At 47.2% G+C, this 65,788-nt stretch overlaps 6 protein-coding genes across 7 annotated transcripts in view; 4 read left to right on the top strand and 2 right to left on the bottom strand.

Moving 5' to 3' along the window:
- Nucleotides 1-573, bottom strand: part of LOC105056796 (protein PHOSPHATE-INDUCED 1) — a 1,190-nt gene extending 617 nt beyond the window's left edge. The window contains exon 1 of the mRNA XM_010939108.4: nucleotides 1-573. This exon is cut by the window's left edge and continues 617 nt beyond it. Coding sequence (XP_010937410.1) covers nucleotides 1-495 — 495 coding nt within the window. The 5' untranslated portion in view covers nucleotides 496-573.
- Nucleotides 574-16,725: 16,152 nt separating this feature from the next.
- Nucleotides 16,726-17,886, top strand: LOC105056795 (protein PHOSPHATE-INDUCED 1 homolog). The gene has a single exon (XM_010939107.4). The coding sequence runs from the start codon at nucleotides 16,841-16,843 to the stop codon at nucleotides 17,783-17,785; it is 945 nt and encodes a 314-aa protein (XP_010937409.1). The 5' UTR covers nucleotides 16,726-16,840; the 3' UTR covers nucleotides 17,786-17,886.
- A 2,577-nt stretch (nucleotides 17,887-20,463) lies between these two features.
- Nucleotides 20,464-21,728, bottom strand: LOC105056794 (protein PHOSPHATE-INDUCED 1 homolog). The gene has a single exon (XM_010939106.4). The coding sequence runs from the start codon at nucleotides 21,590-21,592 to the stop codon at nucleotides 20,648-20,650; it is 945 nt and encodes a 314-aa protein (XP_010937408.1). The 5' UTR covers nucleotides 21,593-21,728; the 3' UTR covers nucleotides 20,464-20,647.
- Nucleotides 21,729-24,023: 2,295 nt separating this feature from the next.
- Nucleotides 24,024-25,141, top strand: LOC105056793 (protein PHOSPHATE-INDUCED 1). Its single transcript, XM_010939104.4, has one exon. It carries the CDS (start codon nucleotides 24,106-24,108, stop codon nucleotides 25,039-25,041), a length of 936 nt encoding a protein of 311 aa, XP_010937406.1. The 5' UTR covers nucleotides 24,024-24,105; the 3' UTR covers nucleotides 25,042-25,141.
- A 15,358-nt stretch (nucleotides 25,142-40,499) lies between these two features.
- Nucleotides 40,500-41,801, top strand: LOC105040023 (short-chain dehydrogenase reductase 3b-like). Its single transcript, XM_010916396.3, has 2 exons — nucleotides 40,500-40,697; nucleotides 40,816-41,801. The coding sequence occupies exons 1-2, from the start codon at nucleotides 40,633-40,635 to the stop codon at nucleotides 41,591-41,593; spliced, it is 843 nt and encodes a 280-aa protein (XP_010914698.2). The 5' UTR covers nucleotides 40,500-40,632; the 3' UTR covers nucleotides 41,594-41,801.
- Nucleotides 41,802-45,261: 3,460 nt separating this feature from the next.
- Nucleotides 45,262-50,237, top strand: LOC105040070 (putative disease resistance RPP13-like protein 3). Of its 2 annotated transcripts, XM_073248024.1 has the most exons (3): nucleotides 45,273-45,389; nucleotides 45,792-48,411; nucleotides 50,048-50,237. In XM_073248024.1, the coding sequence occupies exon 2, from the start codon at nucleotides 45,948-45,950 to the stop codon at nucleotides 48,402-48,404; it is 2,457 nt and encodes an 818-aa protein (XP_073104125.1). In that variant the 5' UTR covers nucleotides 45,273-45,389; nucleotides 45,792-45,947; the 3' UTR covers nucleotides 48,405-48,411; nucleotides 50,048-50,237. The 2 variants fall into 2 exon arrangements, with proteins under 2 accessions (XP_010914744.2, XP_073104125.1); XM_010916442.3 differs by having other exon boundaries at nucleotides 45,262-48,411.
- The last annotated feature ends 15,551 nt before the right edge of the window (nucleotides 50,238-65,788 follow it).

Raw genomic sequence — 65,788 nt, 5'->3', positions numbered from 1 at the left:
GAACCCCTCGACCGTCACATCCTCGGCCGTTAAAACCAGCGCGATCCCGCCGTTCTTCGTGCCAGCCTTGGCCGCCAGCTCGGAGATTTGGTCTCTCGTAAGGGACTTGCCCAAAGAGCATATCTCGTCCGAGACTTGGCCAGCCAAAAGGATTTGGCTCTTCTTTGGGCTCTTGATTCCAGCCTTGCTCAAATAGAACTCATCAATGGTGTTCCACCACTGAGATACAGAAGGGCTTGATAGCTTTTGGTAGGGCTGGGGAGTGAGGGAGAGGAGAAAGTCGGAGATGATGGACTTCTGGGTTGGGGTGAACTTGCCATACCAAAGGATGGAGATGGGGACGTCACCTTGGAGCACTACTCCATTGTGGTATTTGAGTGGTGTTGGTTGGACCAAGGTGGCTAGCTTTCTGGATCCCATGCACACTTGGGCTAAGCTCATGACTAGTACTACTACCCCTAGAAGGGTCGCGCTAGCTACTTGAGTTGAAGCCATTATTTGGGAAGGGGGAAGGTCTCGGAGCACGGAAGAAAGGAGAGGTGTTTGATCGATGGAGTTGGATGAGTGGGGAAGGGGATATAAATAGGTGAGGAGGGGCGAGTGCGTTAAATGATTATCGATCACTTGGGATAAAATAAATAAGGGAAAGGGGGCTTCGTCTCACCTTCGTGAGACAATGTGCAACACACTATATGGAGTGGAATTCTAGACAGCTGGTAGGATCCATTCCACGCCTTTCTAGTCTTAGACAGCTGGTGGGATCCATTCCATACCCTTCTCGTCTTCTGTGTCTGCGTGAAAGTTTCGAGTCTTGGACCAATGAGCTCTGAAATATTGCAGTTTAATGGACAGGGGACTTCTAGTAGGTGTCATGGTTGGCGATGAAATATAGAGAAAGGACAAGACGCGGAGTGGTGGCCGCGGAGTTGGGTAGGGATGGTTCCTAGATGGTCTGCTTTGGATGGCTTAATGGGTCGGGAAGGTTCAAGAATGGATGGCTTTCAACTATCTTAGCCGCTCGTTAAGCGAGTGCATGCGCCCCATTCCCTTGGAGTCTCCTGGCAATATTAGCGTGCGATGGCTGTTTGTCTGGTGGACAGCTCAGTGGTTCCCACGCGTGTCAGGTAACAAGTCTAGACCGTGGGACATATTTAATGAATGACGCGAATGCTCAGGCCCATTCTTATTAATTTTACCAAAACAATAATTGTTCATGTTTGGCTCAGTACTCATAATTAAGTGAGTCTTAGAATATACTATTTTTGTTTTGTTTGGTTCACAATTTGATGGTAAGTTAGCAAATCAATTATAGAGCTAGAGCCTGAGCGTTGGGAATGGTTTTGATGAGTCCATATAGAGCTTGCTTGACAGAACATAGTAAATTTTTGAAGGGTCCAAGTGCTTGCCATTTCACTTCTACGTTCCCCAAGTGAGAAAATAATAATTTAGAGACACACATCATACACGCCACAGCCCACTACTTTGACGATCAAATTCAAAGGTGACAACTTGAGAACCAAATTAAAGTCCCAATCCTACTCTATTATTGCATGCAAGCATTATGTCAAATGATGCACGCGAAAACAATGAGACAGGAAACGTCGTGGTAGCCAATGTTTCCATTCTTTGTCGGTTTTCAAAGACACACAAAACTGGCAGCAGGGATAGAGAAGGAATTTGTTTTTTTTAATTTTTCTAATAGGAATAAATAAAAATTAATAACAGTAAAAAAAACATTAGCAGGTGGCTGTAACTGTTGCTGTGGGGGTTGTGACACTTTTGTGTTTAACTCAGATTCCGTTAACTCTAGTATTGATGGACTTACCTTTTTCCATTGTTGGCTCATGTTTTAGGATGTAATTATTTCAAGCTTGTTGGAGCCTGCGTCTGATCAGGTTCGGTACAGAACTATGATCCTGAGCCTAAGTTCGAGATCAAAAGCTCTGTTTCTTTATTATCTAATCAAGTCTAGCCCAACCTAATTTTGAAACTAGATGAACACAATCTTTTCTATTGACTTGATAATTATACTCATGATTATATCAAGTTTGCATTCAGCTTTATCAAGTTAAAATTAAAATTTGAGTCGATCTAGATAATGAAAATAATATACTAGTCCAACTCCGGATTGTGAATCTAAATTTTAAAGAAAAAACTGTTGCAGCCAATCCCCTCGTCGCCTGATCGTCGGGAACGAGCGCCTGCAAAAGAAAGTTCACGCTGACCGGAGGCGGCTCCGGCGGGGACCCTCCGACGGTCAAGTCAGAGAAGAGACTAGGCAACAGTGAAAAGAAAACAAGGAGCTCAACGAGAAAGGAAAAGAGAGAGAGAGGGAGCAAGCCCAAAAGTTTCGAAGGGACCTCTAGCACTGTTGCCTTCCCCGATATATATAGTGGAGCATGGTATGGCGCCGTCATTAATGGCGCGGATAATTGAAGAATTGTCAATTCACTGTAGACTGTCAGAGTCGCCGTAAAGATGTCAAATCACCGTGGGGCTGTCAAGTCGCTAGGGTTGACCCATACCCTATGTGGGATAATGCCCCTAGGCGGCAGGGCCGCGTGCTGTTGTCAGGACTGACAGTCTCTGGCAGTAGTACGACGATTGGAGGAGTCGACCGACCCTAGGTCGGCGGCCAGCTGAGGGGTGTCAAATGGAGATTCGGACCCCTCCGACGGTCAGTCGGGCACGTCGTGGGAGTCGTGCATCGGACCCCCTGGTGCAGCCGGTGAGGAGGGCGGAAAAGGTCTGCCCGACTGACATATCCTCGATCGGTAGAGAGCCGTCGATCGGTCGGTAATGGCACCCGACGATCGGTCGGTCGGTCGGTCGGATATGCCCGATCATAAGTCGGCATGAGCGGGGTCGGTCGGTATTCCCCAACAGTTGCCCCCCTCCACTCCTAAGTCGGACGGCGCACTGGCCGATGTCGCGTCGGAGGAAAAGGAGTGGATCTTCGGTGTATCAAGTTCCGACCGTACCGCGGGTTGATATGGTGTCAGGCATCCCATGAATGCCGGGCGATTCGCTGGCATCAGATGTCCAGTCGGTGTCAGACGTCCCATCGACGCCAGGTGTCATGTCGGTGTCGGACGTCCCATAGGTGTCAGACGTATCGTCCCATCGGGAAGAAAAACCATCGTTCCCGCCGCCCCTTCGGGGATGCGAAACGTCACGGCCTCTGTGCCACGTGGCATGTGGCCGTTGGGACGGATCCGTTGGAGCGGATTGAGGTGATGTGGCTCGATCTGAGGATGGGTGCGTCGAACCGTCGGGCCGACGGATGCCTCGGATGACGCCACATGGCAAGATCTGGGGACTTCTCGTTGGTCGCACCTTCATCTCGACCGTCGGGGGTACTATATATACAGGGTCGCCCATATTCAGTTTTTACCCCCCCCCCCCCCCCCGTTACTTTGCTGTCGAGACTCTGCCCGCGTAATCCCTCATTCTAGGTACTCTTCTTCGCTTCCCTTCTCCTTAGGAGTTCCGTCTTCTTCTTCTATAGGCCATCATCACCTTTACCATCTCCTCCTTCATTTCTTGCCTTTTTTCTCAGTCCATGGCCAGAACGTCTCCACGAGGTGGTCGATCGGGAGAGCCGACTGACGACACTCGATCGACCCCGGAGGTGGAGGTTTCTTCACTTTCGGGGCCGAACATCGATCGGCTCCAGGAGCAATATCGCATCCCGGGGCAGTTTCGTCTGTTCGCCCATGGTGCCGATGGTCGGGTCAATAGCCTGCCTGAGGGCCAGGTGGCCTTCTACGTGGAGGACCTCCAGACCGACCTTCATTTTTCGGTCCCAGAGTTTGTCTGAAACATTCTCGACTATTACGGACTGTGCCCGGCACAACTCACGCCGAACTCAGTTCGGCTAATAGTCAGCTTTGCTCTTCAGTGTCGGCTTTTGCCGACTGACCCTCGGATCTCCCTCTTCCGAGCCTTCTTCATCCTCCGACTCCACCCTAAAGCCCGAGGGTGGTGGTACTTCAATCCTCGGAAGGGGCTTTCCTTCATCACTGGTCTTCCGTCGTCCATTCACGGATGGAAGAACCAGTTCTTCTTTGCATCGTCTTCCACTCCTTGGGAGTTTCCTGTTCGTTGGGGGAATCCTCGAACCGAACCGAACGAGAACAGTCGGGTGGAAGGCGAAGATCGGGAAGACTTCCACCGGCTAAAAGATATCTCGGTGCCGAAGCAGAGGGAGCTCGTCACCGAGCAGGCCCTGTATGACGCCGGCCTCAGCCCGGTCCCTCGCTTAGGTCGGTTTTTCATTTTTCTTCCCCTTTTTCTTCTTTTCATTTTTTCTTCATGGCGCTGACCGTCCGTCGTTGTTTACAGATATGCCACCGAGATCACGACTGACGGCGGCCGACGTACGTCAGTACGCCGTCCGGAAGAGGCCGGCACAAGGGGCTGGGCCATCGCGGCCTCCCAAGAGGCCCCACGTAGCTCCGCCGAGCGAACCGACTGGGTCGGGGGCGGAGCCCGTCATCGCACTGTCGGCACCGACAGTGCTTGTCGAAGTCCCGTCCGAGGGACCGTCGGGCGAGGGTGGCGCTTCGCCCGAAAGAAGGGCGGCTGAGTCGGTCGATGGCGCGTCGGCCGCCCAGCCGGCTGAGGAGGATCGGGAGGAGGCTCACGAACCCGAGCGACCAGCGTCCGCTGCTGCCGCACCGTCGGTCGAGACTCGGTCGGGCTCAAGTCTGCCGTCCATCTCCGACGTCAGGGCCTGGGCGTCCGGCCGAGGGAGGGCCCCCATGGCGTCGGGTGACGAAGGATGATCGGCTGGCAGAGGATCGACCGACTTCCCACTCCCCGAAGGTGCGTCGGGCCTGGCCAACCACGACTTGGCCAGGAGACTGTGCCAGGCGCTCCTTCTCCCTACCGACATCGAGGCGGTGAAGAACCAGCATGTCTCCGACATGCTATCTTCATTCTATCCGATGATGATCCGGATGAGTTTCTCTCTTCTTTGCCTTCAATGTAGTTTCTGTAAGCTCGGTCTCCTGACGGTCGGTTTTGTTTTGTGTAGCTGGTTTACAACATATCCGAGCTAGAAGCCGGATATCGGAAGTTCGGCGACATGCGCACGGCTTGGAGAGACAAGGTCGCGGCCGTTGAAGCCGACAAGGTCGTCCTGGTCGACCAGCTGCAACAGTCGGTCGATCAGGAGGGCCGACTCGAGGGGGAGGTCTCCCGACTTACAGGGGAGGTCTCCCGACTCAAGGGCGCCTTGGCGACGTCGGAGTCGGAGCTGCAGTCGACCAGGGATGACGCAAAGAAGAAGTCTCAGACCGTCCGTCGGCTTCGGCACGAGCGGGACAGCTTCGCCAAGGAGCTGGAGGCCGACCGCGAGCAGCTCCGAGTAAGTCTCGAAAATCTTGCTAAGGCCGAGGAAGGCCTATCCGTCGCCAGGCTGACGCGGATATCGCGAGGGCAGAAGCGGAGTCGATGAAGGAGGCCATGGGTCGGGCCGTCGAAGACTTTCGTGACTTGGAAGAGTACCGAGAAGAGCTTTTGGAGAGCGGCTTCCTTTCGTACCGGATCGGGTATGAGGATGCTCGGGAAGCCGTTCGAAGCCTGTACCCGGAGCTTGATCTTAGCAGCATAGTTCTGTCAGAGTCGGAGGCCCCAGCTGCGGAGGAGACGGCCGAACCAGTATCGGAAGGCCTTTCCACCAGGACGGAAGCCGAAGAAGACGCAGAGCCAGCCACCGAAAATCAAGCGGCCCCGACCGCTGAAGCCAGAGCGAGTTCGCCGACCGTCCCCCATCGTTATCCAGTGGAGGAGGCCGACTCTGAGGATTAGTCGGTTTTTCTGTTTTTGTTTTTCCTTTTGCTCCGGCTTGTACTCGGGCTTTGGCCCAACTTTTTAAGCTTATTTTGATCTTCAATGAAATCAAAGTCAAGGTTTTTTGGACTTGAACTTTTTCCTTCTGCATGTCTTTCCTTTTTCCATGTGAGTCCCCAACCCGTATATATCAGTTAGGACGTTCGGTAATTCGTGCCACCACGAAGGCGGAACAAGTCCCGACTTTGGATCGATCTTTTGATGATCGAAGGCTTAAGCCGGGCGTCCTTCGCCCGACTGTGAGTCGGTCGGCGTTCGACGCCCGGCTGTGAGTCGGACGCAGCTGTCGAGTCGAACGCCGACCGACTGTCGGATGGAACTTGGCAGTCGGGTCTCTTCTGATGCATTCAGTCGGATGTCGTCCGGCGGGTTTAATCGGAGAGCGATGATAAGTCGAATCTCGATACCCTCGTGTCGGGCACTTACACTGCGCCACATGATATACGGTGGTAAGCCGAATATCTTCTGGCCGGTCGTAGCTCGGTCGGCGAGTCGTGAATGCGACAGCGGTCGCTTCGTGTGATAGACGGTGGTAAGCCGAATATCCTTCGACCGACCGTAGCTCGGTTGGTAAGTCACGACGGCGGTCGCGCAGGCATTTCGCCTTTTTTTGGTCGGAGCTCGATCGGTAAGTTAGCCGATCGTTTAGCCCGAAAGTTCGACCGTAGAAGGAGTGTCAACTCCCATTGCCGTGGACAGTTTGGCCCTTGTGAGCGCCCGATACATTATCGACGGTCGGGCCATCGGCCCCACGTGGACATTAAGTCTGAGTCGGGACGTCGGGTCTCGTCCTTTTTAGCGAGCACCGATCATCAATCGAAGAGTTAGGACTCCGAAATTTGGAACTGGGTTTGCATTCCGAACGAACAGGTACAAAGTTCATTGGTGATACAAGTTCAGATTGTCAGCGTTCCAGGTCCAAAAAATCAGTCTTCCTTCCAGAGTTTCAAGTCAGTAAGCCCTTGGCCCGTAGGTTTCCGCTACCATGTAGGGCCCTTCCCAGTTCGGAGCTAGCTTTCCTTGGTCCAGAGGCTTCGAGACCTCTGCTTTTCTCAGGACTAAGTCCCCTGGCCTGAAAAGCTTTGGCTTGACCTTGGCGTTGTAACATCGGGCTACTCTCTGTCGGTATGAAGCCATGCGAAGTTGAGCCTCGTTCCGTAGTTCGGGGAGGAGGTCCAGGTCGGCTCTTCGACAATCAGAGTTGTTCGGCTCTTGATATTGCTCGATCCTGGTAGATGGCAGCCCAATCTCGAGTGGTATCATCGCCTCCGTCCCATAGGCCAAACTGAAAGGCGACTCCTTGGTCGGAATGCGGGGGGTCGTTCGGTAAGCCCACAGAACAGAGCCCAGCTTGTCGACCCAGAGGCCTTTGGCTTTATTTAGTCGGATTTTGAGCCCGTGTAGTATGGTCCGGTTGGTCACCTCGACTTCGCCATTGGACTGTGGGTGCCCGACAGAAGTCAGTCGGTGCGTGATGTGAAACCTCGCACAGAAGTCTCTGAAGTCTTAGTTGTCGAATTGTCGCCCATTGTCGGTGATAATGGTATGCGGCAATCCGAACCTGAAGATGATGGATTTTTGGACGAAGTCCTCCATCTTCCGTTCGGTGATCTGCGCCAGGGGCTCGGCCTCCACCTACTTGGTGAAGTAGTCGATGGCGACAACTATGAACTTCCTTTGGCCCGATGCTGGAGGAAAAGGATCGAGAATGTCGACCTCCCATTGAGCGAAGGGCCATGGAGCGACAATAGGAGTGATTTGGCTGGCCGGTCGGTGTTGTACGTTGGCGTACTTCTGGCATGGTTCACACTTCCGGACCAACTCAGTCGCATCCTTCCTCATGGTGGGCCAATAGTAACCCTGCCGCAGGATCTTGTAGGCTAAGGTTTTGCCCCTCAAGTGACTCCCACAGATTCCTTCGTGCACTTCTCTGAGTACGTAATCGGCGTCGGTCGGTCCCAAGCACCTGAGCAAGGGAAGGAAGAATGACATTTTGTAGAGCCGGCCATCCATGATCACATATTGGGAGGCCGACCATCGGAGCCGTCTGGCTTCCACAGAATCTTCGGGGCTGGTCCCGTCGGTCAGGTACCGAACGATTGGATCCATCTAGCTTGGTTCGGCCGTCAGTTGTAGCACCTCTTCGACCTTATCGATACTCGACTGCTCGAGATTCTCTACGAACGTCCGATCCAAAGAGTCGAAGGCCGAGGTCGCCAGTCTGGAGAGTGCGTCGGCCCGGGCGTTCTCCGACCTGAGAATGTGGGAGATTTTAAAATACCCGAGGCGCGTCACGAGATCCTTCACTTTTTGGAGATATTTTGCCATGGCTAGATCTCGCACCTCAAATTCGCCTTTGACCTGCCCAACGATCAGCTGAGAATCGGAGAATGCCCTGAGGCTGTCGATCCTAAGTTTCCTTGCCATCCTCAAGCCGGCAAGGAGCGCTTCATACTCGGCTTGGTTATTGGAGGCTTTGAAGTCGAATCGAAGGGCGTACTCGGTGACTACCCCATCCGAGTTGGTGAGCAGGAACCCAGCCCCGCTCCCCTGAGCATTTGAAGCTCCGTCGATGTGCAGTACCCAAGTAGAGGTCGGGTCAGGCTCGGAGACCGCACCTCGTCTGGGGTCCGCGTCCTCCGACCCTTGGCCGGCCGTTGGGCATTCTGCGATGAAGTCAGCCAGGACTTGGGCCTTTAAGGTAGGTCGCGGTCGGTACTGTATGTCGAACTCACTGAGCTTCATCGCCCCCTTTGCCAGTCGTCCCGACGTGTCGGATTGGCGCAATATCGCCCTCAGGGGCTGGTTGGTGAGAACCACAATGGCATGCGCCTGGAAGTACGGGCGGAGTCGCTGTGCGGAGACGGTCAGGGCGAAAATCATCTTTTCCGTCTCCGAATATCGAGCTTCAGCACCGCGGAGCACTTTGCTGGTATAGTAGATAGGTTGATGAGTTTGGCTCTCATTTTCTCTGACGAGCACCGAACTGACCGCTTCGGGGGAAGTGGCCAAATAGAGATACAATGTCTCTCCAACCTCATGCTTCACAAGCAATGATGGGGAAGCCAAATACCTCTTCAGATCCTCGAAGGTCCGCTGGCACTCATTCGACCAAGAGAAGCCCTTCGCCTGCCTCAGAGTTTTGAAGAACGTGAGGCACCTTTCAGTCGATCGAGAGATGAACCGGCTGAGGGCGATGATCTTTCCGTTCAGCTGCTGGACCTCCTTCTTGGTGTTCGGATGGCGCATGTCGATGATTGCCTTTAGTTTCTCAGGGTTAGCCTCGATTCCTCGTTGAGAAATGAGGAACCCGAGAAACTTCTCCGAGGTTACTCCAAAAGCGCACTTAGTCGGATTCAGCTTCATTCGATGTTATCGTAGAGTGCAAAAAGCCCCCTCGAGGTCTCGAACATGGTCTGCGGTCTGCACACTTTTTATCAGCATGTCGTCCACGTACACTTTCATATTGCGCCCGATCTGGTCTTTGATGACCTTATTGACAAGTCGTAGGTAGGTGGCGCCGGCATTCTTCAGCCCGAAGGGCATTACTCGGTAGCAGTAGAGGCCCTTGGGGGTCACGAAGGCAGTGTGCTCCTCGTCTTCGGGCGCCATCCGGATCTGATTGTACCCGATGAAGACGTCCATGAAGCTGAGCAGTCGAAACCCGGACGTCGCATCTACCAGCTGGTCGATCTTTGAAAGTGGAAAACTGTCTTTCGGACAAGCCCGATTCAAGTCGGTGTAGTCGATACAAACCCTCCACTTCTCGTTGGCTTTCTTGACCATGACAATATTGGCGAGCCAACCGGGATATGTGGCTTCTCTGATGAAGCCCGCCTCAAGTAGCTTGTCCACTTCTTTGTCGATGGCCTTCTGTCTTTCAGGAGCAAAAGACCTTTTCTTTTGTCTCACCGGCCTCATCGTCGGGTCGATGTTGAGTCGGTGCGTTATTGTCTCCGGGGGGATGCCCGACATATCTACTGCCGACCAAGCAAATATGTCGGCATTGGCCTTCAGCAGCTCCGCCAACCGTCGTCGTTCTGGGTCGGACAGTTGAGACCCGACCCATACCTTTCGGTCGGGGCTCTCCGCTATCGGGATTGACACGAGCTGTTCGGCCGGCGAGCCCCGTTCTTCCTCCTCCCGTTAGTCTAGTTTATCGATCGTCAGGGAGCCCTTCAACTCGTCATTTTGGGCGGAGATCTGAAAGAATCGGCGAGCGAGCTGTTGATCTCCGCGCATCTCCTCGACTCCGTTTTTAGTCAGGAACCGAACCAAGAGATGGTACGTCGAGACGATCGCCTTGAGGGCGTTTGGTCCGGATCTTCCAAGTATGGCGTTATAGGCTGAGGGTACTTGGATGATCGCAAAAGTCAAACGAACCGTGCTTTGTCGTGGTTTGGTGCCGACCGTCACGAGCAGGATAATTTCTCCTTCCGTCATGATGACATCCCCGACGAAGCCTATCAAGGGCGTAGGGACCCTCTTGAGTCGGTCGGGTGGTAGCCGCATCCGGGAGAAGGTCGAGTAAAACAAAACGTTCGTTGAACTTTCATTATCTACAAAAAAAATTTTTACATCATAGTTCGCTATTGTTGCCGAGACAACAACAGCATCGTCGTGGGGAGTTTGGATGCCCCGAACATCTTCCTCCGTAAAGGTAATTGCATCATCCGGACGCAGCCTCTTTATCGGCTCCCCTCCAGCAGACGTCCCCGGGCCAAGTCATTTGAAAATCATATTGATGACCCCGGCCGTCGGCTGATTAGTCGTCGCTTCTTCAGTCGGCTGGGGTCGTCGATCGACGGTCGGTTGAGTCGGCGGGTTCCTCCAAAATTTACCGAGATACCCTCGGCGGATGAGAGCTTCGATCTCATCCTTAAGCTGGATGCATTGCTCGATATTGTGGCCGTGGCCCCGGTGGAATCGGCAATACTTCCGTCGGTCGAGGCCCTTTGCCTTCAGAGGCGGAGGCCGTCGCAGGTATTCCTCCCCTTCGATTTCCATCAAAATCTGTGCACGAGGAGCAGAGAGAGGAGTGTAGAAATCGTACCTGGGGTGTGTCGGCCTTGGAGTCTACCGTCGGGGCGACTTCTGGTTTCGTCGCGGAGGGGAGACTTGACCGTCGGTCGGGGGCCTGCTAGGTTCGGCGGGGTCCCGACCCTTCCTCCGCTTCTCCTTCGGACCCTTGGGCTCGGCCAAGCGCCGGTCGGAAGCTCCCTCGTCCGCGCGCATGTACTTGTACGCGCGCTCCAGCAGCTCAACGTATGTTCGGGGGAGGGTTTTGTCTAGGGAGTAAGTGAATCGGGACGCCCTCAGCCCCCGTTTCATGGCCGAGATTAGGGATGGCAAAATTAACCCGACCCGATGGGTATACACCCTACCCGAACCCGGTCAAACCCGAAAAATAGGGTTTGACTGGGTTTGGGTAAAACCCGAAAACTATAGTACGGGTATGGGTAGGGTATGGGTAGTGCTATTTTCTACCCGAACCTGACCCGAACCTATGGATATGGATAATATCCGAACCCATATCCGAATATATATATATATATACATATCCGAATATATATATACATATACATATACATATATACATATCCGAATATATATACATATACATATACATATACATACATATATATATATATATATATATATATATATATATATATATATATATATATATATATACACACATATATACACACACATATATATGATCTCTCTCTCTTTCTCTCTCTCTCTCTATATATATATAATTATATATATGTATGTATATGTATGCATGCATATATGTATGCATGTATGTGTGTGTGTGTGTGTTAGAAGTGTGTATGTGCGTATGTATGTATGTATATATATATAATTGGTAATTCTATTTTTGATTGATAATATGCATAAAATTATTTTACTTTTTTTTTTTGGTATAGAATAGATGGGTATGGGTTGGGTATGGGGCGGGTATGGATTGGGTATTGGGAAATGGGTTACCCACGGGTATCCCCGAACCCGTTGGGTATGGGGATGGGTATCTCTTTTCTTACCCGATTGGGTATCGGGTAGGATTTGGGTATAGGGTATTAAGTTCGGATTTAGGGATGGGTAGTATACTACCCGACCCAAACCCTACCCATTGCCATCCCTAGCCGAGATGGCCATGTCTTCGTTGAGGTCCCGGACCTCAAGCGTGGCCGCGTTGAACCGCGTCACGAAATGTCGGAGCATCTCGTTTTCTCTCTATTTGAGGGAGAAAAGGCTGTCCGACGTTCGCAGCGGCTTCCGGCTGGTGCTGAAGTGAGCCACGAAAGAGTGCTCGAGCTGCCCAAAGGAGTGGATACTTTTCGATCGAAGATCGGAGTACCAGGCTCTGGCAGCTTTGCGGAGCGTGGCGGGGAAGCCGATGCAAAAGAGAGCGTTGGTTGCCCCTTGAATCGTTATGAGAGATTTGTAGCTCTCCAGATGGTCGATTGGGTCGGTGGAGCCGTCGTAGGGCTCCACATGCGGCATCTTGATCCGACTGGAGATCGGTTCGTCGAGGATGAATCGGGAGAGAGATTGGGCGGTCTGGAAGTCGACGTCGTTTGAAGACTTCTACCAGTCCACCTGCAGCTGCGCGAGCCGACGGTCGATTTTCTCGAACCTGCGTTCGTAATCGTCTGTCCGTCGGTGCTGGGAGACCCTAGGAGTGCAGTCTCCGGAAGAGTCCGAGAGAGAGGCGGACGGCGTTCGCGGTCGCTTCTCCTTCCTCGCTCGTTCCAGCTGGGAGGGAGAACGCTGTCGGGATCGATGGGCGTCACGCCGCGGCCGCCCCTCCTCCTCTCGGTAGGAGCGCTGTGGCAGGTGCTCCTGCGGAGGCGACAGAGATCGACGTGGGCGTCGGTGGCTGCTCCTGGAGGGCATCGGACGTGCCGCCGATTGCCCTACCGGTGATGGCGGTAGCTGGACCGGCTGTTGCTGAAGGCTTTTGACCGCATCCGTCAGCACGATCATCTGCCGCACGATCGCCGCGATTTGCGCCTCCGTGGTCACCGCGGGGTGTGGAGAACTGGGTCCCACCGCGGGGGGTGGAGGAGAGGCCTCTTCCCAGCGGGAAGAGCGCCTCGCCGACCCGGTCACCCTCGATCGCTGAGCTCTTGTCTTTGTCATCTCGAATTCCGTGGGGACAAAGTATCATTACGCTGCCTGCGTTGCCCCCCTACCTGGCGCGCCAATCTGTTGCGGCCAATCCCCTCGTCGCCTGGTCGTCGGGAACGAGCGCCTGCAAAAGAAAGTCCATGCTGATCGGAGGTGGCTCCGGCGGGGACCCTCCGACGGTCAAGTCAGAGAAGAGACTAGGCAACAGTGAAAAGAAAACAAGGAGCTCAACGAAAAAGGGAAAGAGAGAGAGAGGGAGCAAGCCCAAAAGTTTCGAAGGGACCTCTAGCACTGTTGCCTTCCCCGATATATATAGTGGAGCATGGTATGGCGTCGTCATTAATGGCGCGGACAATTGAAGAATTGTCAATTCACTGTAGACTGTCAGAGTCACCGTAAAGATGTCAAATCACCGTGGGGCTGTCAAGTCGCTAGGGTTGACTCATACCCTAGGTGGGATAATGCCCTTAGGCGGCAGGGCCGCATGCTGTTGTCAGGACTGACAGTCTCTGGCAGTAGTATGGCGATTGGAGGAGTCGACCGACCCTAGATCGGCGGCCAGCTGAGGGGCGTCAGGTGGAGATTCGGATCCCTCCGACGGTCAGTTGGGCACGTCGCGGGAGTCGGACATCGGACTCCCTGGTGCAGCCAGTGAGGAGGGCGGAAAAGGTCTGCCCGACCTACATATCCTCGGTCGGTAGAGAGCCGTCGATCGGTCGGTAATGGTACCCGACGATCGATCGATCGGTCGGTCGGGTATGCTCGATCATAAGTCGGCATGAGCGGAGTCGATCGGTATTCTCCAATAAAAATTAATAAATATAATATCAAAAGTGTTACCTTTTCACTCTCTGAAGCATAAAATTCTAAGCAACCAAAGTTTTTATGTGCTATCATTTTATGAAAAATATATCATACATTCAATTTTGAACTTTCTCAAAAAAAAAACATGATCGAAGTTTTGAGCACTTTTTTTTTTTTAATACAGAAAAAGAAGAAATATCTTGGAATGCTAACACAAAGATCCAAAATAGATCCATATAGTGTACGGATTGAGTTGCATTGAAGTTTATGAAATCCAGGCCCAGCCTGAACCTGACCCAACCCCATGAGTTTTAGAAAATGGATGAGGCCGGGTCTAACCAAGTTAGGTCACAGGTCATCTCGTAATTTGCAACCTTGCTCTCTCTTTAGGGACTCGCCCAATTGTGGTATTTGAGCGATGGTGGTTGGACCAAAGTGGCAAGCTTTCTGGACCCCATGCACACTTGGGGCGCTTGAAGTCAACAAGAGAAGGAGAGGGTGTTTCCTCTCGGTCTCACGAGACATGATACTGAGGGTGGACCTTGGAATTCTAGGGCAAACATGGGTGGCGGACAGCTACCGGGAATTATAAAGTCTTTGATATCTTTGGCTTGGGACAACTTGATAGTAGTTTAACATGTTGTGGTCCAGAGACGGCTGGAGGCCATTGGGACTGAAAAGGATAGAACGTAGGATGGTGCCCTTGGTATCGGGTGGGGATGGTTCCTAACTGGTACTCAAGTTGATGGCTTTTTAGGTGAGGATATATGTTTCCGAGCAAGTCCCAGAAGTTTATGGCACTTCAACCATCTTTGGCGCTCATTAAGCGTGTGCACGTTCCCCTGGCTCTCGTGTCTACGTTTGCCAGGTTGCTATGTGCTCCTGGCCAGCGAGCAACCTGCTTTAATTCTGGTTTTAATTAGATGGGATAAAAATGGACTATGTTCCTCTTCTATGATGTAGGTTGTCAAACTTTAATACTCTAGCATGTGGCGATTTTTTAGAGGAGCATGACACGTACAGTAGTCCTCTCTGTCAGGAAACTTTTGGTGTCAAAAATTTGATTCTCGGGATTTGACATGTCTATAAAACAAGTCTCAATCTAAAACCCAATATTTCACTCTTCATCTTCGAGCAAACAATGTCTCCAACTCGTTTATAAATACGCTGATGATCATTAAATTTAACTGGAGCTTTGTCTGCTTCTAATCTAATGCGCTTGGTTGGATCCAACTACAACACCGAAAACATTGCTTGTTAGGAAAAACTTGATTTGTCTACAGCCCTAATCGTCGTCTCAAGCCTACAACTCTCAAGTAGATTTAACAAACGTATGCACAATAACCAAATTAAACATAGACGGTGGCCATTCAACTTTCTTGAGTCGATAGTAATACTTAGCACTACAAAGGATCAGGTTATATCCTTCGCACAAAAAAGATGCTTCACCTTCCTTCAAATGAATCCACCGCAGGGTCATCAATGATCGGTCACTTTAAGATCTATACAAGCAGATAAATGATAAAATTTGGAGTAACAATGGATTCGTGTGAAGAAGGATGAATCCTTTTGTTGCATGAAAGATACAACTCATGTGCACTACAAGTGCCACTCGATCGATCAGCTTATTTTTAAGGTTCGGACTGCCTGTCATGCCACCATTGTGGCTAGCTAACACGTAAAGCATACAAACTAATTACATCTGCACACAAGGTTCATTAAATTTCTTAAGTCATTTTTTTTGAATTAGATATCTTTGGTCAAGAATATTACTTGAACACTACGAATGCCACTCGTGCAGCATATTTGTAAGGTTCAAATTGCTTAGCATATCACCATGCCCCCCAAGTTACAGAACAAGAAGGCCGAGACACCCATGAGACACGCAGGAGCCCAACAGAGCCCGCTCATCTACTTGAAGGGTGGCAGCTTTGGAACCGAACCTACTCCATTATCACATGCAAACAAGATACACCAGAAGACAGCAAAATAATGGACCAAGACAATCAAATGCTTTGCGGGCGAATAACTCCTTATTTTTATAAAGATCGTTGTCGGATATACCAAAGACTCTTTGAGGCCGGGGGAAACACAGAGAGCAGCGATTGCAAACGGATTTGTTTTCTTCTTTCTGGAAAGAGGAAAGGGGGAAAAGATTGTCAGGAAAACATGGCAGCTGGGTACAGTTGTTGCTGTTGGGGTCAGTACTACTCGGACTTGGACCAGTTTGTTGAGATTCACTCGGGTTTATTTTGGAGCTCAGATCTCATTACCACCAAGTAGGACATACCCCTCCTTCTATCCTGAGCTCATGGTGACAGCCTAACAAATTCTATCGTCCAGCTAGGGGTGACCAGAGCCAGGAGGACTCACGAGGTTCCGGTGAGCAGGTGGTGGCCCGTACAGCGCGCACAGCACGGTAGCAGGCCGCACCCCCTTTCTTTCCACTTTCCCAGCTGGCACGTACGCGCATCCCTATCCATAGCCATTATTAATATACGCTCTCCCATTCACGCAACCAAATTTGGACGCGATTCCAAGAAATTCCAGCCTGTCCCCCCTCCTAACGTTCTAAAATTTCAAAACTCCTCATCCCACTCTTTGCCCAAAATACCCCGTTCTCACCCCTCCAAAGTTTCCCATTGCCAAAGCTCACCCACCCACCCCTATGACTGGCCTGATTATATTCGTGCAGGGCCATTCTAGGAAGAGAAAATCTTTCATAAGTGTTACAGCTGTTAATAGCACGAGGAAGCCAGCTGTTTGGTGACCGTTCTGCAGCCAGACCCCGGCCCCTTTATGGCCCTAAAGCTCCCCTGTTGGCCCACCTTTGTCCCTTGTTTCCAGTCACCTTCCATGAATTATCTAATCAATAACACCATCTCGTAAACCCCTTCCCTTCCCTGCCACTATAAAAACACCCCCAGCTCACCCTTTTCCTTCACCCAGCTCCATACAAATCTATTCTCTTCCTCTCTAAAAAAAGAAGCATATAATATAACCCGAGACCTCTCCTTTAGTATCCTCTTTTAGATCTGTACTAATGGCGTCTTCTAGTATTAGCCCTTGTTTCCTTTGTCTCTTGGTAGTAGTAGCCTCTCTTCTGGTCCAGTGCTCCTATGGTGCTAGAAAGCTCAATGCCTTGGTGGAGGAACCATCTCCAGTCTTAACCTACCACAAGGGGGCTCTCCTCACCGGGACCGTATCGGTGAACTTAATCTGGTACGGTAAGTTCACCGCCTCCCAGCGAGCCATCATCTCCGACTTTGTCACGTCCCTCTCCACCAAAGGCGGTGGCCAGAAGCAGCCGGAGCCGTCGGTGTCCGCCTGGTGGAAGACCACCGAGAAGTACTACTCGCAGTCGAAGACCAAATTCCCTACTCTCACGCTCGGTGACCAGATCCTCGACGAGTCCTACTCCCTCGGCAAGTCGCTCACGGATGCCGACATCGCCAAGCTGGCGAGCCGCGGCGCACCGAATTACGCCGTTAATGTCGTCTTAACGGCGGATGACGTCGCGGTCGAGGGGTTCTGCATGAGCCGGTGCGGGACCCACGGGTCCTCCCCCCGGTCTAAGTCCGGCCGGTTCGCTTACATCTGGGTCGGCAACTCGGCGACTCAGTGCCCGGGTCAGTGCGCGTGGCCCTTCCACCAGCCGGTTTACGGGCCTCAGTCCCCGGCGTTGGTGGCGCCTAACGGCGACGTCGGGATTGACGGCATGGTGATCAACTTGGCGAGCATGATGGCCGGGACGGTGACCAACCCGTTCAACAACGGATTCTACCAGGGGCCGAAGGAGGCGCCGTTAGAGGTTGCGACGGCGTGCCCGGGGGTTTATGCCAAGGGGGCGTATCCGGGATATCCCGGGGATTTGTTGGTGGACTCGACCACCGGGGCGAGCTACAACGCGAACGGGGCCAACGGGAGGAAGTACCTGGTTCCAGCCTTGTTTGACCCATCCACTTCCTCCTGCTCCACCTTGGTGTAGAAGGGAAACGTTAGAGACACGAGACAGAGATTGTAGCCATAGATATATAGTTTGTAATTCTTTCATTCATTCGATGAAATTTAAATTATGTCTTTCTATTATTTTATTGATTCCATGATTAAACACACTACTGATGTGGTTTAGCAATCACTAATCCAATCCATTACTACAGTGCAACCAGACCAGACCAAGGAGACCATATAAAAAGGTGGTTTGGTCTCTGCTCAACGTTTTCCAACGTTATGGTAGCAGAGGGACAGGCAAAGGAAGCATAGGTTGTAAAGTCACCTATTGATTTTATCCAACTCTTACGTACCTAAGTTTGATTTAGCTTCTAAGACATTTGGTTTGCAATTGGAATCTGAATGGCCCATATCTTTTATTTGTGATCAGATTTGGAATGAAATTTTAATCTTAAAGGAGAATAGAGGTTGGATTTTGAGAAATTAGGACATTGTCATTTTTTGGGGCATCAGAATAAACTCATTTATTTGCATTCACAGTCAACTCGTCTAGAATAGCTAGTGGTCCGATAAGATTCATTTAAGGCATGCCTTGAGTTATGTTAATTGTAGATAGGCAGTGTCGCAACACAAACCAGTGGTATACCTTCAAATAAATGACATCTCGCATAAAAATTTTGGTGGGTTTGCAATATACTATCACTGTCCACGAATTTGCGATATTAGTTAAAACATAATTAGAGTTGAATTTCGAAGGATTCTAGGTTCTTATTAGAAACAGAGGTAGCTTCCAAAGTCTCTTCCAATTGACATGAAAAGGCAAAGCTGGAGCCAATGCACCTTCTAAATCTCCGCCAACCTTCATCCCATTGGTCAATATTTACTCTATTGAATCATGCATGCCTCAATTTAGGATCCGCTCTTTCACTTTATGTTCCACTTGATATTTACATAGCCACCAGCCAAATTTATTAGAGCTAGAGCTCAAGATTCCAACCTTCAATAGCATATCACTACCTTGCTTTCTCTAATACTCACCGTGGGAGATTTTTCTCTTTTTTTTTCCGTTCTTTTTTTTTGAAAGAGAGAGAGGGAGACATGTGCCTTGTTAGTATCCAAATCTAGATTTTAAGGATGCACTATTCAAAAATTGAATTAATAATCTCTGGTTGTAGGGTATGACCATTGAGTCATATCCTGATTTGCAAGTAAATTAACCATTTCTTGTAGTCCTAAATCATTTTAACGTTCCACTTGCAGTGTGTTGATCACTTCTCTTTTGAATAGCAATTATCTTCCACAAAGCTAAACAAAATACCAAGATTCTAATTCCTTTACATACTTTTTCTTTCTTTTTTTTTTTTTTTTTGTTTACAACTTCATCTAAACCTTTACAGAGGCACGTGGTTTTTTTTGTACAACATTGATTCTACCCAGAGAAAGATGCATCCTCTTGCTCACCATTCTCATCACCAAGTCCATATTTGCAACAACTTTAATCTTCATCTATTAGTGGCCAATGCAGCATCATCTCTATATCTCTTGCAACATATTCTAGTTCTCTACAATTTTCATCTTCGTGATATATAGAACATTACGTGTTATCTAAATAGTAATTAGGGATGGCAAAATATGATTTGACTATGTTCAATCTTTAATAAATAGATTTAGGTTTATACTAAATAAATTTGTGTCATAAACAGATCAACCCATTTAAATTGCTTAATAATCAGATTAGATTCATGTTCCAATCTTTTGACCTATTTAACCCATTTAATAACTAGATTAGATCAGGTTAAACAGGTTTTATGGATTATACTATCTATTAAATAAGTCAATAGGTCATATACATCATACAGGTCGACAGATTATATAGGTTAACATGTTAACAAATTATATAAGTCATATAGATCAACAGGTTACGCAGATTAATAGATTAATTAGGTTGCTTGTTTATTAAATAGATTAAACAGGTTGAATCGGATTGCCTATTTATTATGTATAGAAGGTTCAGGTTTCAAATTCTAATCTATATAATGAACAGATCCAATTCATGTTGGGATTTTCTAACTTAACCCATATATGACCTGGTTGAGTTAGCTCCCATCAAAGAGAATTCACAGGCTATCCTGGAACTTTCAAGAATATGAGACCACACTTTTTTGCAACGACACCACAAAAGTTTGTTGACCCCATTCACACTAGTGGCATGGTCCATGCAAGCCTTATTCTTTGAGTTTGGATTCTGCACTGGTTTGGATAACCATCATGTCATCCATCTCACATGGATTACTGTGGGAGCCAAACAAGATGTACCATGAGAGAATAAGCCATTGCCATCCATCTTCAAGGTTGATAAGGTGGCATCCATACGAGTTAGTTTGCACACCATCCTCCGGTGGCAAAACACGCACAGTAGAGAATTTGTTCTCGGGTGGTTTAATTTATTTCTACATGTTATAAATTAAGTTAGATTATATATTTAATATAATGATCTGATTCGAAATTCGATGTTTCATCCATTTGACAAGTAAATCAGTTTCGGACTGAGAGATTTTAATTCTATTGCATACCTGATTTGACCTGCATTTAGTTCAACGGGACCTAATTGACACAACTACTCTGTGCGGTACAAATGACCCCAGATGCTCCAAATTTCCTACCATTAGTTCAAAGTATGAATCCATGCTGTGTGTTGGGTTTCAAATAACTCAATGCAGATGAAACGACAAGTAATTTGGCATTCCATTATTCCATTTGTTTCAAAGATCAATCTTGAAACATTATATACACGAAAAAAAGATTAAAAAACTTCATTATATATAAATACAAACATATACACAAACATCCATCTACGTATTCGTGTAAACTTCTTTATCACACAACGCATCCTCTACCGTCAAACCAAGGTGGAGCAGGAAGAGGTTGACGGGTCGAACAAAGCCGGGACCAGATACTTCCTCCCATGGGCGCCGTTCGCGTTGTAGCTCGCCCCCGTCGTGCGGTCCACCAACAGATCCCCAGGATATCCCGGATACGCCCCCTTGGCATAAACCCCCGGGCACGCCGTCGCAGCCTCTAATGGCGCCTCTTTCGGCCCCTGGTAGAATCCGTCTCCGAATGGGTTGGTCGCCGTCCCGGCCATCATGCTCGCCAAGTTGATCACCATGCCGTCGATCCCGACGTCGCCATTAGGCGCCACCAACGCCGGGGTCTGGGGCCCGTAGACCGGCTGGTGGAAGGGCCACGCGCACTGACCCGGGCACTGAGTCGCCGAGTTGCCGACCCAGATGTACGCGAACCGGCCGGACTTAGAACCGGGCGAGGAACCGTGTGTCCCGCATCGGCTCATGCAGAACCCCTCGACCGCGACGTCATCCGCCGTTAAGACGACATTGACGGCGTTCTTCGGAGCCCCGCGGCTCGCCAGCTTGGCGATGTCGGCGTTGGTGAGCGACTTGCCAAGGGAGTAGGACTCGTCGAGGATCTGGTCACCCAGCATGAGCGTAGGGAACTTGGTCTTCGACTGGGCGTAATACCTCTCGGTGGTCTTCCACCAGGTGGACACGGACGGCTCCGGCTGCTTCTGGTCACCGCCCATTGTGGCGAGGGACGCGATGAAGTCGGAGATGATGGCTCGCTGGGGGGCCGTGAACTTACCGTACCATATGAGGTTCACGGATACAGGCCCGGTGAGGAGAATCCCCTTGTGGTAGCTCAAGACTGGAGATTGTTCCTCCACCAAGGCATTGAGCTTTCTAGCACCATAGGAGCACTGGACCAGAAGAGAGGCCACTACTACCAGGATACAAAGGAAACAAGGGCTAATACTAGAGGAAGCCATTAGCAGACAGGATGGGTTACAAACTTTTACAGGAAAGAATGATAGTGGCTATTGTATGAGCTATGGGAGGAGAGTGGTCGGGTTTATATAGTGCTTTCTGGATGGCTCTGGTAGAGTGCTTTCTGGATGGCTCTGGTGGAGAAGCACTCGATGGTTTCATTTTAAATAACGCGGAAATGGGAAGGCGCCCGGAAGGCCAAAGGGGAGCAAAAAGAGGCGATGATACAGGGGGGGCGGTTACCGGACCGCTTTGACGCGGCCCAATGGGCGGCGGGCTATAACCGGGACACAGCTGGGATTGCGTGTTCTGTTTGTGACCAAAATAGCCTTGCAAGCTGGCCATCAAAGAAGAAAACCAAGGTTATTTTCGTCATTTCGCAGTTGCGTCCCACTTTGTAAAGGGAAGGGTGATCGTGCCAAAGGGTGGACACGCTTCTCTAGACTCAAGAGTGATGGCCTTTGGTTTGTTGAGCAAGCCAAGGCCTTTTTTTTTTTTTGCAGGAAAAATTCTTTTCCCCTCTCCTTTTAATTTATTTGACGAGTCCTATACTTTCAGCTTTAACATTGGGAAAAACGAAACTTGTTTCACCTAAAACTTAATAGGAAACGTTAATTAATTACCTTATCAGATGATATCATGCATCCATGGTGCAGGAGAAACTCGTTTTTCAGGTAATGTGGTGAGGCAAAGCTGTGGGTTCGTCAGTCTGTGCATGTCATGGCCAACTCGTGAGGGGAATCTTCAGGCGGATGCAGGCCCGGACAGGACGACTGTGTCCAGCTCTGCCTGCATGTCCCGTTACTTTCTCCCTCTTTCCACGTCTGTATGGTTTCCAAAGAAGAAAACAAATCAATTAAATGCGTTATTAAGTGCAGTTTTGTTAGAATTTTTGTGTTGTCCGGGCTCCTCTAACCCTACGTAACTCGACTTTGTTTACATTATTTTATCTCTGTGCATTAATTCACTTGTGGACTATTCCGAGTGTTGCTTAAGAAGAGTTATGCTTGGCTAGGGAGAAACAAATGAGATGGGCTTGCTACGAGACATGCTGAACAGGCGTGTCTCGTGGGAGGTGGCCTTGTGGTGAAGGCAGAAACATGGCAAAACAAAGAAGTAGATGTTTAAGAAAATTAGTTTCGATGAGCTTTAGATGAGTTATATGTAAATTTAAGCGCGGCATTTTGTTCGGAAGCTGGTCTGTTTCCCATCAAACAATTTTTGGACAGCACTTGCTTCAATGAATAAGTGTTATGACCGCCAAGTAGTATTCAAGAAATAGGCATCACAAAGAAATAATTAATTATTTGACCGAATAAATCTTTCAATATGTTGTTTTTTATTTTTTACATTTTTATATTTTTAGTTATTATTTTTAGCTTTTTTTTTTTCCTAAACTTCTGAACCAAATATATTTTTACTATGCGTTTCTTGAGATGGCTTATAGCATGCAAGTGTAGAGGGCTTAGAGTGAAAAATAGATGGGATGGAGAAGCTGCATGCTAGTTGTATTATCTATGATATTTTAAAATAATTATATATATCAAAAAAATTATGATTTGATATTTTTTTATTTTTTTGATATAAATAGATGCTTACATCGATCCGGCCAATAACATTGTTTGCCTTTCGAAAAATATATTGAATAAAGACCGTATTTTCTTTCAATCAGACATTTTCTTTGTTAATTAGGCCTTCCATCTTTTTGGACAACTCGTTTCTCGGCGAGCTGTCCAATGAGAGTTGAGCTGGGCATACAGACTTGATTTAAATGTGAATAATTGGGCTGTAAATATCTAATTTTTTCTTTCCGCCCTCGTTACAAGCATATCTGTCCGAGTCCAACATAGTGATTGGCACGGGGAAAACGGATCACATAGCGTTTGTGTCCATACATCTTAGATGTCGCAAATTTTACTTGAGACAAGATGTTGCAACTTGCACGCATGGCTTTTATAGCATACAGCTTCGCCAGCAGCTTTCATCATATAATGTACCATGAGAATATGCGTGCTTAATATTATGGCAAAGGGATCATTATCTTAGATGGTCTTGCGTGTCACCATTATCCATGGATGGCTCCAACCCAGCACTCCCATCACCATGGGCCACACGGTTTATTAGGCAGTAATCCACAACCATCTACTTAATGCTCAAAGCTAAATAATTCCAGTCTTAAGAACCTTCCCCCATCACATGCAGTCCCATTCCCAAAGCATAAATTGGCGGCGGAATCTACGTGCTCGGCCTCCTTATCCATTGACTTCATTGAATAGTTTACAAATTTTAGAGATCAGCTTGCAGACTGTATAGATAAAAGTAGAGATGGAGATATGCGCCAAGTGTCCCCAACTCAATCATAGCAGGAAACTGCAAAGAACTCTCCCAAGAGGGTCCTTCACCCCCTCCCCTGCCTATATATACCTCATTCACTAAGCTTACTACAAACCATCACCATCTCCCGACTTTCTCTTTCCTTCTCGTGCTACCTCTAAGCTTTCTTCTTTCTTCCCAAATGGCCTCATTTCAAGCAGCCAGGACTACCGTTCTAGTCCTACTAGTTGTGAGCTTAGCCCAAGTGTGCATGGGATCCAGAAAGCTAGCCGCTTTGGTCCAACCAACACCACTCAAATACCACAATGGAGCAGTTCTCCAAGGTGACGTCCCCATCTCCATCCTTTGGTATGGCAAGTTCACCCCAACCCAGAAGTCCATCATCTCCGATTTCCTCCTCTCCCTCACTCCCCAACCCTACCAAAAGCTATCAAGCCCATCTATATCTCAGTGGTGGAACACCGTTGGTGAGTTCTATTTGAGCAAGGCTGGAATCAACAGCCCTAAGAAGAGCCAAATCCTTTTGGCTGGCCAAGTCTCGGACGAGATGTGCTCTTTGGGCAAGTCCCTTACGAGAGACCAAATCTCCGAGCTGGCGGCCAAGGCTGGCCCGAAGAGGGGCGGGATCGCGCTGGTTTTAACGGCCGAGGACGTGACGGTCGAGGGGTTCTGCATGAGCCGGTGCGGGCTCCACGGCTCGGACCGGAAGTCCGGCTCGGCCTACATCTGGGTCGGCAACGCGGCGACCCAGTGCCCGGGTCAATGCGCCTGGCCCTTCCATCAGCCGGTCTACGGGCCCCAGACCAAGCCGTTAGTGGCGCCTAACGGCGACGTCGGGATTGACGGCATGGTGATGAACCTGGCGAGCATGATTGCCGGCACGGTGACCAACCCTTTCGGTGACGGATTCTACCAGGGGCCGAAGGAAGCGCCGTTGGAGGCGGCGACGGCGTGTCCGGGGGTTTATGCCAAGGGGGCGTATCCGGGATATCCCGGGGATTTGTTGATGGACCCCGCGACGGGGGCGAGCTACAACGCGAATGGAGCCCGTGGAAGGAAGTATGTGGTTCCTGCCTTGATTGACCCGTCAACGACCTCCTGCTCCACCTTGGTCTAGAGGTAGAAACTTAAGGGAGCTTGATGATGTAACTATTGCATGTATAGCTTTCGACCTAGTACTGTAATTTTTTGATTCGTTTAATGGTTTCCCTTTTGAAGTCTTGCAGTCTAATTTTCTTTTGGTTGTTTGTCGATTCCATTAAGGTAAAACATCATTAAGCATTTTGGTCCCCAGACCCTCAACCGGCCTGCTCTCTGGTCTGCATGCTTTTGATGATCCTATATGGTATATCCATATCTGCATGCTCTTTCAACTAATGCAATCACTTGTGATGGAGCACAGCCATTGTTGGATTTGCACTTGCTTTGGCAATATATCCACTAGAATCCGATATCAATGATTAGATCAAGCTGGGGATGGGTCGAGCTCAAGCTGGACAATCAGTTGACGGATCCTGACTTGATGTTGTTGTTGGTATTATACTATTTTTTATATATATATATATGAAAAAAAATCCTTCGGCCGAGTCTGAGATCCAAAATTTTGTTTTGAATTTGGTATAAGTCCATCCCAAGCCCAATTCTGAGAATGGGCCGATATCTAGATAGATCCTAATCCGAGCAGGCCTGATCAAAAAATGTTCAGCCCAAGAACGAATGGCAGTGGTGACCTGGTTTAGCGAAAGTGCTACGGCCAATGCCGGACTGGATGGCCACGGGCCTTGGAGTTGGGCCATTGATAAACAGAAGGTTTAGTTGGAACGTACAGCTTTTTGCCAAACAAAATGGCAATGCTAAAGCCTAAATATAATTTGCAAAGCGCTGGAATTATAGATGTCAGGTAGAATCACAGCCTAAAAACACTTCGAGTCAATTCAAACTTGAGTACGAATATGCGGAGGTGAATTTGATGCAAAATATCACCAAAAATTTATATCTATAATTAATAAAAGAAACCGAAGTGTTTCAGGGTCCCAGAGAAAGATCTTGATCAAAAAGGAAGCCATATGGTGACCTCTACCTAAACGTGCAACACCCTTGTTTTGCATGGCTCACAAACTTTGGTCTCCAAGGGTTTTGATGGAAGTGCAGTCCAATTAGATTTTCATCCAGCTCATATCAAGCCCAGCGTAGACGTGACGCATACCTGAAACTAGACCTTAATGGTCAGAAATAACCCTCCCAACCAAAGCCTGAAATCCTTGCAAATGGATCTCAATTAAATCTGCATCTAACTCAACCTCCAAGTGATACCAATAACAAGTTAATTTTATTAAAGATTCAAACTGTTGGGATATACCGATCGATCCCTGTACGTCGACTTATCTTCGGACCTGTCCGACCGACGTCTAACTCTCCCAATCGATGACTCTACCGACTGACGACTCCGACAATGACTGCTAACAAAAACTGCCGATAATATGCAGCCGAAGGTATGTCGGTCGAACAAACCCATACTATTTCCGACCGATCGAGCAGTCGAGCTCAAATTACCGACTCACTGTCGGGGGTGGCAACCGACATCCGACTTCCGCAAGGCACCAGACCAGCCGACAGTATCTCCGGGTCATTACCCGATGTCCCGACAGCCGAATACCGACATATAGTCGGTCAGCCCATCCAAACGCCGTACGACCGCTATGGGCAGTTGTCCTGTTAAGGACATGCGGCATAGCTGCTTTGGGGCATTGTCCTGTCAAGGACACAGATTGATCCCAGTGACTTGACAGTTCACGGTGATTTTACAGCTCCCGACGATTTGACAATTCTTCAATTGTCTGCACCATTAATGAGGAAATCATACCGTATTCTACTATAAAATGGAGTAAGGCAACAGTATTAGTAAGTCCTAAGTTTTAAGTTTCGAGAAGCGCCTCTAAGTTTTTTAACTTTTTTTTTCTCTTTTTCACTGAGTTTCTGATTTTTTACTGTTGTCTAGTCTTTTTTCTGACTTAATCATCGGAGAATCTTCATCGAAGATATTTTCGATCTGTGAAAATTTTTTTTATAGATGTACGATATTAACGAACGAAGGAGAGATTGATCGCAACGCAAACAAAAAAATTGAGAACGATTTTTTTTTTTTTTTCTCAGTACTTAGTGGGGCAAATGCTTTGTCTCACTAAATTATGTATCATCATGATAATGGCATGCAGGAACTTGAGTCCAACCTATCTTGTCACTATGGAACCTAGGTCAGTAGCCTAGATCACTTATATGCGTGGATAAAAACCGATCACAAGTTGCGACATGATGCCGAACGCTTGCATTTATTCTAGTGGCAATAATTAGCCATCCAGCTTTTTGAGGAGTATTAATACACACGTCAATCTGCTGTCGTTTGCTTTCCTGAGACCACTTGGCAAGGCGGCAGCCACAAAAAATGGCGACTTAGAAACGTGTCAGAGACTCAGACAGTGGGAGGGGAGGTGACGGTCGGTGGCATACGCCGAGTCGTCGCCGGGGTGGACGACGAACGTTGGCTCCCATACGTTCTCGAAAGGTGGCGGAAGGCACCATTATTGAACAGGCTTTTCACCAACTTTTATGTCTCCACCCACCGGTCCATCCCCTTCCTCATGGCGCATGCCTGCAGTTGTGAAACAGTAATCCATCTTTATCCAATAAGAACAATCTCTTCCCATTACCATTGCATGACAAGTAATGTTAATTAGCAGGCATGAAAAATGTTATATTTATAGCTTGATATAAGTATAAGAGATGCATTGAATGCATGTACAGATGCTAATATCTTACAAATTAAATGGCTCTTGTGATACATGTCTGGAAAATTAAGTGATGGGATGCAAGCATGCAGCTTGAAAGTGGACTGATGCTGACCTTTTATAACCTTCAGGGATCTTCTATTGTTACAGAAGTAGTGCTAATGGTGTAGATGAATAGATTAATGGAATGTTGAGAAATTTATTTAATAGGTCATGTTATTAAAGATGATTGGCCATGATATTTATAGTGATATTGACAGTGGAAAAACTTGATAACGTTTGCAGGGATGAGAATGTTAATTTAAATTATCTAAATGTGTACTTGCTTTATTACTTTATTTTCTTAACCGGCTTCAAAAATTGTACCACGGCAATTACATAGTCCACATTAAAAAGGTCGGTGATTCTCTTAGACTTGGACAGGACTACATAATTGAAGTGGGGCTTCTTTCAAGAAAATATGGTTCTCCTCCTACTTCTAAACCTCTAAAGCACTAAAGTATTAAGAGGAAGGGTAGGTTCAGAGATGGACATAGATGCAACACTCTATGTGGTAAACATCCTCTTTTTTTTTTTTTTTTTTTTTTTTTTTTAAGAACTGCTTTTAGCGGACCATGAAGAGTTACTTGAATAGATTGAGGTTTGTTTAGCTGGAAATAGGTGTAAGAGTGAAAGCACGAGTGTTCTTTCATACGATGGCAAATTGAAGAGAAGCAGTTCCCAAAGTTGGAAGCAAAACAAGTAATGATTAAAGGAAGGCGCATTTATCCTGACCTAATTATTTCCATGGTGCTTGATTACTGAAAGCAATTATTTAAAAATTAAAACAAACTAATATATGGGTGAATTTGGCTTTAAATTAGAAAATCCGAAAGAAATTATTATAGGTGTTCATGTGAAATTAGAATGACTTAACAAGTTCTACATCTAAAGACTAACTCTTCCAATGTATTGAAATCTGCAACCTATAGATTGCGTTAAATATTACCAAGAACAATTTTCCCTTTTATTTGGGTAGTCAAAAGGTAGCCTAGGGTCCCCAAGAAAGGGGAAAAGAGGAATTAAAGCAACCATCTGGATCAAAATAGACACTTCAAGCATTCACAAGACATATCATGACAACCCCTTCTTTTGCTTAAATCTGTCTTTTCTCAGTTAGAAATTTTATATGGGAACTAAGAAAGACAGATCGTGTAATTTAAACACATGTATTGTTGCGGCCAATCGCCTCATCGTCTGATCGTCGGAGAACGTGCGCCTGCAAAATGAGAAGTCCACACTGACCGGAGGCGGTTCCGACGGAGACCCTCCGACGGTCAAGTCAGAGAGGTGACTGAGCAACAGTAAAACGAAGACAGAGAGCTCAATCGAGAGAGAGAGAGAGAGGAGCGAGCCTGTGGTTTCCAAGTCGAGAAGTGGAGAGGGATCCCTTGCACTGTTGCCTTCTCCAATTTATATAGTGGAGCACGGTATGGCGCCGTCATTAATGGCGCGGACAACTGAGGAATTGTCAACTCACTGTAGACTGTCAGAGTCGTCGTGAAAGTGTCATATCGCCGTGGGGCTGTCAAATCACTAGGGTTGACAATGTCCTCGACGGGACAATACCCCTAGGTGGCCGTGCCGCATATTGCTGTCAGAACTGATAAGCTTTGGCGGCTGTACGGCAATCGGAGGAGTCGACCGACCCTAGGTCGGTGGCCAGCTGAGTGGCGTCGGATCCCTCTGTTGGTCGGCGAGTCTTGCGTGAGTCGGCCAACAGACTTCTAGGTTCAGTCGGTCGGGAAAAGTATGCCCGACCGATACATCCTCAGTCGGTTGTGGACCGTTAATTCGGCCGGCGATGGCGCCTGTCGGTCGGTCCCTCCGGACGTCGGTCGGTCGGTCGGTCCCTCCGGCCATCAGTCGGTCGGTCGGTCCCTCCGACCGTCAGTCGGTCGGTCGGTTCGGCTGTCAGTCGGTCGGTCGGTCCCTCCGGCCGTCAGTCGATCGGTCGGTGGGTATTCCCCAACAGTTGCCCCCCTCCACTCCTGTGTCGGACGGTGAGCTGGCCGATGCTTTTAGTTGGGCAGCAATCCCAGGCGAAAAGGAGTGGATTCGTCGTACGCCAAATTCCGACCGTACCGCGGGTTGATACGACGTTAGGCGTCCCATGAACGCCGAGCGATTTGCTGGCGTCAGACGTCCAGTCGGTGTCAGGTGTCAGACGTCCTGTCTTGTCGTCGTCAGACGTCACGTCGGCGTCAGGAGGTCGGGTGCCGGACGATTCGGTGTCAGGCGATCGGATATCCGATGGCTTCTGGGGAACGCAGACCGTCGCCCATTGCGGATTCTGAGAGCGGGGGGGGGCGCTGTCAGGCGTCCCATTGGGAACGCGAATCGGCGCGGGCGCTTTAATGCAGAACCGCGGCCCCGTTTGCCACGTGTCGGAGGTGGTTGGGCCGGCGCCCCTCGCATTTAATATGGGCGGTGCGGCCGTCCCGAGATGGGCGTGCCGAATCATCAGGCCGCCCGGAGGCCGCCACGTGTCGCACATCCGTGAGTCTTCGGTCGGCGCGGAGGCATCTCGACCGTCGGTCGGTCCTATATATATAGGACCATCCGGACCCAGGACCTCACTATCGACGTTTTGCTGCAGAAACTCTGTTCGGGCGATTTCTCAGTCGTCGCGGGCAGAGCCTCTCCTCCAGTTTCCCGAAGGGTTCATTGCCGGTTCGTGGTCTTCCCTTCCTCTTCTTCTTCTTCCTCTTTGCTTCTTCTTCCCCTTCGCTTCTTCCTCTTCTTGTTCGGTTCTGGTGTCACGGCCGGAAATCCGACTCGGGGAGCTCGGTCGGGAAATTTGACCGACGACTCCCGGTCGACTCCGGAAGTTGAGGTTTCCTCGCTTTCGGGGCCGAACGTTGATCGGCTTCGGGAGCAGTATCGCATCCCGGAGCGGTTTCAACTCTCCGCCCCAGGGGCCGACGGTCGGGTTAACAACCCTCCGCCCGGCCAACTGGCGTTGTATGTCGAAGACCTTCGCGCGGGTCTTCGGCTCCTGATTTCGGAGTTCGTCCGGAATCTGCTGGATTATTACGGACTTTGTCCGGCGCAGTTGGCGCCGAACTCTGTCCGACTGATAATCAGCTTCGCGCTGTTGTGTCAACTTTTGCCGACCAACCCTCGTATTTCGCTCTTCCGGGCATTCTTTGTGCTCCGACCCCACCCTAAAGCCCGAGGATGGTGGCTCTTCAACCCCCGGAAGGGTCTTTCTTTCATCACTGGTCTTCCATCATCCATCCATGGGTGGAAGAACCAGTTTTTCTTTGTATCATCTCCATCTCCTTGGGGCTTCCCTTCCCACTGGGGCGTGCCCCGAACCGACGCAAATGACAACAGCCGGGTGGAGGCGGACGACCGGGAGGACTTCCACCGACTCAAAGATATGTCGGTCCCGAAGCAGAGGGAGCTTGTTACCGAACACGCTCTCTATGACGCCGGCTTGAGCTTGGTCCCCCGACTAGGTATCGCCCGATCCCCCGGTCCTTTTTTCATTCGGCCCTTTGTCTGGCTCTTTGATTAACACATCTGTCGGTATCGCAGGGACACCTCCAAGAATGCGGCCAACCGACGTCGAGATCCGGCAATTTGCAACAAAGAAGAGGCCGGCATCGGGGGCAGGACCTTCACGTCCTCCGAAGAAGCCTACTCCAACGGCGCCGACCGTCGAAGCGTCGGCGACCGACCAATCGGAGCCAGTGATAGCGCTCGCGGCTCCGGCAGCGCATACGGAGGAGAGGCCGGTGGAAGAAGCGGCCGAAGGAACATCAGCGGCCTCACCGGCGGCGGTGGAGCCGGATGACGTTAGGGAAACCGAACATCATCCGACGGCGTCTGTGGCCGCAACGGGGGGTGCTGGTTCAACCTCGAGCATCCCCTCGCTGCCGGTTCCGTCGGTCGGGGCGGCCGATGGGGGAAGGCCCCGATGGACCCCACGGACGAAACAAGGTCGGGGAGTCGAACTGTGCCGCCCAGCGCACAGTTCCCCGAAGGGGCATCGGCGTTGGCCGACCACAACCTGGCCAGGAGGTTGTGCCAGGGAATCCTCCTCCCGGCCGACGTGGAGGCGTTGAGGTCTCGACAAGTGACCGAGATGCTGTCGTCGTTCTACCCGACCATGGTCGAGGTAAGTCTTGTTCCGCATACTTTTTCCTTAGTGTTTTCGTCAATCTATTTTTCTGACGAAACACTTGTGTCGACAGCTGATCTACACCATGTCGGAGCTTGAAGCTGGGTACCGGAGGTTCGGGAACGTCCGGGCGGCTTGGAAGGAAAGGTCGACGGCGGCCGAAGCCGACCGAGCAATGTTGGTCGACCACCTAAAGCAGTCGGCCGACCGGGAGGCCAAGTTGGTAGACGAAGTCTCCCGGCTCGGGTCCGAGCTAAGGTCAGTCAAAAAGGAAGCCAAGTGCAAGGGCCGGACGGTGCATCGTCTGCGGCGCGAGCGGGATGGCGTCGCCGCCGAACTCCAAGGCGAGCGCGAGCAGCTTCGGGTCAGCCTGGAGAGGCTCGCCAAAGCCGAGGAGGACTTGTCGATCGCCCAGGCCGACGCCGACATAGCGAAGGCAGAAGCAGAGTCGGCAAAGGACTCGCTCGGCCGGGTGGAAGAAAAAGCAAGGTCGGCGAAGGAGTCGGCCAGTCGGGCGGTGGAGGACTTCCGGGCCACCGACCAGTACCGGGAGGAGATGCTCGAGTCGGGCTTCGCGTCGTATCGGGTGGGGTACGAGGATGGTCGGGATGCGGTCCATGCCTTGTACTCGGAGCTGGACATCAGCAGCATCGTCCCACCGGGGGCCGAGGAGCAAGCCACCGAGGAGATGGCCGACCAGCCATCGGGAGGCATCGTCGGGGCGGAGGAAGCCGTCCCGGAGCGAGTGGCGCCGACTGCCAGCTCCCCGCCGACCGACGGTCCTGCTTCGGCCGTCGATCCAGCGCCGATCGTGGTCGACACACCGGTTATCCCCGATCTTCCATCGGTCGAGGAGATCGACTCAGAGGGGTGATCGGGCCTCGCCGACTTTTGTTTCTTTCGCCTTTTCTTTTTTTGAAATACTTGTAATCGGGCTTCGACCCGACTTTGTAAACTTCTTTTTGACTTTGAATGAAAACTTCCTTTATTTTTTCTTCTGCTCGATCTTTTTCCTGTGTATTGTTGAATGTCTTCGTAAGTCGCTAACTCATGTAAGTCGCTAACTCATATAGGTCGGTTAGGACGTTCGGCAACTCGTGCCGTCACGAAGGTAGAGTAAGTCCCGACTTTGGATCGGCCTTTAATAGTCAAGGTCGGTAGTCGGGCGCGTCTGTTGAGTCGGGAGCCGACCGACCGTAGTAAAGGTTTGGTAGTCGGGTCCCCTCTGACGTGTTCAGTCGAATGTCGTTCGGCGCATTCGATCGAGGGAGCACCGATAAGTCGGACCCCGATACCCTTGTGTCGGGTATATTTACTGCGCCTTGCGATATACGGTGGTAAGCCGAATATCTTCCGGCCGACCGTAGCCCGGTCGGTGAGTCATGAATGCGACTGAGGTCGCATTGTGTGATAGACAGTGGTAAGCCAAATATCCTTCGATCGGTCGTAGCTCGGTCGGGAGTCGCGACGTCGGTCGCGCAGGCACTTCGCCTTTCTTTGGTCGGAGCCCGATCGGCGTGTTAGCCGATGGTCCGGCCCGAAAGTTCGACCGTAGAAGGAGTGTCAACTCCCATCAATATAGATGCATCGGCCCTCGTAAGGGTCCGATGTGTCGTCGAAGGTCGAAGGAGTGTAACTCCCGTCCATATGGATGCATCGGTCCTTGTAAGAGTCTGATGTATCGTCAACCATCGAAGGAGTGTCGACTCCCGTCCATCTGGATGCATCGGTCCTTGTAAGAGTCCGATGCGCTACCGACGATAAGGTCGTCGGTTTCAGGCGGATACCAAGTCCAAGTCGGCGTGTCGGGGCTTGGGCTTGGTGAGCGCCGATCGTTAGTCGAAGAGTTAAAACTCCGAGATTTCAAACCGGATTTGTATTCCAACTGGTCAAGTACAAAGTTCATTGGTAATACAACTTCAGGTTGTCGGCGTTCCACGTTCGGGGGATGATTTTCCCTTCAAGGGTCTCCAGTCGGTAGGCTCTCGGACCATAAGTGTCTGCTACCTTGTAGGGCCCTTCCCAATTTGGAGCCAACTTCCCTTGGTCCAGGGGTTTCGAGACCTCTGCTTTCTCAGGACCAAGTCGCCAGGCCTGAAAAGCTTTGATCTGACCTTGACGTTGTAATACCGAGCGACCTTCTGTCGGTACGAAGTCATGCGAATTTGAACCTCGTCTCGTAGTTCGGGGAGGAGGTCTAGGTCAGCCCTCCGACACTCGGAGTTGTCCGGTTCTTGATACCGCTCGATCCTTGAAGACGGCAGTCCAATCTCGAGCGGGATCATTGCCTCCATTCCATAGGCCAAGCTAAAAGGCGACTCTCCGGTCGGAACGCGGGGGGTCGTTCGGTAAGCCCACAGAACGGAGCCTAGCTCGTCGACCCAGAGGCCTTTGGCCTCATTTAGTCGGGTCTTGAGTCCGTGGAGTAAGGTCCGGTTGGTCACCTCGACTTCGCCGTTGGACTGTGGGTGCCCGACTGAAGTCAGTCGGTGTGTGATGTGGAACCTGGCACAGAAGTCTCTGAAGTCTTGGTTGTCGAATTGCCGCTCGTTGTCGGTGATGATAGTATGCGGCAACCCGAACCTGAAGATGATGGACTTTTGGATAAAGTCCTCCATCTTCCGTTCGGTAATCTGCGCCAGGGGCTCGGCCTCCACCCACTTGGTGAAGTAGTCGATGGCGACAACTATGAACTTTCTTTGACCCGATGCTGGAGGAAAAGGCCGAGAATATCGACCCCCCACTGAGCGAAGGGCCATGGAGCGACAATAGGAGCAATTTGGCTGGCCGGTTGGTGTTGAATGTTGGCGTACTTCTGACAAGGTTCGCACCTCCAGACCAACTCGGCCGCGTCCTTCCTCATGGTAGGCCAATAGTAACCCTGTCGCAGGACTTTGTAGGTCAGGGACCTGCCCCCCAAGTGATTCCCGCAAATTTCTTCGTGCACCTCTCGGAGAGCGTAGTCGGCGTCGGTCGGTCCCAAGCACCTAAGCAAGGGGAGGGAGAACGACCTCTTGTAGAGTCGGCCGTCCATGATCACATATTAGGAGGCCGACCATCGGAGCCGCTTGGCCTCCGCGGGATCCTCGGGCCGATCCCGTCGGTCAGATACCGAACGATCGGGTCCATCCAACTTGGTTCGGGCGTAGCTGCTGTACTTCTTCGACCCGATCGATGCTCGGCTGCTCGAGGTTCTCCACGAACGTCCGACCCAAAGAGTCGAAGGCCGAAGTCGCCAGTCTGGAGAGTGCGTCGGCACGGGCGTTCTCCGACCTAGAGATGTGGAAAATTTTAAAATACCTGAGGCGTGCTACGAGGTCCTTCACTTTCTGAAGGTATTTCACCATGGTCGGATCTTGCGCCTCGAATTCGCCTTGACCTGCCCCACGATCAGCTGAGAGTCGGAGAATGCCCGGAGGCTGTCGACGCCCAGTTCCCTCGCCATCCTCAAGCCAGCGAGGAGTGCTTCGTATTCGGCTTGGTTGTTGGAGGCCTTGAAGTCGAATCGGAGGGCGTACTCGGTGACCACCCCATCCGAATTCGTGAGCAGGAGCCCGGCCCCGCTCCCCTGAGCGTTTGAAGCCCCGTCGATGTGCAGTACCCAGGTGGAGACTGGATCTGGCTCGGAGACCGGTCTCGTCCCGGGTCTTCAGCTCCCGACCCTTGGTCGGTTGTCGGGCACTCGGCGATGAAGTCGGCCAAGACCTGAGCCTTCAGGGCGGCCACGGTCGGTACTGAATGTCGAACTCGCTGAGCTTCATCGTCCACTTTGCCAGTCGTCCAGATGTATCCGGTCGGGCAATATCGCCCTCAGGGCTGGTTGGTGAGCACCACTATGGCATGAGCCTGGAAGTATGGACGGAGTCGTTGCGCGGAGACGGTCAGGGTGAAAATCATCTTTTCGTCTCCGAATATCTGGCTCGGCGCGTGGAGCACCTTGCTGATGTAGTAGATAGGCTGATGGGTTCGGTTTTCGTTTTCTCGGACGAGCACCGAACTGATCGCCTCAGAAGATGTGGCCAAGTAGAGATACAAGGTCTCCCCGACCTGCGGCTTTACGAGCAGCGGCGGGGAAGCAAGTACTTCTTCAGGTCTTCGAAGGCCCGTTGGCACTCATCCGACCAAGAAAACATTTGCCTGGCGCAAAGTTTTGAAAAACGGGAGGCATCTTTCAGCTGATCGGAAATGAATCAGCTAAGAGCGACGATTTTTCCGTTCAGCTGTTGGACCTCCTTCTTGATGTTCGGATGACGCACGTCGAGGATTGCCTTTATTTTCTCAGGGTTGGCCTCAATCCCTCTCTGAGAAACGAGAAATCTGAGGAACTTCCCTGAGGTCACCCCAAAAGCGCACTTGGTCGGGTTGAGCTTCATTCGATGTCGTCGAAGGGTGCGGAAGGTTTCTTCGAGATCCCGAACATGATTCGGGATCTGCGCGCTCTTCACCAGCATGTTGTCCACGTACACCTCCATGTTGCGCCCGATCTGATCTTTAAAGACCTTATTGACAAGTCGCTGGTAGGTGGCGCCGGCGTTCTTCAGTCCGAAGGGCATCATCCGGTAACAGTAGAGGCCCTTGGGAGTCACGAAGGTGGTATGCTCCTCATCTTCAGGCCCATCCAGATCTGGTTGTATCGGGCGAAGGCGTCCATGAAGCTGAGCAGTCGAAATTCGGACGTCGCGTCCACCAGCTGGTCGATCTTGGGAAGTGGGAAGCTGTCTTTTAGGCAGGCTCGGTTGAGGTCGGTATAGTCGATGCAGATCCTCCACTTTCCGTTGGCTTTTTTGACCATGACAACATTGGCGAGCCAATCGGGATACGTGGATTCTCGGATGAAGCCCGCTTCGAATAGCTTATCCACTTCTTCGTCGATGGCCCTCTGCCTCTCTGGAGCGAAAGACCTTTTCTTCTGTCTCACCGGCCTCATCGTCGGGTCGATGTTGAGTCGGTGGGTTATTGTTTCTGGGGGGATGCCCGACATATCTGCTGCCGACCAAGCAAATATGTCGGCATTGGCCTTCAGCAGCTCCGTCAGTCATCGTCGTTCGGGGTCGGGCAGTTGAGACCCGACCCAAACTTTCCGATCCAAATTTTTCGCTATCGGGATCGCCACGAGCTGCTCGATCGGCGAACCTCGCTCTTCCTCCTCCCGTTGGTCCAGCTTGTCGATTGTCAAGGAGCCCTTTGACTCGTCGCTTTGAGCGGAGATCTGGAAGCACCGTCGGGCGAGCTGTTGATCCCCGCGCATCTCCCCGATTCCATTTTTGGTCGGAAACTGAACGAGGAGATGGTACGTCGAGACGATCGCTTTGAGGGCGTTCAGTCCGGGTCGTCCAAGGATGGCGTTGTAGGCCGAAGGAACTTGGACGACCGCGAAAGTTAAGTGGACCGTGCTTTGCCGTGGTTTGGTGCCGGCCGTCACGGGCAGGGTAATTTCTCCCTCTGTCGTGACGGCGTCTCCGGCAAAGCCGATCAAGGGCATGGAGACCCTCTTAAGTCGGTCGGTTGACAGTTGCATCTGGGAGAAGGTCGAGTAAAACAAAACATTTGTCGAACTTCCATTATCAACAAAAATTTTTTTTACATCATAATTTGCTATTGTTGCCGACACAACAACAGCATCGTCGTGGGGAGTTTGGATGCCCCGAACGTCTTCCTCCGTAAAAGTGATCACGTCGTCCGGGCGCGGTTTTTTCGTCGGCTCCCCTCCCGCAGACGTCCCCGGGCCCAGCCGCTTGGAGATCATGTTGATGACTCCGACCGTCGGCTGATTAGTCGCCGCTTCTTCAGTCGGCTGGGGTCGTCGATCGGCAACGGATTGGGTCGGCGGACCCTTTCGAAATTTGTCGAGATACCCCCGGCGGATGAGAGCTTCGATCTCATCCTTCAGCTGGATGCACTGCTCGGTGTTGTGGCCGTGGCCTCGATGAAATCGGCAGTACTTCTGGCGGTCGAGGCCTTTTGCCTTCAGAGGCGGAGGCCGTCGCAGATATTCTTCCCCCTCGATCTCCATTAGAATCTGTGCACGAGGAGCGGAGAGAGGAGTGTAGGAATCATACCTGGGGCGTGCCGGCCTCGGAGTCTGTTGCCGGGGTGACTTTTGGATTCATCGTGGTGGCGAGACCCGACTATCGGTCGGGGGCCTGCTTGGTTCGGTGGGTTCCCGACCTTTCCTCCGCTTCTCCTTCGGGCCTCTGGGCTCGGCCAAGCGTCGGTCGGATGCTCCTTCGTCCGCGCGCATGTACTTGTACGCGCGCTCCAGTAGCTCGGCGTACGTCCGAGGAAGGGTCTTGTCCAGAGAGTAGGTGAATCGGGACGCCCTCAGCCCCCGCTTCATGGCTGAGATAGCCATGTCTTCATTGAGGTCCCGGACCTCAAGCGTGGCCGTGTTGAATCGCGCCACGAAGTGTCGGAGCGTCTCATTTTCCCCCTGTTTGAGGGAGAAAAGGCTGTCCGACGTTCGCGGCGGCTTCCGGCTGGTGCTGAAGTGGGCCACGAACGAGTGCTCGAGCTGCCCGAAGGAGTGGATACTTCCCGATTGGAGACCGGAGTACCAGGCCCTGGCAGCCTTGCGGAGTGTGGTGGGGAAGCCGATGCAAAAAAGAGCGTCGGTTGCCCCTTGGATCGTCATGAGAGCTTTATAGTTCTCGAGGTGGTCGATCGGGTCGGTGGAGCCGTCGTATGGCTCCACGTGTGGCATCTTGAACCGACTAGGAATCGGTTCGTCGAGGACTAGTCGGAAAAGAGGTTGGGCGGTCTGGAAGTCGACGTCATTCGAAGACTTCTGGCCGTCCATCTGCAACTGCGCGAGCCGGCGGTCGATTTCCTCGAACCGGCGCTCGTAGTCGTCCGCTCGTCGGTGCTGGGAGACCCCAGGAGTGGAGTCTCCGGAAGATTTCGAGAGGGAGGGCGACGGCGTGCGCAGTCGCTTCTCCTTCCTTGCCCGTTCCAGCAGGGAAGGAGAGGGCTGCGGAGACCGTCGGTCATCGCGCCATGACCGTCCCTCCTCTTCTCCGTGGGAGCGCTGCTGAGGGCGCTCACGCGGAGGTGACGGAGATCGGCGCGGTCGTCGGCGGCTGCTCCTGGAGGGCATCGGATGGGCCGCCGGTTGTTGCTGGAGGCTTTTGACTGCGTCCGTCAGTATGGTCATCTGCCGTACGATGGCCGCGATCTGCGCCTCCGTGGTCACCGCGGGGTGCGGAGAGCTGGACTCCGCCGCCGATGGTGGCGGGGAGGCCTCTTCCCGACGGGAAGAACGCCTCGCCGACCCGGTGACCCTCGATCGTTGGGCTCTTGTCTTCGTCATCGTGTCCCCCTACCTGGCGCGCCAATCTATTGCGGCCAATCGCCTCGTCGTCGGATCGCCGGGGAACATGCGCCTGCAGAAATGAGAAGTCCACACTGACCGGAGGCGGCTCCGGCGGGGACCCTCCGACGGTCAAGTCAGAGAGGTGACTGGGCAACAGTGAAATGAAGGCAGAGAGCTCAATCGAGAGAGGGAGAGAGAGGAGCGAGCCTGTGGTTTTGAAGTCGAGAAGTGGGGGGAGCCGGTCCCTTGCACTGTTGCCTTCCCCGATTTATATAGTGGAGCACGGTATGGCGCCGTCATTAATGGCGCGGACAAGTGAGGAATTGTCAACTCACTGTAGATTGTCAGAGTCGCCGTGAAAGTGTCACGTCGCCGTGGGGCTGTCAAATCACCAGGGTTGACAATGCCCTCGACGGGACAATTCCCCTAGATGTCCGTGCCGCATGTTGCTGTCAGGACTGACAAGGTCTGGCGGCTGTACGGCGATCGGAGGAGCCGACCGACCCCAGGTCGGTGGCCAACTGAGTGGTGTCGGGCCCCTCCGTTGGTCGGCGAGGCTTACGTGAGTCGGCCATCAGACCTCCGGGTTCAGTCGGTCGGGAAGGTACGCCCGACCGATACATCCTCAGTCGGTAGTGGGCCGTTGATCGGCCGGCGATGGCGTCCGTCAGTCGGGCGGTCGGTGCCTCCGGCCGTTAGTCGGTCGGTCAGTCGGTCGGTCGGTCCCTCCGGCCGTCAGTCGGTCGGTCGGTCCCTCGGTGGGTATTCCCCAACAATAGATAGTATATTTTTCTCATTTCATTTCGGAAAACTCTAAATTTAAATACTTACACGAGCTTCCATCGCTTGTTGAGCTATTAGCACTGCCAGATAATTAATTCTCCCAAGCTCAATTGACCTTGTGTTATATATGGAAGAAAACTTTAAAGTGCAGTTATGAAACAAACGAAAGGGATTTTAGAGAGAGAGAGAGAGAAAGACGGAGCATAAGATCAACCGTTGTCGCACTGTCTGTTAGCACCAGCTGAAACGTGGATCAGATGCGCCATCTACAGAGCCCACTATAATAACAAGCATGCTCGTGGTAGATATTTCATGAAACCTAACTAGGGTGTCTTATTGGTCCTGCATCAAAGGACAACGTGTCACTTACCTACCAATTTGTGATTACCGTCCGGTGTCTTGGGTGTTACAGCTAAATCACACCCGCAGTTTTGCGGGGGGTGATGACACGGCACCACATCACCACATCAAGTTGTCCAATTTGTTATACAAAATGCCCCCATTCCCATGCTCGTGATCCCATTTCTCCATAATTTTGTCTGAGACTTCCTGGGCACCTCCAATCCTTGTAGCACCCCTATGCGTTGAAATCTCAATAGTTTAAACATCTCTCTGCTGTGTGTGGTTGGTCTACAAAACAGAAGGGGACACCCATTTTCCTCAATGTTTCAGGGTTTCACATCAAAGAGCAGCTCTCAGGATTTCATCCAACCAATGTCTAAGCCAAGGTGAGAATTCGTTCTCTTAACTTCACATTTCTTGTTCTAAAGGTTCTAACAAATCCCAAACCATACTGGATCTATCCATGACAAGCATGTGACTTGTAAGCATGTAATATGACATCAGGCTGGAAGGCAAGGTGGCCATCATCACCGGGGCGGCAAGCGGCATCGGCGAGGCCACGGCCAGACTCTTCGCCTCCAACGGAGCCACTGTCGTCATCGCCGACATCCAAGACGAGTTAGGCACCGCGGTCGCCGCCTCGATTAGTCCTGGCAAATGTAGCTACAAGCGCTGCGACGTGACCGACGAGAAGCAAGTCGAAGAGACGGTGAACCATGTCTTGCGTACCCACGGCCGGCTGGATATTATGTTCAGCAACGCCGGAGTCCTGGGCACGGCGGCACCCATCATGGACGTGGACATGGGCGAGCTCGATCGGGTCATGGCCGTGAACGTCCGAGGTACGGCGGCGGCCGTGAAGCACGCCGCGCGCGCGATGGTGGCTCGTGGGACGCGAGGGTCCATAATATGTACTGCGAGTGTTGCGTCGTGCCGAGGTGGGCTCGGCCCCCCGGCGTACACCGCATCGAAGCATGCGGTGCTGGGGTTGGTCCGGGCGGCCGCCGGCGAGCTCGGGCAGCATGGGATCCGGGTGAATTGCGTGTCCCCTTTCGGTGTGGCGACACCCTTGGCTTGTGGGCTCAAAGGCATGAGCCCAAGTAAGGTGGAGGACGCTTGCTGTGCCATGGCTAACTTGAAGGGTGTGGTGCTCAAGACCGGTCATGTTGCCGAGGCGGCGTTATTTCTGGCGTCCGATGAGTCGGTGTTTATCAGTGGACATAATTTAGTCATTGATGGAGGGACGACGACCGTTATTTCGAGTCTTCAACAGTTGGATTGAGGACTGGAGGGGATGCAGATGAAAAATGATTTTCCTAGGGAACTTGAGTTATTGTAGCAAAAATTTTGCTGGAGTAAAAGAATTAGAATAGTTTATCAGCTTGATTTTCCTAGGGAAAATGTTCAATTATGAAAATATAGTTCGATATCTAAGAGGAATCTCCTCTTAGAATATCCTTTTCTCAATAAAATCTATATAGATTTCTCTTGATGAACCTTCACAGAGGAACATTTCATTTGGAGGATCATCAGATCATCAAAGCAACCTTTGTGGGTTTTATTGATAAACCGGCAGGAACACCTTTTTTTTTTTTTTTTAATTTATTTAGGAGCTGGGAGGAAGGAAATTTTCTTAATGCTACATCCTAAATTTGGAAAGAAATCTGATTAAGAAGAAGGAAGATTTCTTTCAACTCGTTCAATTCAAATTTCTTTTATCACTTGCAAGCCATGCAAGATAAAAATCTTATGTATGGTTTTGAACGAGAGAAAGTAGCAGATAGTCTATACTTTGAAGTGTACTAAATGATTCGGGTTCAAGAAAAAAATCATTCTTTCAGATAGAAGCCATTCTTTTTTATGTGAAGGCAGCTCAAAAAAAAATTAGAAGAAATTAATTTTCATTGATTGATCTTTATATAAAAACTAAGGTACGTAACTCCTATTTTATAATAGTAAAGTCCTCTCTTGCATAATTTAAGTACAGTTCTTCTTTTTATCTTCTAAAATGATGTTTATCTATGAACAATTTGGATCAGATTCCACTTCCTAATTTAAATAGGATTAGATCTTTAAAACACATGAATAATATAAAGAATCAAAAAAATATTAAGATTCTTTAAAAAATAGATCTCGACTTCTATATCAATTTTGTCTTCTATTATTTTATTTAATTCTTTACGTATTGAAAGATAACATCTAATCAAAATCTTTTTTGAAAAGAAAAATTTCAGTTAAATTAGCCCCTTTCCAAATCCAAATGATGAAATTTTGATCCAATTCAGTCTCTTCGAAAGAAATCCTGAAGTTGTAGATCTTAAGAAAATATCCAATTTTTTTTAAAAAAATATCTCAATCAAATATTGTATGATCAAGTTATGGCTTCTTGAAGTTTGGCATATAATTTGACTCCTTGATGTGATGGATCTTACTCTTATATGCTATCTAACTTTATTTAGTTCTGATAGTGGTGAAATTGATCTATATCGAATTTGGTAATTCTTCTGAATACTTGTAATGGTGAAAGTGATCCATGCCAAGTCTAGTGATCCTTTTTAATACCCAAAGAACATTAAGTTTAGTGATTTTCTTGAATATCCATAATGGTAGTGGTCTACATCAAGTTTTGGTGATCTATGTACCTAGATTAGAGCTCCGCTTATTTAGGAGGTTTAGCTCTTGCTAAATTAAAACTGAAAATGAAAAAATGCTTGCCTTAATGCCTCATGATTAAATCACTCAGCTTGGCCTAAAGATAGGTTCCGATCTTGATCTTCCTTACTAGATGGTAGATCCTCATCTCCAGACGTATAAGATAGATTCATTATAGGAGTTGCTGATACTTGTATTGAAGGCATCATCAATTGAGACATAACCTCAATGAGTTGGACATTTTTCTCCTCTTATTGTGTAAGACATATCTTCGTCTCATCATCCATCGAGATAGAACTTGCAGCCATACTTGTCTATCCTTCGATATATTTCAAACATGAATAGTTTTTCTCTTGACTATTTGTACCGATTGCATGTTTGGACCATATGCTAAGGCTCTCCACAAGTATAAAAGGCCGACACTTTAATACCAACTTGCTACAAACATATCAATTTGGAATTCTACCAAGATAATAGCATGGCTCTGATACCAACTTCATCCGATAAAAGAGAACAAAATTTTTTTTCAACCTATCCGATTCAAATCTCTCAAACAAAAATTAAAAGAAGATGAAAAAATTATAAAATAGAGCTTAAGTCTCTTTTTTTTTTATTAATTGATTCTTCATATAAAAACTAAGGTACAGAGCCTTTATTTATAACAACGAGATCCTCTTTTATATAATTTAAATAGGATTCCTCTTTTTATCTTCTATAAGAATGTTTACCTTTGAACAACTGGAGTTGTATTTCTCTTGTTTATTTAAATAGGACAAAAGCATAAATAATATAAAAAGTATGAAAAAAAACTAAAATTCTATGTAAGATATATCTCGACTTTTGCATCAATTTTACCTTCTATTGCTTTATCTAATTCTTTACAGATTAGAAGATAACCTTCAGTCAAAATTTTTTATTAAAAAAAAAAGTTTCAGTTTGACTAGTTCATTTTAAGATCCAAATGATGGAATTTTGACATGATTTATCCTCTTAGGGGATAACCCCAAGGTTGTGGATCTCTAAAAGATATCTATTTTTTTTTTAAAAAAATCATCTCAATCAAATGTTGTACAACCAATTCATGGCCTTATGAAGTTTGACATATGATTCAGCTTCTTGATATGGTAGATCTTACTCTTAGTTCTATCTTGCTTTTATTTATAGTAGCTAACATGATCCACGTTGAGTCCTCGTAGTGGCTAAAGTGGTCTATATTGAGTTTAGTGATCTTCCTAAATAGCCATAATAATCAAAATAGTCCATATCGAGTTTGGTGATCCCTTCTGAATATCCATAACAATCAAAATAATCCATATCGAGTCTCATAATTTTTTTGAATATTCGTAGTGGTAGTAATTCATATCGAATTTAGTGATCCATCTAGATCGAAACATGGCCTTGGCCAGCCCATTTACATATAGATTGGGTTGTTGGACACAGGCACACCATCCGCATTGGGTGGTTGGAGAAATGCAACCTGGAAAAACCTATTTTGGTTGTTGGCGGTTCAACCACGATCACTATAGATGTTAGATACAGATGCTTCTTTTTTTCAGCTGGCATCTAGAAATGAATTTTTTTCATAAATTTTAAAGAATGTTAAAATTCTTGACATAATTTGTAACAAAGTTCATGGAGTTCAGATTTCTGTGAATCCGGAAGCGGTTTTGGTTCAAAGGCTGAGCACCACCAAGTTTTTTGTCTGCTCAAAATGGTTCCGCAACTACTCTCCCTTTCTGACTACTAAAAAATTCTTACACCATATATTGATAAAGCAGCGTTTCATTTTCATTCAACGTGCCTTTAAAAACATAGTTCTGTCATGGTAATTTCGATGCAGGCTTTTCCATTAACCTTAAGGTGTCATTCAGAAGGGAGTGAAGGGCAGTAGAAAAAAGCTCATTTCATAAAAGAACAGAGGATGAAGTATGAATTTAATTTGTATTGATACAATTTGCTTAAAGCATCTATAAGCAAATGATCATCATCACTTGATCATTTGCTTATACAATCTTAATGTTATTCTTTTGTGGGAAAAAGGATAAAAAGTTAAAAGAAATGATCTCGCTATTGATTTTCTGTTTTGAATCTGCCATTCAGCATCCTATATAATATATGTTTGGACTGCAGAAAAACTATAATATAATTAAGGAGGAGGATGGCAACTGGGGGTCCAAGGGCTTGGTAATAAGCTGGGCCTCATTTTTTTTTTTTTTGGTAAGAATTGTCCTGCAGACAACTTTGGGATAAAGTTCTTCGTTCATAAAAAGACAACTTTGGGATAAAGTTCATCTCGCCTTTGAGTAACTCATTCCCACCTTCGTCTATAGGTCCCTGGCATCTAGGAAAACTCGTGGAACCTTCGTTCTTTGAATATTCAACTATGGGAGCCCTCCTGGAACTTCTGATGAACTTTTATCCCCAAGGTGAGATGCTATCCCAAAGGTGAGATGCTGTTCCGAAGTTCCCAAGTAACTTACGATGAACTTATTTTCCCAAAGATTAGACGCCGTCTCAAAGTCGACTCTTAACAAATTTTGGGGGAAATTTCTTACTTCCTCCATTCTTGCCTCAAAAAAAGAAAATTCCATAGCTATTGCTGAAGGAAAGCATCAGAATTGAGCTATTGTTCGGGAGAGATAAGGGCCTCTTGCTCTTCCTCTTGGCTCCTCGATTTGACCGTATTGTCTAAAACCTTATTCCTGTGAGGAGTGAGGGAAGGAGAGATGGTTGAGTCTATTGTTTCGAGTGTGGTTTCCAGTGTTGTTTCTCTGGTTGCCAACCTTCTCATGCAAAAAGCTGTTTCCTTGGGTGGTGTGCGTGATCAGATCAAAGAGGTGGAAACAGAACTCCGTCTATTGCAAGGCTTCCTCAAACATGCTGATTCCAAAAGGACGAGAGGAGATGCAACAATTGAGAGCTGGATAAGCGAGACGAGAGGTGTAGCCTATGATATAGAAGATGTCATAGACACCTTCCGCTACATGCACGAGAGGCGACACCAAAGGAGAGACTGCACGGGCACCATTTCCAGGTACTCTCACAAACATGATGACTGGATCACCCTTAACAAAATTGACTCCAAAATTAAACAAATAAAGAGCAGGATCCAAATTATTTCCGATAGCAAAGTTAGGTATGGCATTGCTGATCTAGGTGAAAGTAGTGCACTGGATGAAAGTTTGCAATCAGTCAGACAATTCTCTCCTCAATTTGATGATGAAATTGATGTCACAGGCTTTGAGGATGATAAAAAACAATTAGTGCAACAATTGGTTAATCTGGATAATAGAAGACTTAGTGTAATTTCTATAGTGGGTATGGGTGGGCTTGGCAAGACCACCCTGGCAAGAAAAGTGTATAATGATCCTGCAATTAGAGAACATTTCGGTATGTTTGCTTGGGTTTCAGTTTCTCAGAGCTACCGAGTTATTGAGATATTGAAGGACATCATGAACAAAGTAATGGGAATCAAAAAGAAAGAAACAACTACAGGAATTACAGTAGAAGACTTCGAGCAGATGGGTGAAGAAGAAGTGAGACAGCATCTCCGTGATTTCCTAAGAGACAAAAAGTATTTGGTCGTGATGGATGATGTATGGACTGTGGATGTTTGGAGACAAATTCATCAAGTCTTTCCTAATGTGAACAACGGCAGCAGCAGAATACTGCTTCCCACTCGTAACATGGAAGTTGCTAGACATGCGGAGCCATGGATTCCTCCGCATGAACTGCACCTTTTGAATGACACACACAGTTTGGAACTCTTCTGCAGGAAGGCATTTCCAGCAAACCAAGATGTCCGAACTGAGTTGGAGCCATTGGCCCAGAAGCTTGCAAAGAGGTGTGGCGGACTTCCTCTTGCACTTGTGGTGTTAGGGGGCCTTATGTCGAGGAAAGATCCTAGCTACGATACGTGGTTGAGAGTAGCTCAGAGCATGAACTGGGAATCCAGTGGAGAGGGGCAGGAATGCCTCAGTATATTGGGTTTAAGTTACGACGACTTGCCATATCAATTAAAACCATGTTTCTTGTACATCACTGCATTCCCAGAGGACTCTATTATCCCTGTTTCCAAATTAGTGAGGTTGTGGATCGCCGAAGGTTTCATACTAGAGGAGCAGAGACAGACAATGGAAGACACCGCAAGGGATTGGTTGGATGAGTTGGTGCAGAGGTGCATGATCCAAGTTGTAAAGAGAAGTGTGACTCGTGGGCGGGTTAAGAGCATACGCATCCATGATATGTTACGCGACTTCGGACTATTAGAAGCTAGGAAGGATGGATTTCTTCATGTTTGCAGTACCGACGCCGTAGTATCGAGTCATCGTGTAGCTTTCCATGATCGGATAAATGAGGAGGTTGCTGTTTCCTCACCACATCTCCGAACATTACTGGGCTCCAATTTAATTTTGACTAATGCGGGAAGATTTTTGAATGGGTTAAACTTATTAAGGGTGCTGGATTTGGAGGGTGCAAGAGATCTTAAGAAGCTACCGAAACAGATGGGCAACATGATTCATCTACGGTACCTGGGATTGAGAAGGACTGGTTTGAAGAGACTACCATCCTCAATAGGACATCTCCTCAATCTGCAGACTCTGGATGCGAGAGGAGCATACATTTCATGGCTTCCGAAATCATTTTGGAAAATCCGGACGCTGAGGCATGTATATATCAATAGACGTATGTTTCTAAGCGCACCAATAATTGGCGATCACAAGAACTGGCAGACTCTGAAAATCACATGGATCTATGTGGATGTTATGGATATGATCCGTTTAGGGGGCATAAGATTCATCAAGAATTGGGTTACTACATCAGACTCTGCAGAGATGGCATGCGAAAGAATATTTAGTGAAGCATTCGGAAAATCACTCGAGAAAATGGACAGCCTCTTCTCCTTTAGTATGACTATGAGAGAATTGCCGAGAGACATCTTCTTCGCACATGCACGACACCTGCAGAAGCTCCGCTCATTATATCTGATAGGACCGTTCCAACAGCAGCAGTTCCCGGACAGCAGTCAATTCCCACCAAACCTCACCAAGCTCATGTTAGAGGGTTCTACATTGGAGCAAGACCCAATGCCAGTGCTGGAGAAGCTGCCAAACCTCAGGCTTCTTGCACTACGCTGGGGTGCATATGCAGGGCGGAGCATGTCGTGTTCTGCTGGTGGCTTTCCTCGACTGCAACACTTGATATTATCATGTCTCAATGATTTAGAGGAATGGAGAGTGGGGGTTGGGGCAATGCCCTGCCTCACCCACTTGACTATCGATGGATGCAGGAAATTGAAGATGCTTCCCGAGGGATTGCAGCACGTGACCACCCTTCGGGAACTGAAGCTGATTGAAATGTATTGTGAGTTCATTGATAGGGTCAGAAATGAGGATGGGTACAAGGTTCGACACATCCCCTCCACTATTTTCGAACATTAATACTCCAGTAAGTCACTCCCTCTCTCCTCCATTTCCTCTGTTATTTCCATTCCTTGAGATTCTACTAATGGAATAAACAAACTCACACGCCACATGTTTGACATAATATCATGCAGAGTATTATGATTTATCTCTCTCTGATTTTGAACGTTCTAATTGCTGAAATTATTGTTGAGTTGTCGCACTTCTGATGGAGAGGTTAAGAAATCTTATTCTAAAATTTCTTTCCCTTGTCTAGCTTGGGAAAACAGAAACATTGAACTCAACCAAGTACTGCTGATCTTACTGGAGATTGATCTTTACCATTTCAGGTTGTTTTTGTCAAATACAAATAGTTGGATGACAGGATGGGTTAATACAAAATCCACCTCTCATAACACCCTAGGCACCAAAACACTGATAAGACCATTAATAAACCCGGGAATTATATATATAATATGATGCTTTATTCCTAAAATGCCTGTGTATGCACTCCGTCGGTCTCCATGCTACAAATTCTAGCTTTATCAGCTCTCTTGACAAGTGTCACGGAAAATTAAAAAACTAAAAGAGGTCTACTTTGTACTTTTTTGTTTGCTGTCCTTGTTTAAAGTTGCCATTTTGTATCACATCAGTTGCACATGTGATAGTTCATTTTGTGGGCTTGTGATCAGACGAAACAAATGCTATAACATGAGTTCTTGTGATAGACATCTCGAATGTTCATGGAAGCCACTAAAATAGGTTTTAAAACATGCGTGCATTTCCTAGTCTCAGTATCAGACACAAACAGTTATTATTGTAACCACTCTTTAACCATTACCGCGTGCCAGAAGGCTTCTGATAGAACATGGACCATATCGTTAACCTTCCTAAGCCAGAATTTTTGTTTCTGTTGTCCTCCCAAGATGAGAAACTCCCATACGGTTCACAAAAAAAATTTAATGAATACAAAGGAAGGGAGTCGACCAAGAACACTTAGAAAAGGAGGGGAAAGAAAGGAAAGAAAACAGACATGGAGAAACTCAGGAAATGTACTTTGAACAACTGTTGACAACGGTGACTATGATTGCCATTACTGCAGGTTGTGATCCTATGACTTCTTTATCAAATCTTTTGTTTCAGTCGAAAGGTTGCAATCCATCAATTCAACCATTGAAAGTTGATATGTTTCTTGTGCTTACATATATAAATGAGACAGCGACAAGCGCTAGTTGTTATGTCGCTTTGAATTTTTAAAGTTCACATTGTGATTTATCCGTCAAGATTTTTTTTTTTCTTTTTTTAATTTTGAGTTCATTGGCCCAAATCTTCTTTTATAAATCATATCTTTGTAATTTCGAATATAATTCAAGCTAATAATATATTATTAGTACTATACTAATCTAAATGCACCCTTCTTTTAGAATCCACAATGTGAGAAAATATGAATGCCATTGAATGCATCTTGGTTCTCACCTGCTCTGAAGTTTTTTGTCCATTCGATGCATCAAGAAATTTAATTCTAGTTCTTTTTAGAAGGCTGGGTTTTTATATATATATGCCAAATATCCTCCACCATGCCAATTGCCAAAGGCTGCACTTGTTTTGCAAACTACTTTAAAAAATCCAGCAATTAAGTTTATCATTTCCATCTAAATAAATAACCAATTTGCTGTCTCCAGCCTTGCAGGATGCAGGTGATGAGGTTTCAACGATTTCTTGAACATGTTCATGGAGACATTTCTGGCTATTTCCTATGGAACCGTCAAACTATTGATTGTATTAGTTCTTCATGTCATTTTCACATCATATGTTTCTTTAGATTTGATGGAGTTGTTAATTGTCTATAATATATTTAACAATGCTTTTCCACATGAACTATTTCAACTTGTGAATGCTTGTTCAGTAGCAACCTTAGAAACCATATCTTCAACATTCTTTGGATTCAATTTAGCATGTTCACCAAACCTTAGCTAAGCCTCGGGCGAAGTTCATGTTTCTCAATCACACTCATTGCCAATGGCCTGGTAAAAGGATCTACAACATTTCTTCTTCTTCTTTCTTTTTCTTTTTTTTCTCCCTGAAAGAAAGATTAAGCTGAGGCTTCATCACTGTCATTCAGGAAATGAAAGTACAGGGATGTATAACATTTCAGAAGAAGATTTGTGGGAAATCAAGATTTTCACCTTCTTTTTTTTTTCTCTCTCAGCTACATGTTTGACACAATTTGGTGCTGCAACATAAACTAGCTTAGATCCTTGACAATATGTCATATTTATATTGCACATTTGTATATCTCTTGGTACAGGAGTCTTCATCAGGGGAAAAGAAAAGGCATTTTAAACAGCTTTGCACAAGGCTACGTATCTTAAACTTTCAAGCAGCACAATGAAGTGTTGTCTTCTTATAGCTTGTGATATACCATCTCAATAAATTCAGATTCAAAAATGTTCATCAGATCTTGTAACCAGAGAATTGACTATGAATATTTAAGATACTGCTGGGTGGATGTCTGGTCAGGACACCACCTCCCAAGATCCTTTCAGTACCACGCGATGCAGCAGGAAGAAAGAAGAAACAAAACAAAAGGAAAAACAATCAAAATACGTGGATCAGCCACAAAAGGGCTCGCCTCCACGGGACATGCAAACTTCACTATGAAAAAAAATTTTTACAAGAGGAGACCTCACCCTCAATCCTTGTACACCCAATTCTCTCTCACTAGAAGTTTCCCTCACAAAAGCTCTCTCTCTCTTGAAGACCCCCCTGAACTCCTGAAGTGCCTGGCGACCGCTGTCCAGGAGCCTCCTGCTCCTTCTCTCATAGCACGTCTGCCTCTCTCTCTTCAATCGGGGTCGTACGGCCTTCGTACGGCGAGAAACCTGAACACAACCCTTCTCTGTTCGTCTCAGGCCCTTTTAAAGGGTTAAACAGACTTTAAACCTTGATTAGAGAGGGATTAGGAGTCCTAAACAAAGTCAAAAAACCCCCTAGACCGTCGGATCAAGATCGGGAGCCCTCTGGGCCGTTGGATCGCGCTCCGATCCATGGAATAGTGCCGTGGACCGCGAGAAACGCGTAGGAAACGCCCACGCGGTCCACAGGCCAAGCCGTGGACCACCCGGTCCACGGTGGACCGGGGCAAGGGGGCCAGTAGGCCGCTGGCCTGGGCCGGCCCGCGCGCGCGGGCCTGGGCCGCACCTACGCGCGGGCCAACGCGCGCCTGGGCCGCGCGCCCCGCTGGGCCGCGGGCCCCCCCGCGCGGGCCTGGGTCGGGCATCCCACGCGGGCCTGGGTCGCACGTCCCGCGCGCCGCCGCCTGCGGCCGCGCCGCTGCCGCCCGCCACCGGTCGCCGACGGTCCTCCGCCACCTCGATTCTCATGCCGACTTCAAAAGCTCATATCTCCTCTATCCGAGCTCCGTTTCGGGTGATCTTGGTCTCGTTGGACTCTGTTTTTTGCCGCGAACTTTGCTGTTGGCTCAATGTGGGCTGAATCTCGAGGCGTCAAATCCTAACAATCTCCAACTCGACTCGATATTCGGCCTCCTCCAAACTCTGAGAGCTTCTGGATCTCCTCGCCCCCATGCCCTGGGACAATTGCCTGCTGATCATGGATGGGCAAACATGGGAGTTGAGCCAGGCTGCTCGATCCTATCTCCGTCGTATGCTGTGCTCCTCCTGACCTGAGACCTGCTCGGGGCATCATCCTGCGGCAATAAGAATCTTACCTTGCGATGTCGCCTCTCGTCCTCCCGAGTCTCCTATCTCGTGCCCGATCCGCCTCCTGGAGCTCCACCTCGCTCTGGGCTCCACCTGGCTCCCGATGCTCCACCTCGCACTGGGCTCCCTGCCAGGTAATAATGTCCTCTGCTCCCCTTCTTCCCCTCCAGCACAATCCTATCGCCGCGTAGCACCCTCAGGATTCCTCCACCAGCTACCGTCCAGTAGCCTCTCGAATCCAGTCTGCTAAGTGAGATAAGATTCTGCCTGAAATCGGGTATGTATCGGACCTCCCCCAATCTCCTCGCTGCACCGTCATGTGTCCTCCAGCTGATCGTCCCAATGCCTCTGATCGCACAGCTCGATCCATCCGGCAGATATACAGTGCTCTCACTGTTCTCCAGAGAGTCAAACTGCTCCTCTCTGCAACACACATGATAGGGGCATGCAGAATCTAATATCCACTGCTGGGAAGAAGTAGATACCTCGTCAGATATCTCCAGGACATCTCCATCTGAATCACTGCCGGCCGTCGCTACAGCAGCCACCGTCCGATTTTTAAGTTGAGGGCAATCTCTGGCTAGATTCTCCAACTCCTCACACCGGTAACACCTGGTTTTGCTCAAGTCTCTCCTAGACTTAGACCGCCCTCGTTGCGATCTCCTGTCGCTCCGTCTACCGCCTCCTGCACCTCCAGAAGCCACCAAAGCTGAGCTATCGACACCTGAGCTCGAAGCTGGGTTCTCCCTCCTGAGAACCTCGTTCTGGAGTATCGCCGCGGTGACCTCGTCCATCTTGATAGTGCTCTTCCCCACTAGAAGAGCAGTCACCAAAGATTCGTACGAAGGGGGAAGCGACGCCAGCAAAACCAGCGCCCTAGTCTTCTCCTCAACGTTCTCGCCAACACTGAGAAGGTCGGTGAGGATCTTCTGGAAGTGGCTCAAATGCTCCTGCACGCTCTGTCCCTTAGTCATCCGCAGTTGGTAAAACTGCCTCCAGAGGAAAAGAGTGTTGGTGAGAGACTTCGCCATGTACAACTCCTCGAGCTTCGACCACAGCACCGTCGGAGAAGTCTCGCTTAGCACATGGATCACCACCTCATCCACCAGGTACATGTGGATGGTACTCACCGCCTGCATCTGTAGCCGTTTCCAATCTTGCACCTCCATGGTGGTCGGCTTCTCATCGCACAAGAGAGCATCGATCAATCCCTGTTGGATGAGCACGTCCTTCACCCTTGCCTGCCACAAGGAGAAATTGCTCTTACCATCGAACTTGTTGATCTCCATCTTGATTATTCCTGTTTTCTCCATCTTCAGTCTCGCTCACCACCACTGCAATCTGCATCCTTGTACCGCTTTGCTCTGATACCACTTGTTGGGTGGATGTCTGGCCAGGACACCACCTCCCAAGATCCTTTCAGTACCACGCGATGCAGCAGGAAGAAAGAAGAAACAAAACAAAAGGAAAAATAATCAAAATACGTGGATCAGCCACAAAAGGGCTCGCCTCCACGCGGCATGCAAACTTCACTATGAAAAAGAAATTTTACAAGAGGAGACCTCACCCTCAACCCTTGTACACCCAATTCTCTCTCACTAGAAGTTTCTCTCACAAAAGCTCTCTCTCTCTTGAAGACCCCCCTGAACCCCTGAAGTACCTGGCGACCACTGTCCAGGAGCCTCCTGCTCCTTCTCTCATACCACAGCTGCCTCTCTCTCTCTTCAATCGGGGTCGTACGGCCTTCGTACGGCGAGAAACATGAACACAACCCTTCTCTGTTCATCTCAGGCCCTTTTAAAGGGTTAAACAGACTTTAAACCTTGATTAGAGAGGGATTAGGAGTCCTAAATAAAGCCAAAAAATCCCCTGGACCGTCGGATCAAGACCGGAAGCCCTCTGGGCCGTTGGATCGCGCTCCAGTCCATGAAATAGTGCTGTGGACCGTGAGAAATGTGTGGGAAACGCCCACGCGGTCCACAGGCCGCGTCGTGGACCACCCGGTCCACGGTGGACCGGGGCAAGGGGGCCAGCAGGCCGCTGGCCTGGGCCGCGCCTGCGCGCGGGCCTGCTCGCGCCTGGGCCGCGCGCCCCGTTGGGCCGCGGGCCCCCCGCGCGGGCTTGGGTCGCGCGTCCCATGCGGGCCCGGGTCGCGCGTCCCGCGCGCCACCGCCTGCGGCCATGCCGCTGCCGCCCGCCGCTGGTCGCCGGGGGTCCTCTGCTGCCTCGATTCTCGTGCCAACTTCAAAAGCTCGTATCTCCTCCATCCGAGCTCCGTTTCAGGTGATCTTGGTCTCGTTGGACTCCATTTTTTGCCGCGAACCTCGCTGTGGGCTCAATGTGGGCTGAATCTCGAGGTATCAAATCCTAACAATCTCCATCTCGACTCGATATTCGGCCTCCTCCAAACTCTGAGAGCTTCTGGATCTCCTCGCCCCCATGCCCTGGGGCAATCGCCTGCTGATCATGGATGGGCAAACATGGGAGTCGAGCCAGGCTGCTCGATCCCATCTCCGTCGTATGTTGTGCTCCTCCTGACCTGAGATCTGCTCGGGGCATCATCCTACGGCAATAGAAATCTTACCTTGCGACGTCGCCTCTCGTCCTCCCGAGTCTCCTGTCTAGTGCCCGATCCGCCTCCTGGAGCTCCACCTCGCTCTGGGCTCCACCTGGCTCCCGATGCTCCACCTCGCACTGGGCTCCCTGCCAGGTAATAATGTCCTCTGCTCCCCTTCTTCCCCTCCAGCACAATCCTATTGCCGCATAGCACCCTCAGGATTCCTCCACCAGCTATCGTCCTGTAGCCTCTCGAATCCAGTCTGCTAAGTGAGATAAGATTCCGCCTGAAATCGGATATGTATCGGACCTCCCCCAATCTCCTCGCTGCACCGTCATGTGTCCTCTAGCTGACCATCCCAATGCCTCTGATCGCACAGCTCGATCCATCCGGCAGATATACAGTGCTCTCACTGTTCTCCAGGGAGTCAAACTGCTCCTCTCTGCAACACACATGATAGGGGCATGCAGAATCTAATATCCACTGCTGGGAAGAAGTAGATACCTCGTCAGATATCTCCAGGACATCTCCATCTGAATCACTGCCGGTCGTCGCTACAGCAGCCACCGTCCGATTTTTAAGTTGAGGACAATCTCTGGCTAGATGCCCCAACTCCTCACACCGGTAACACCTAGTTTTGCTCAAGTCTCTCCTGGACTTAGACCGCCCTCGTTGCGATCTCCTGTCGCTCCGTCTACCGCCTCCTGCACCTCCAGAAGCCACCAAAGCTGAGCTATCGACACCTGAGCTCGAAGCTGGGTTCTCCCTCTTGAGAACCTCGTTCTGGAGTATCGCCGCGGTGACCTCGTCCATCTTGATAGTGCTCTTCCCCACTAGAAGAGCAGTCACCAAGGATTCGTACGAAGGGGGAAGCGACGCCAGCAAAACCAGTGCCCTGGTCTTCTCCTCAATGTTCTCGCCAATGCTGAGAAGGTCGGTGAGGATCTTCTGGAAGTGGCTCAAATACTCCTGCACGCTCTATCCCTCAGTCATCCGCAGTTGGTAAAACTGCCTCCAGAGGAAAAGAGTGTTGGTGAGAGACTTCGCCATGTACAACTCCTCGACCTTCGACCACAGCACCGTCGGAGAAGTCTCGCTCAGCACATGGATCACCACCTCATCCGTCAGGTACATGCGGATGGTACTCACCGCCTGCATCTGTAGCCGTTTTCAATCTCGCACCTCCATGGTGGTCGGCTTCTCATCGCACAAGAGAACATCGATCAATCCCTGTTGGATGAGCACGTCCTTCACCCTTGCCTGCCACAAGGAGAAATTGCTCTTACCACCGAACTTGTTGATCTCCATCTTGATTGTTCCTGTTTTCTCCATCTTCAGTCTTGCTCACCACCACTGTAATCTGTGTCCTTGTACCGCTTTGCTCTGATACCACTTGTTGGGTGGATGTCTGGCCAGGACACCACCTCCCAAGATCTTTTCAGTACCACGCGATGCAGCAGGAAGAAAGAAGAAACAAAACAAAAGGAAAAACAATCAAAATATGTGGATCAGCCACAAAAGGGCTCGCCTCTACGGGGCATGCAAACTTCACTATGAAAAAAAAAAATTACAAGAGGAGACCTCACCCTCAACCCTTGTACACCCAATTCTCTCTCACTAGAAGTTTTCCTCACAAAAGCTCTCTCTCTCTTGAAGACCCCCCTGAACCCCTGAAGTGCCAGGCGACCGCTGTCCAGGAGCCTCCTGCTCCTTCTCTCATAGCACGTCTGCCTCTCTCTCTTCAATCGGGGTCGTACGGCCTTCGTACGGCGAGAAACCTGAACACAACCCTTCTCTGTTCGTCTCAGGCCCTTTTAAAGGTTAAACAGACTTTAAACCTTGATTAGAGAGGGATTAGGAGTCCTAAACAAAGCCAAAAAACCCCCTGGACCGTCGGATCAAGACCGGGAGCCCTCTGAGCCGTTGGATCGCGCTCCGGTCCATGGAATAGTGCTGTGGACCGCGAGAAACGCGTGGGAACCGCCCATGCGGTCCACAAGCCGCGCCGTGGACCACCCGGTCCACGGTGGACCGGGGCAAGGGGCCAGCAGGCCGCTGGCCTGGGCCGGCCCGCGCCTGCACGCGGGCCTGCGCGCGCCTGGGCCGTGCACCCGCCTGGGCCGCACGCCCCACTGGGCCGCGCGCCCTGCTGGGCCGCGGGCCCCCCGCGCGGGCCTGGGTCGCACGTCCCATGCGGGCCCGGGTCGCGCGTCCCGCGTGCCGCCGCCTGCGGCCGCGCCGCTGCCGCCCGCCGTCGGTCGCCGGCGGTCATCCGCCGCCTCGATTCTCGTGCCGACTTCAAAAGCTCGTATCTCCTCCATCCGAGCTCCGTTTCGGGTGATCTTAGTCTCGTTGGACTCCGTTTTTCATCATGAACCTCGCTGTGGGCTCAATGTGGACTGAATCTTGAGGCATCAAATCCTAACAGATACATTTATAACCATGAGAGATCAAGTTCAATTTTGTTTACATATGTGAAAAAATTCAAGAATATCAACAAAAAAATTGGCAAATGTTGACAAAAATGGCTGAACTTGTAAGTTCTTGACAAAAAAATGAGTTATAATAAATAAAATAAAAAGAACATGTCACATCCCGAACCCAACACCCGGGTCGGATACGTGATGGTCGCACACTCCTTCATCTTTCTTTTCTTCTCAGAGTTACAGGATGCTTATGATTGGCTGTGGCCTGGATTTACAGGTGAGCAGAAGAATAAATAAGAGTGTCATAGTATCTGATCAGAGAATTGAAGAAATTTAAATTGTAATTATGCAAGGTTTTATGAATTATTGTTGAAATAAATTATTATGGTTGATAAGGTTGTAATGATTTAATTTGGCCTTGCATATTCTTTAGGGCTAAATTGCTCTAAGGAGTGTGCAGTCATCACGTATCCGACCCGGGTGTTGGGTTCAGGGTGTGACAGAATGGTATCAGAGCTTAGGTTATGATCATTGGAGATTACGATATAAATGATTAAGATGTGATAGAATAATATCAGAGCATAGGTTTAAGATCACTAAAAATTATAAAGAGATATTAAAACCTTATGTAAGATCAGTAGGATGTGACAGAGTGGCATGTGAGCTTAGAGCTTAGGTTACGTTTATTTGGAGCCAATGATATAAGTGATTAGGATATGACAGAACAGTACTAGAGCCCAGGTTTAAGGTCACTAGGGATTGTCATATAAGTGATATCAAAATTTTAGGATTATAATCAATAGAGTATGATAGATAATATTAGAGTCTAAGGTTATAATCATTAAGGATGTAATAGAATGATATTACAATTTAGGTTATGATCATTAGAGAATATGATTTAAGTGGTATTTAAGCTTAAGATTATAATTATTTGAAATTATGACTTTAGTAATATTTAAACTTAGGTTATGATCATGAGGAACATGATAGATATAAGAGAGAAGATTCAATATTTAGATTTCGAATCAATAGATATTAAGATAAAATTTATGCATAAATGGCATGTGATATCAATAATAGAATTGACGAGTTATATCTTGGATTTCAATTAGTAGGGTGGTCTGAATATAAGAAAAGTTGACCCTGAAAGGAAGCCGGAGGTATTGATATGATAATTTTGGAATGCTAAACTTATATGGATGGAGATCATGATAACTTTTCTGATTTTGATGTTAATTATCTGAGCATTACAAATTTTAAATTTATCAGGAGGAAGTTAGGATATGGTCTAAGAAGAAATTTCATCATATGAGAGAGAAATATTTTTGAACACTGAATCCATAAGAGGATCATATATGAAACTCAATCTTAGATGAAAAATATACTTGAATTTTTATTATTAGAATATGAGATACACATCTTGGTGAAATCTTTGGTTACTCAAAATATCATATTCTGAATATGAATTTTTGATCTTTCAAGTTGTATTGAATTTCAAGTCAATAGTTTATTTTTCTAAGTGAATCAAAAGTATTTTGATATTGTTGTTAAATTAAAGAAAAAATTTTTTTTTTGTCAGAGTATGATATACAGGTTATAATGAAATCCTTAATAATTCGTATTACTATCTTTGAATTAGATTTTTATTTTTCTTATGATGTGAAGATGGTGAAGTGTATTAATTATTCAAGTCAAAGTTTAGATTTTTTTTTTTTAAATTGAACTAAGACATCTTGCTAGTGTTAAATTTTGAATGACTTATACAAGGGACAAGATTTTGTATCGATTTATTGATTAATATTAAGGGTTGTGACGAAGGGAATTCTATAAGAAATAATCAAGTTGATTCTACTTAAGGATGTTGGCTTGAGTTCTTCTAGTTTGTCAAGTTAGAATTAATTCTTTTAAAAAAGAAAGATTGATTTAGAAATTATCTAAATGATTGTAAGGTAAATCTAAGGTTAATTTCAATTGATTCTAGATATGTTGGATTCTTGAAGAGTGATGAAACTTATGCAATGATTCAAACATAGGAAGTGGATCAAGATTAATTTATATGTTATACCCAAGGTAGTAAAGATAAAGAAACTTAAAATTTGCCCTAAGTCTTATATGAAATTCAAAGGTTGGATCTATCCTGGATTGATCTAACATATAAGGATATTTTTATCTTTGATAGACTTATATAATTTGATAATTAATATCAGAGTGTGCAGCAAAAGCGTGGTGGACTAAATGATTAGAAATATTAATCTTTTAAATCAAAAGATATTATGATGAAATATATTAGTTGCAAATAAGAAAAGATTTTATTGATAATGAAAGGATACTATAAATTTTGATCTAATCTGATCATAGTCGGATAATCTTGTCAGTAGGTTGCTTCATTGTAGATAATGCCAAGAAATTTAGACATCTCAAGTTACAGCTTGATAGTTCTGGTATTAGTTCAAAACTTAGAAAGTCCTAACATAGATCTCATATTTTTAAAATTTAATATTGTTACTCGAACTGATATAGAAGATTAAAGTTTTCTTAAGATGAGAGTCTACAGATAAAATTTGTTGGAAGGTCAAGAGAAGAAAGAAATCGATGGTTGTGAAGAGTGCCCAATGGTTTGACCTTTATTTATTTTTCTATCAAGGGTAGTCTGAGATAATTATGAATTTCGAGTGAAATGTATTAGACAAATAATGGTAGTATATTAATACAAGTCCAAAATGTTACGGTTCTTCAAAAAGTTAAGAAATCAATAAGAAGGGATGAGTTTGAGATTTTAAATAATTTTTGTTATAACAAGATCATGAGAAATAAAAGACATATTGTAAGCTGAGAATGACATGAAGAATGTATACTTTGAAATATCTCAAACAATATAACTTAATTTCAAGGATGAAATTATTAGAAGGGGGAGAATGTAACACCCCGACCCAAAATTGAGCCCAGAATCAGCCACAGCCCAAAAAAAAAAAAAGCTTCTTCCCCTTCTCCGATTGAATCCGAGAAGAGCAGAACCTTGGGCAACAAGGACTCCAAGGATTCCCTATAAATTCCCTTCTCCCCTCCCTCCAAAGGATCCCAGAGCCCGGCCTCCTCTCTTCTTCCTCCCTCTTTCTTTCTCGTTTTATCGATTTTCTTAGACCCGTGCTCACCGAAAATTGAAAACGGAGACACTGCCAGAGCTCGAGGTAAGCCCCTCCCCTTCTTCCTCTCCCTCTTCTTTTTCTCCCCTGGCCCAAGGCCTCGCCGTCGGCCACCGACTTTGTCGAAAATCAGTCGCAAAAGAAATCCTCTGTTTTCTGAATTTTCCCTTGATTTTGCCGCCATTCTCCTCTTCGCTGCCGGCTGTCCGCTGCTGGCCACCGCCGGCCGAACCCCATCACCGGCCGTTGTCGGATCTCCGGCCAAGCCGCCACCCCATCGGAGCCGAGCCACCGAAGGGGGGGACCTCACGGTCTTCCCCTGTTTTAGCCAAGGGAGGCCACGGGAAGAAAAGAAAAGAAGGAAGAAGAAGAAGAAGAAAAGAAAAAGAAAAGAAAAAGGAAGAGAAAAAGAAAAGAAAAAGAAAAGAAAAAAAAAAGAAAAAAGAGAAAGAGAAAAATAAAATAAAATAAAATAAAAAGAAGAAGAAGAGAGAAAAATTTTCTCTCTCTACCTTCTCTCTCCAGTTTCTCTCTAGATTCTCTCTCTAGACCTTTCTCTCTCTTTATGAATTTTGTCTCTCTAGAATCTTTTTCATTCTTTGATTTCATCACAGACCGTAGAATAAACTTGAGATGAAAATAAGATGATCCGAGATTGCTCTGAAATTCGTGCAGTAGATCTGATCCCAGTCCGATCCTATTCGAAATTTGTAACACTTGATTCATATTGAGTCACCCTGATAGGACCTCTGATGATCTCGATCATGACTGCCTCATCGAAAGGATATGAAAATTTCTCTCTCTACTTTCTCTCTCTAGAATTTTCTCTCTCTTCATGGATTTTCTCTCTCTAGAAGTCTTATGGATTAGTGGAGGATCCTGATACTTAGATAAGTCTTAATTTTGGTTAATCCTAAGAGAGATCCTCGATTTGTGTTATTAAGATCGATTATCGATAATTTCTCTATATGTGATTTTTATATTGATCAGGGTCATGAAGAGATGATTGTCTGCATATGATATCGAGTGAAATATTTTATTAAAAAAATTCATAAATCAAAGAAGAACATTGATTTTTGATGTTTGGATCAGTCACCGGTAAAAGTAAGAATCTCTGTACATGATCATCATTATATATGTTATTTTACCGTTGGTTTATCTCATTGATTTTGCATCATTGGATTTGAGATCGATGAATTTGTTATATCTGAGACACTGTTATTTATTTATGTGATTTTGAGTATGAGTATGTTATATCAATACATATGTATCAGCAATTGATGGTATGATTATATGGGTATGACATATTTATTACACTGCAAAATTTGAATTGATTAATGAAGTCAAATATTATAATTTCATAAAAATGAAAAGAAAAAAATATGGTTTGGACTGGTCTTGTCATGTGGAATAGCCTGCCAGGAGCTTATGCCTGGGACAGCCCCACAGGCTCATGTGTGGAAGAATATGATCCGAGAAAGATCATGAATAATTTGATCCGAGAAAGATCATGAAGAATCTGATCCGAGAAAAATCATGAATGATTTGATCCGAGAAAGATCATGGCCACTTTGATCCGAGAAAGATCATGAATATTTCGATCCGAGAAAGATCACAGAAATCGATCCGAATAAAAGATCGTCGTATGATCCTGGTAGTCCAAAGCCAAAGCCAAAAAGAAAGGATTAAAGATGATGTGATAATAGAAGAAAATAGAAAGATAAGACATGAAACAATCGTTGAATAAAATTGTTTCACTTATTAACATATGATAATGCATCTCTTTTGATAAAACAGATAATCTATAAATGCTTGCAGTATTCTGGACCGTGAACATCGACTTTTATGTGTTATTGCTTATCTTTATTTTCAGATTATATTATTATATTGGTGTGATATGAAAATTCTTACTGGACTGTAAAGCTCACACCCCTTCATCTTTCTTTTCTTCTCAGAGTTACAGGATGCTTATGATTGGCTGTGGCCTAGATTTACAGGTGAGCAGAAGAATAAATAAGAGTGTCATAGTATCTGATCAGAGAATTGAAGAAATTTAAACCCCTTCATCTTTCTTTTCTTCTCAGAGTTACAGGATGCTTATGATTGGCTGTGGCCTAGATTTACAGGTGAGCAGAAGAATAAATAAGAGTGTCATAGTATCTGATCAGAGAATTGAAGAAATTTAAATTGTAATTATGCAAGATTTTATGAATTATTGTTGAAATAAATTATTATGGTTGATAAGATTGTAATGATTTAATTTGGCCTTGCATATTCTTTAGGGCTTGCTCTAAGGAGTGTGCGGCCATCACGTATCCGACCCGGGTGTTGGGTTCGGGGCGTGACAGAACATAGGTTTGAAATCACAAGATCAAAACATATGAATTAGGATCAAAAAAATCTATTAAACAAATTAGAAGAAGAAATCTACAAGATATAAATGCAATAAAACCTAGAGCTAAGTAATATGCGAAATTGCCTTTATCTTATTATTTTTACATCTAGATGTTAAGAATTCTTGCTTTCCAAAACTATGACTTTAATAAAACAGCAATAAATATCGTTGGCATAGAAATTTACCTTTCGAGAGAAAATGTAGTAAAGTATAATTATTTGTAGTCCATTATATAGACTTGTCAAAGAGTAAGAACTCAAGAATGTATTGTTATAGGTCTAATAGTTCAAGATGACACTCAAGTTAGAGTTTGTTTCATTCACAATAAATGAAAAAAATTATTTTACGTAAAAAAGTGGAGGAATCAAGAAAAGCTAGTGAGAGGGAAGGAAGTGAGAAGATATTATGTTTGAAGTTTATAAACATCCTAGTCAACAAAATTTTAATCCTGATGCATGAGACTATTAGAGCCCCCATGTCCCACACTCTCCACCCAAGAACCGAAAAAAAATAAGCACATTTTCCTCACCACTGCTCCTGACTTCGTTAAGCCAAATTCAAAATATTCTGATAAAATTTTAAAAAATAAAGATAAAAAAATCAATAAAATGTACTTTCAAGAGCAATAGAAATTATCGTGTCGATTAATATTAACATACGAACAGAGAGACATGAGGAACCTTGATAAAACAAGAGCATGTATAGGGTTACTTCTAGTGTTGTACGTGATCCAGCATGCTTTTGTTATATAAACAAAAATATACCAAGACCGGCATGACCTTAGTTGTCACATGGATAAACATGTTACAAAATAAAGAGAACCCCAATAGTTTGGCACAAAACAAGCTCAGCTGGGAAGCATGTGCATTAGGATCTAATGAGAGCTTAGTTAGAAGAAAGAAGATGCAATAAGGGTTTATGAATTAAGGAAAGAGTAAAAATAACATGATTAAATGGCAGATATAGTTGTCAATGCTAAGTAGTGGTGAAGAATGATCAATCTTGTTATCCTCAAGTACCTAGCAAAATGTGTGTTACCTGGACATTTGTGTCTACCACCAAACATCCATGTTAGATACATGTCTTGATACATATCTGACACTTGGATAGCCATGATGTTGTATGGTTGCCACTTCTAATGATTGGCTGAAAGTTAAACTTTTCCAACGGTGAATTTATCCCGGAGCGAGTATTCATTCTTTCTGGTGATTGGTATTGAAATGACTTGCAAAATATTGTTTTCTTTGTATCTTTAATTTGAAAGTTTGAATGAGAAACATATATATTGAAAGATCTTAATAAATAATATTTTTATAATTTTATTTTTAATATTTAAATAAATAATATTAATGGTGTAAAATATATAATTTAATTATAATTATAATTTATGGTATATATCCCTGTATCTCTCTTTTTTTTTTTTCCCATCTTGCCTAGTTAGGCACTTGTATACGCATCTGAATCCGATTCTCATACTGTGTCCATGCAACACTGAGTGTCACACCCGAACCCAACATCCGGATCAGATACGTGATAGCCGCACACTCCTTAAAGCAAACCCTATAGAATATGCAAGGTCAAAAGTAATTCATTACAACCTCAACATCCATAATATTTAATTTCAATAATAATTAGTAAAACTTCTATAATTACAAATTAAATTTTTTCAACTCTCTGATCAGGTATCATGACACTCTATCTATTCATCTGCTCACCCATAATCCAAACTATAGCCAATCATGAGCATCCTGTATCTTTGAGAAGAAAAAGAAAGATGAAGGGGTGTGAGCTTTACAGCCCAGTAAGAATTTTCATATCACACCAATATAATAATATAATCTGAAAATAAGGATAAGCAATAAAATATAAAATTTTATATTCAATATTCAGAATAATGCAAACATCTATAATTTATCTACCTTGTCAAAAGAGATGCATCATCATATGTTAATGGGTGAAATACTTTTATTCAACAATTGTTTCATGTCTTGTCTTTCCTTTCTCTTTTCATTATCACATAATTTTTAATCTTTTTCTTTCTGACTTTAGACTAACCAACACTATACTCAATTTTCATCTGATCAAATTTTCACTCATAAGCCTCTCAAGGCTGTCCCAGATATAAGCTCCTAGCGGGTTGTCCCAGGCATAAGCTCCTGGTCGGCTGATCCACATATAAGCCCATAGGGATGTCCCAATATAAGCTTCTGACCGGCTATCCCAGGCATAAGCTTCTGACGGGCTGTCCCAGACATAAGCTCCTGGCGGGCTATTCCACATGACAAGACTAGTCTAAATCATATCTCTTTTTTATTTAATCATTATATATTGATTTCACCAAATCAATTCTGATTTACACTGTGATCAAATTAGATATGTTATATCCATACAATCATGCCATCAATCATTGATACATATGTATTGACATAATATACTCATGCTCAAAAATCATATAAGCAATATAACAATATCTCAAGCATAGCAATTCATCGATCTCAAATCCAATAATGCAAAATCAATGATGCAAGACCAACGATAAAATAGCATATATAATGGTGATCATGTGCAGAGATTCTTACAATTATCAGTGACTGATTCAAGCATAGAAATCAATATTCTTCTTTGATTTATAAATTCAAAAATAAGATATTCCACTTAATACCTTATGCAGACAATCATATCTCTTCATGACCCTGATCAAATATAAAAATCATATATGGAGAAATTACAGATAATCGATCCTAATAACATAAATCCAGAACCTCTCTTTGAATTAACTAAAATTAGGATTCGTCTAAGTATCTAGACCCTCCATTGGTCCACAAGATTTTTAGAGAGAGAAAATTCATGAAAAAAAAAATTCTAGAGAGAGAATCTTTATCCTTCAGATGAAGAAATCATGATCGAAATCATCAAAGGTTCTATCAGAGTGACTCAATACAGATTAACCATGATCGATGTTATGAATTTCGAATAAAGATCGGATCGGGATCCAATTTACTGCATGAATTTTAGAGCAATCTCAGATCATCATATTTTCATCTCAAGTTTATCCTAGGATCCATGATGCAATCAAAGAAGAGAATGATCCTAGAGAGATAAAATCTATAAAGAGAAAGAAAAGGTCTAGAGAGAGAAAATAAAGAGAGAATTTAGAGAGAGAAATTGGAGAGAGAAAGA

Source organism: Elaeis guineensis, chromosome 13, assembly GCF_000442705.2.
Source record: "Elaeis guineensis isolate ETL-2024a chromosome 13, EG11, whole genome shotgun sequence".
NCBI lineage: Eukaryota > Viridiplantae > Streptophyta > Magnoliopsida > Arecales > Arecaceae > Elaeis > Elaeis guineensis.
The sequence above is the reverse complement of the archived record's forward strand: the minus strand, read 5'-3'. Positions and strand labels throughout refer to the sequence as shown.

Excerpts from the sequence above, each read along its gene's own strand:
- LOC105056795 (XM_010939107.4), top strand. The coding sequence starts at position 16,841 with ATGGCGTCTTCTAGTATTAGCCCTTGTTTCCTTTGTCTCTTGGTAGTA.
- LOC105056794 (XM_010939106.4), bottom strand. The coding sequence starts at position 21,592 with ATGGCTTCCTCTAGTATTAGCCCTTGTTTCCTTTGTATCCTGGTAGTA.
- LOC105056793 (XM_010939104.4), top strand. The coding sequence starts at position 24,106 with ATGGCCTCATTTCAAGCAGCCAGGACTACCGTTCTAGTCCTACTAGTT.
- LOC105040023 (XM_010916396.3), top strand. The coding sequence starts at position 40,633 with ATGTTTCAGGGTTTCACATCAAAGAGCAGCTCTCAGGATTTCATCCAA. Across the intron at positions 40,698-40,815 it reads CAACCAATGTCTAAGCCAAG|GCTGGAAGGCAAGGTGGCCA; the intron begins GTGAGAATTCGT and ends ATATGACATCAG.
- LOC105040070 (XM_010916442.3), top strand. The coding sequence starts at position 45,690 with ATGGTTGAGTCTATTGTTTCGAGTGTGGTTTCCAGTGTTGTTTCTCTG.